The sequence below is a fragment of the Heterodontus francisci genome, chromosome 22 (genome assembly GCF_036365525.1).
Source record: "Heterodontus francisci isolate sHetFra1 chromosome 22, sHetFra1.hap1, whole genome shotgun sequence".
Taxonomy (NCBI): Eukaryota; Metazoa; Chordata; class Chondrichthyes; order Heterodontiformes; family Heterodontidae; genus Heterodontus; species Heterodontus francisci.
Window position 1 is genome coordinate 37,438,918 of NC_090392.1, and position 72,089 is coordinate 37,511,006.

The following is a 72,089-nucleotide window of genomic DNA, read 5'->3' on the forward strand; positions in this document are numbered from 1 at the left end:
TAGTAGTCCGAAGAGACCACGTCTGCTGACGAGGTCAAAGTGAGATCTATGAAAGCAAAGTAGAGGGGCATCTGTTGTTCGTGGCATTTCTCCGTTAGCTGGTGAAGGGAGAGCAGCATGTCAATAGTGGATCTCTCTGCTCGAAAGCCGCACTGTGCCTCAGGGTAGACACGCTCAGCCAGCTTCTGGAGTCTGTTTAAAACGACTCGAGCGAAGACTTTCTCCACTATGCTGAGCAGGGAGATTCCACGGTAGTTGTTGCAGTCACTGCGGTCACCCTTATTCTTATAGAGAGTGATAATATTGGCATCGAGCATGTCCTGTGGTACTGCTCCCTCATCCCAGCACAGGCAAAGCAGTTCATGGAGTGCTGAAAGTACAGCAGGCTTGGCACACTTGATTATTGCAGGGGTAATGCCGTCCTTTCCAGGGGCTTTTCCGCTGGCTAGAGAATCGATGGCGTTACTGAGCTCCGATTTTGTTGGCTGTTCGTCCAGCTCATCCATGACTGGCAGAGACTGGGCTGCCAGTTTCAGTGACTTCATTTTCCGTGGAGCACAGTTCTAGGTAGTGCTCCACTCAGCAGTCCATTTGCTTGCTTGGGTCAGTGATCGTTTCCCCTGATTTAGATTTGAGGGGGGCGATCTTCTTGATGGTTGGCCCAAAAGCTCTCTTAATGCCGTCATACATTCCTCTGATGTTTCCGGTGTCGGAGGCCAGCTGAATATGACTGCATAGGTGCTGCCAGTAGTCGTTTGCACAGTGCCTGGCTATTCTTTGCGCTGTGCTTCTGGTGGCTTTAGTGCTAAGGATGTTCACTCGCTGGGGGCATTCTTGTAGTTCAGCAGTGCAATGTGCTTAGTGGCTATGACAGTGTCCATCTCTTCAAAGTGCGATTAAAACCAGTCTGCATTCTGCTTCTCACGTTTGCCAAAGGTGGTCATTGCTGAGTCTTAGATGGTGTCTCTGATGTGGGCCCACCTGGTCTCTACATCCCCTGCAGGAGTGTTTTGAAGGGCTTTTTCAAGTGAATTGAGAAACTTTTGTGACAGCTGTGGGTAAGAAATTCTGTTGGTGTTGATGCACGGGCAGCCCTTCTGCTTGGAGTGATGTAACTTCTTTGGTTTGAATCTAACTTTGCTGCACACCAGGGAGTGGTTGGTGTCGCAGTCCACACTGTGGAAGCTGCATGTGATTTGAACACTGTTTATGGAGGCTCGTCTTGTGACGATGAGGTCTAGCTGGTGCCAATGACATGATCTTGGATGTCTCCATGAAACCTGGTGACAAGGTTTGGTTTGAAAGAACAAGTTGGTGATGCAGAGGTTGTGATAGGTACACAACTCCAGCAGTCTCTGTTCATTCTTATTCATCCTTCCAATACACACACACATATATATATTCCTGTTAACTGAAATAATTTAAAAAAGGATTTTTAGATCGGAGCTCTATTACAGACAAAAAAAAACACTCGGGCAGATCACTTGCCCACCTCTGGAAAAAGATAGCAGACAAGATGAACAGCACCAAACTGGCACACAGTCCAGCCTCCGAGCAAAAGGCCGGCTACCTGACCCGAACCCAACGACATGGTTTGGGTTGGGTCGGGATGCACTTCCGGGTCCAGCATTCGGGCTCGGGTTGGACACGCTCTATCACAGGTAAGTGGCTCTAATGCTAATTTAATTTTTGGACTAGAAAGGTGGTTGTGTTCCAGTTATTTTAAGCTTGTGCAGATCAGCAACAAAGTGAAAAATGGAAGGTAAGTTAACTGATGGTCGGGTCGGGTCGGGCGCGGGAAAAAAATGGAAGGACTCTGGCCGGGTGAGGTTTTTTTTTTGCAGACCCGAGCAGGGCTTTACTCCAAGCGCACGCAGGCAGGATCTTTAGAATCTTCCAGAGTTAGCTGTCTTCAGGCGGCGTTGAAAAGTAATCTAGCAGGCCTTCTTGAAATACAGGAAACGCGATGAACTGACACACTGAACTTCACAGAGTCTTTTAGGGAATTGCGAGAAAACGAGCTGGGTTGTGGTCTCCTGTTCTTTCTTGGAAAGCGCTCCTTTTTCTGTCCTTTTTTGACACTTTAGCAGCACTTGACTTTTTTTACAAACATTCAGCAAGAATCTGGTCTATTCCTCCAGAAGGTAAAACACACAATGCACTGACTACCAACCAGAAAGCTTGACAGTTTTCTGCCCACCCTGATGTCCTGGGGCTACTGGGCTTGTCCGATCAAAGGAGTGCTTGTTAATTTTCTGCCCCTGTTTCCAGGGTTTCTGCTTGTCTTTAACTCTAGCCATGTGACAAGTAGGTATCAGTGTGACTGGAAAAGCCCTGGTTATGCCACAGCTGGAGTACTGTGTTCAGTTCTGGGCACCACATCTTAGGAAGGATATATTGGCCTTGTAGGGACTGCAGCATAGATTTACCTGAATGATACCTGGATTCCAAGGGTTAAATTATTACGAGGAGAGATTATACAAATGAGTCATCGCGTTATTGCGGCACAAAAGAACACAAACTCGAGAAATAAGAGCAAAAGTAGACCATATGACCCATCGAGCCTGCCCCGCCGTTCAATACAATCCTGGGTGATCTTGGGCTTCAATTCCACTTTCCTGCTTGCTCCCCATATCTCTTGATTCCCCATGAGACCAAAAATCTATCTATCCCAGCCTTAAATGTATTCAATAATTGAGCATCTGCCACCCCCTGGGTAGAGAATTCCAAAGATTCACAACCCTTTGAGTGTAGTAATTTCTCATCTCAGCCCTGAATGATTGGCCCCTTAAACTGAGACTGTGCCCCCATATTCTAGATTCCCCGACCAGTGGAAACCTCTCAGCCTCTACCCTATCAAGCCCTTTCAGAATGTTGTATGTATCAATTAGATTGCGCTTCATTCTTATAAACTCCAGAGAATATAGGCCCAATTCACTCAGCCTGTCATCATAGGACAACCCCCTCATCCCAGGGACCAATTTAGTAAATCTTCACTGCACCACCTCCAGTGCAAGTATATCCTTTCTTAAATGTGGAGACCAAAATTGCACACAGTATACCAGGTGCGGTCTCACCAAAGCCCTGTACAATTTTACTAAGACATCTTTATTCCTGTACTCCAATCCCCTTGCAATAAAGGCCAACATTTGCCTTCCTAATAGCCTGCTGCACCTTCATGTTAACTTTGTGTGTTCCTTGTAAGAGTACCCCAAGTCTCTTACCAGCTTCACACCTTTTAAAAAATAATTCTGCTTTTCTACTTTTACGACCAAAGTGAACTTCACACTTCCCTACATTATACTCCATTTGCCATTTTGTTGCCCACTCACTTAGCCTGTCTATATCTCTTTGTCCTCCCCACAGAGCTTTGACTCATCAGCAAACTTAGATACATTACTCTGTCTCTTCATCCAAGTCATTAATATAGATTGTAAATAGCTGAGGCCCCAGCACTGATCCTTGCAGCACCCGACTATTCACTGCCTGTCAACTTGAAAATGCCCATTTATGCTCCCCCTCTGCTTCCTGTCTGTTAACCAATCCTCTATCCATGCTAATATATTACCCCCAACACCATGAGCCCTTGACTTGCCTATTAATATTTTATGTGGCACCTTATCGAATGTCTTGTGGAAATCCAGGAGGCCAGTTTTTTGATTCCATGCCAGCTCTCTGTAGAGCAATCCAGTCAGTCCCATTCCCCCGCTGTAACTCCGTAATCCTGCAGCTTTATTTCCCTCAAGTGCCCATCCAATTTCCTTTTGAAATCATTGATCATTTCTACTTCCACCACCCTTGTAGGCAGCGAGTTCCAGGTTATTAACACTCGCTGCGTAAAGGAACTTCTTCCTCATGTCTCTCCTGTATCTCTTGTCCAGAACCTGAATCTTTGTCCCTAGTCCATGTTCCAGGTAACTGGAACTGCTTTTCTCTGTCTATCTTATCTAAACCTGTCATAATTTTGAACTCCTCTATCAGATCTCCCATCAATCTACTTCATTCCAAGGAGAACAGCCCCAGCTTCTCCAACCTGCGGCCTCTCAAGGACCTTCATATCCTTTCTAAAGTGTGGTGACCAGAACTGGATGCATTATTCTAGTTGTGGCCTAAACAGAGATTTATAAAGGTCCAGCATAATTTCATTGCTTTTGCATTCAACACCTCGATTTATGAAGCCCAAGATCCCAAATGCTTTGCCGACTACTCTCAATATGTCCTGCCACCTTCAATAATCTGTGCACATGAACCCCCAGGTCCCTCTGTTCCTGTTCACTCTTTAGAACTGTACCATTAAGGATATATTGCCTTGCCCTCTCCCTTCTGCCAGAATGCATCACTTCATTATGAGGATTGTTTTCCCTGGAATTTAGAAGATTACGGGTGATTTGTTTAAAATTTTCAAGATATTAATTGGAACTGAGACGGGAGATAGAGATAAACTATTTCCACTGGTTGGGGAAAGCAGTACTAAGGGGCATAGTCTAAAACTTAGAGCCAGACTTTTCATTAATCCACCCTTGGGCCCTGTAGATGCGAGCACGAAGCCAGGCCTGGGCCTGCAGGATTAAACATTAATCCACCCCTGCTGTACATACATAGAATTATAGCCCTGTATCAGTTCACATTTCACTGTGTTAAATTTCAATTCCCATTTATCTGTCTAGTCTGTCAGTCTGTTTATATCTTCCTGGATTTCAGTGCGGTCCTCCACATTATTAGATCTACCACCCAAGTAGGACCATAGAAAAGTTATGGCACAGAAGGAGGCCATTCTGTCTATCGTCTCTGCGCTGGCTGAAAAAACTAGCCACCCAATCTAATCCCACCTTCCAGCACCTGGTCCATAGCCTTGCAGGTTACAGCACTTCAGGTGCATGTCCAGATACCTTTTAAAAAAGTTGAGAGTTTTTGCCTCCATCACTGATCCGGGCAGTGAATTCCAGACACCCACCGCCCTCTGGGTGAAAAAGCTTTTCATGTTCCCTCTAATCCTTCTACCAATCACCTTAAATCTGTACCCCCTGGTAATTGACCTCTCCGCTAGGGGAAACAGGTCCTTCCTGTCTACTCTAGGCCCCTCATAATTCTGTATACTTCAATTAAGTCACCCCTCAGCCTCCTCTGTTCTAAGGAAAACAACCCCAGCCAATCCAATCTTTCCTCATAGCTGCAACTTTCAAGCCCTGGCAAGTTGGTGTCACCCGCAAGTAATGAAAACATCCCTCTAATTCCTGAGTCCAAATGTGGGTAAAGAACAGAGTGCCCATTGTACTTCGCACCATAGTTGATGGCTCAGACACTCAGGTTTCTGTATAATTTATTTCATAATTTTGTTCATTGCCTCACCAGCCCCAATCTGCATGGGATGATATGAAAATAATCATCCGTTCAACAATTGGAGCTGTCAATGGCAGATTAATTACCCAGGACTTCCCGCGAGTCAGAAAGTCCCCTATCAATGACTACAGAAGCTCAGTGTGCTTTTGGCTTCTTTTAGTTTGATTGGAACACATGTTCCAGATCATTATCCAGAGCCAGAGGTAAACAGAAGCAACGGCGACATGAGAAAGAGCTTTTTTATGCAGCGAGTGGTTAGGATTTGGAATGCACTACCTGAGAGTGTGGTTGAGGCAGATTCAATTGAGGCTTTCAGAAGGGAGCTGGATAATCATCTGAAGAGAAAAAATTTGCAGGGCTTTTGGGGGGTTGAGGTGGGGGGGGGTGGGGGAAGTGGGACGAAGTGAGTTGGTCTTGCAGAGAGTTGGCACAGACAGGGCGAGCCAAATGCCCTCCTGTGCTGTAACCATTTCATGATTCTATTCTCAATGGGGGAACAAGAGAGGAAAGAATGTTCCATCAAAACAAGAATTGTCTGTTCTGAATTTCTATTCCTGGACTGACAGTGATGACTTTTGTAAACTCCTTTTACATGGATTTAGAAGGGGTGATTTGTAGACGGAAAGCTCAAACCAAACGTCACGTCAAGATCTGACTCAATTCATCAGGACCTGAATATCATTAACCTTTGAATGTGAAGGAGAAATGTTTGTCAGTTCTGACTGTGCAAAATAGATTTTAAATATCAGTGTGACTGGAAAATCACCGAGAAACACACACCTGAGTGAGAGTGTTCTAGTGCACTGAGGGAGAGGCCGTTCACCTGCTCTGTATGTGGGAAGGGATTTACTCAGTCATCCCACCTGCTGACACACCAGTGAGTTCACACTGGGAAGAGGTCATTCACCTGCCCAGTACATAGGAAGGGATTCACTGATTCATCCCACTTGTTCATCCCAGTTCTGCTGATGTAAATAACCCTCTAACTGGGCTGGGGTTTTATGTTCTAGATCAATGTCAAATAAATCAGCTTTGTTTCCATCACATGGTGTGTTGAGTATGTATTTCCTCCAGGATAAGAGGAGACTAATTGAAATTCTGGCCAGAATTTTACGCCTCCCCCCCCCCCCAAAAGAGCAGGCTGGTGGTGGGGCAGGATGGGGGGCCCGTAAAATGGAGTGGGAGGCTGGGGGGGGCCCCATCCCGACCCGCTTTTGCCTCCGCTGCAAATTTATGCGGGGTGGCAGCGGCAGGAAACAGCCCACCCGCCCCAGGCCAATCAAGGCCCTAAAAGTGGCCAATTAACTGGCACTTATGCACCTCCGTCCACTGCCATGGGTATTTTACCCTTGACTGGCAGGTATCTGAGGTCTCAAAGTCTGCCTGGTGAAACCAGGAGGCTGCCTTGTTGGGGGGGCCTCCTGATTGGGCATCCTGTGGCCCAAAGAGGTTCATCCCCAAAGCTCCAACTGCCCTTCACGCACAACACTCACCCGTCCCCAACATCGACCCCTCCCCCACCCCACTCCGAGCCTGGCGAGGCCATAAAAACGTACCTTTTTTCCGGGGCCGTCTGTCATCTTCCTCCTGAAGCTGGGTGTAGTCCCAGTAGTGGCCACCAGTCCCCGATTGGCTGGCAGCTCCATGAGGCAGGATTTCCTGCCTCAGTGAGGTGGAAGTCCTTTTCAAAACCAGTTAAGGGCATGGGAGCGTAAAATCCAGTCTGGATCCCCAGGCCTGCGGAGGTGAGCTTGCCACTGACCTTTAGACGGCTGGACAGGGCCCCCCCCCCCCCCACCCACCTCTCCCCAAATGCCCAATGAAGAATTCTGGCCCTTGTTATTGACGACTGCATTTGTCCTCTCGAGGAAAATCTTGTATTTTTGTTGGGCCTTCCATGGCATCAGGATGTTTTCAAGCACTTTACCACTAAAGAAATTCTGTTGAACTATAGCCACTGTTGTAATGCAGGAAATGCGACAGCTAATTCGTACACAGCAAGCTCCCACAGACAGTACAGTGGTGCAGTGGTTAGCACTGCAGCCTCACAGCTCCAGCGACCCGGGTTCAATTCTGGGTACTGCCTGTGCGGAGTTTGCAAGTTCTCCCTGTGACTGTGTGGGTTTTCGTCGGGTGCTCCGGTTTCCTCCCACAGCCAAAGACTTGCAGGTTGATCGGTTTATTGGCCATTATAAATTGCCCCTAGTGTAGGTAGGTGGTAGGGGAATTGAGGGAAGGTGGGGATGTGGTAGGAATATGGGATTAATGTAGGATTAGTATAAATGGGTGGTTGATGGTTGGCACAGACACGGTGGGCCGAAGGGCCTGTTTCAGTGCTGTATCTCTAAATAAATATGATAAATGCCCAGATTAACTGCTTTAGTGATGTTGAGGAGGTGATGAATATTGGCCAAGACTCTGGAGATCTCCCCTGCTCTTCAGAATATCAATGGATCTTTTATACCCATCAGTTGAAGATGTCATCTGAAAGACGGGATCTCTGACAGTGCAGCACCCCCTCAGTATTACAGTCGAATATCAGCACAGATTTTGTGCTCAAGTCTCTGGAGGTGGTTTTGAACCCACATCCACTGGCTCAGAGATGAGAATGTAAGCCCTGGGCTACGACTAACGCCTCATCCTCAGCATAGATCTCTAGTTTATTTCATTTCTCATACCTTGCTTATTCTCATGGATAACTGTCAACTCCCCACATTGCCCCTCCTAGCCTTGGCATCCAGGGAAGGTATCGGGAACACACCAATATATGTTCTGGGAGTGCTGAAGGGACAGTGTGGAGGAGTCTTACTCTGTAACTAACCCATTTTTTAAAAATGTGGCCTTTATACCCCAAGCCCATTTTATTTTTGTGGAGGGGTTCTTCATTACTCAGGCCCCCTTTATATGCATTTTAAATAAATAACTATTAAAAACAGATAAATAAAAAAAACTCAATTTAAAATTCTCTGCATCTACGATGCACTCCAGCCCCTGTGGTGCCAAGCGGTCATGGCAGACCAGCAGACACCATATGCTCCTTTTCCAGGGACACCCGGGCATGAATGTAACCTCGAAAGAGCTGCAGGCAATTGGGGTGGACGGACCCCCCCAATGACTCGCTGTCTGGACCTGTGAATTGCCACCATGGCCAGGCCCAGGAGCAGACTGACGAGGAGATCCTCCTCCTGGCCCACCCCCTCCCCTGCTCCGCACGGGGTATCTAAAGATTAGGAACGTGGGGCTGAAGTGCAGCCTAAACGTAAGGAGCAGCTCCATTAAATCCTGAAAGAGGGACTGCAACCTCGTACACACCATACAAACATGGAACATGGACTCGTACTGGTCACAGAAAATACAGGTGGCCTGGGAGTCTGTGAACCTCCTTCAAAGTCTATTGCACAGGACCGCCCTGTGCAGCACTCTCCACCCTCGGTCCACAATGAAAAGTCCAGCTTATAGAGACCTTCACTGGGGATTCTCCTTGCCACCAGATGGCAACACGGACCACCACGGTATGTCCGGGTGGCAGATGAGGGCGAGGAAATGGAGAGTGTGCAGGAGCAGTCCGTGAAGGAAACCCCTCCGCGTGGTGTGGAATGACACGGACGGCATTTCTGAGAGGCTGCTCAGGTTGTGTGGGACCATCTCCCCAGGAGGGTTTTGGCGCCTGGGTGCAATGAGCAGTTCCGGCCGAGCGGGGGTCAGCTCGGCCAGAAGCGCTCCACGCTCCCGAGCTTCCTTGACATCTGCAGTCCGGGGTGTCCCTGGGGCTTCAGCTACTCCTCCACCTGTTAGTCTGTCCCCAGAGCCAGCCGCCCAGATAGCCAAGGCTTTCTCAACCGCCGGCGACCTGACTGGAGGCGACCACGTTCGAGACTCTGAATAGATCCTGGTAAAAGACAGGCAACTCCCTCAGTGAGGTGCGGCTAATGTTCACCGCCAGGAACTGCGTGTCGTCTTGGAGGCAGTGCCCCGGCAGTAAAACTACGTCACCAGCGCACACCATCTGGGAAGATGCTCAACATACCGAAAACGAAGAGTCGCAGCCTGGGTACAGACACACACCAGCGACTGTCCGCCCTCCTCAATCGGGAGACTCAGGACTGCAGAAGAGACCCAGTGTTTCCTCTTACCCCAGAAGAAATTGACGAGCCTCTTCTGGATCTTGGTGGCAAATGTAGGGACGGGACCAAAGTGACCGACCGGTACCACAGCATCGAGGCCACCAGTTGGTTTATGACCAGTGCTCGGCCCCTGTAGGAAAGCACTTGGAGCAGTCCTGTCCAGCCGAGTGGTGACTTTCCCCTCCAACTCCTACCAGTTTGCTGGCCAGACTTGCTCAGTGGGGCTCAGGTGAATTCCCAGATAGAGGAGGTGCGTGGTGCTCCACACAAAAGGTGTTAACTCCTCCGGCAGGGTGTCCGCCCGCCACTGACCCACCAGGAGTCTGGAATATTTCTCCCAATTGATCCTAGCGGAGAACATGGTTGAAAAGGGCTGCTGGCACTTGCGCATCCTCCGCAAGTCAACGGGATCTGTGACTGTAAGGAGCACGTCATCGGCATAAGCCGAGAGGACGACCCACATGCTCAGCCCATGCAGAGCCAAACCCACCAACTTGCTGCAAAACAGACACAGGAATGGTTCCATGCAGATGCTATATAATTGGCTGGACATGGGGAATTCCTGATGTACTCCTTTCCCAAAGCGAAGGGGCGCCATCAAGGACCCATCCACTTTGACCAGACACTCTGCGGTGGTTTACAAAAGTCAGACCCGGGCCACAAAATGCAGCCGAGTCCGAATGCACGCAGAATCCTGAAAAGATATTTGTGATTCCCCCCTGTTGAACGCCTTCCCCTGATCAAGGGAGAGAAAGGCTAGTCCTCTGGGAAAGATAGATCAGTTCCCGGATAAGGTGGATGTTGTCCTGGATGGACCAGCCCGGGACTGTGTAGAACTGGTCGGGGTGGATCCTGTGGCCAGCACGTTGCCCAGGCCGGTAGACATAGCCCGTGCAAAGATCTTATAATCTGTGCTGAGGAAGGATACTGGATGCCAGTTCTCAAGCAAGCAGAGATCGCCCCTCTTTGGCTGCAGGACGATGATTGCCCTGCGCCATGAGAGGGGCATCTCCCCAGTCACCAGGCTTTCACCCAGGACCCGCGTACCCAGAACACCCTGAGGAACTCACGGTCAGCTCATCCAGCCCTGGGGATTGGCCCCTTGAAAGCTGGTGGAGGGCGCTGGTCAGCTTCACCAGCGTGAGCAGAGCCTCCAGTCCTTCGTCATCCTCTATAATGACCATCAGCATGTCCTCCCACAAAACTCTCTGAATCCAGAGAGAACAACATACCTTCATAGACTCAATAGGCCCATTCCCTCCGGATCTGTGACGGAGGATCCATTGTCAGCCTGCAACTCGATGAGCTGCTTACAGACCCCCTGCTATTTTTCCAGCGAGAAGGGTGAGGCGCAGTCCAACTCTACCAGGATCTGGATCCATGACCTCATGTACGTGCCTCGGGACCCTACGAGCTGCTGGTTCTTGAGCGTGCCCTTCTTCACATTGTATGCCTGCCAAAGGGCTGTGTCCACGACGGCCTGACAGATACAGGACTCCAAATCGAGCACCACCCTCTCCAGGTGCCCGAGCTCGACATCCCTTCTCGCACTTCTGACAGAAGACACAGATGTGAGTCTTGCCCACATACCACCCTAGCCTCAAGGAGGGGAAGGTCCCCTGCTTCCTTCTCTAGTTGGCCCAGAATCAACGGAATGAGTCCTGGAATCGCTCGTTCTCCAGCAACCAGTAGGAAAGTGCCATTACGCTGACCCCACCTGTGTGCGGTGCAGTGCGGTGAGTTCCGTCCACAACAGATGGTGGTTCGAGCACAGCACCAGCTGCATGGAGGCTACCGAGACATGTGCCTGCGAAATGTAGAGGCGGTCGATTCAGGACCATCCTCCTCCAGACCTCCATGTGAAGGTGCTGGAGTCAGGATGGAGATTCCGCCAGACGTCCCCAAATCGAGGGAGATGATCAGTTCCCTCAACTTCTCCACTGACGCTTGGCCACGTTGGGGGACCGAAGCAATCCCTCACCTTGAGGGTACAGTTAAAATCCCCCCACGCCCATCCCTGAGGATGATGCACTCGCTGCTATCGATAGAGCTCAAGAGAGGGGACGCTGTTTCAAAGACGCGCGCTTGAAATTCACCGGGCCTGGGCGAGTACACATTCACAAATTCGAGCGGCACACCACCCAGGCAAACGGCGAGCTGGAACAAGCGGTCTGGCACAAGCTCCTTGATCCCCAAGGTCTCTGGCTGAAACGTCAGGGTCAACAAGATAGCCACCCCACTAGAAATAGCGGTGAGGTGACTCATCTAGACCCCACTCTGCCATCCAGGAACCAGGTGGCTTGGTCTCCCAGAATGGTGTGGCTTTCCTACAGAAAGCATATCTCCCTTCCCTGAGGACTGAGAGATTGTAAAACTGCAAACAGACCCCCCTTGCTGCCATTGATGTTGACGCTGGCTATGGATATCTTCATGTCAAAAGTACTTTGATCCCGTTACAGACACATTACAGTGCCTTTGACTCTCCCAGAAACTCAGAGAGGAACACTTTGAACTGGCGCCTCAACCAGTTTCACGCTCGCGCCCTTTACCCACCCCCCCCCCCCCCCCCCGCCCAACTTTTTGAGGATGACATGGATGGACCGGATGATCAGTAGCTTTACGGGTAGTCACCGTTACAGGGAAGGCAGTGGCATAGTGGTATTGTCACTGGACTAGTAACCCAGAGACCCAGGATATTGCTCTAGGGACATGGTTTTGAATCCCACCATGGCAGAAGGTGGAATTTGAATTCAATAATGAATCTGGAATTAAAAGCTAATCAATTGTCATTAAAAACCCATCTGGTTCACTAATGTCCTTTTGGGAAGAAAATCTGCTGTTCTTCCCTGGTCTGGCCAACATGTGACTTCAGTCCTACAGAAAAGTGATTGACTCTTAAATGCTCTCTGAAATGGCCTAGCAAGCCAATGAGTTATATCAAACCTCTACAAAGTCAATAAGGAATGAAACCAGACAGACCACCCAGCATCGACCGAGGCACCAGAAATGACAACGGCAAACTCAGCCATGCCAACCCCGCAAAGTCCTCCTTACTAACATCTGGGGGCTTGTGCCAAAGTTGGGAGAGCTGTCCCACAGACTAGTCAAGCAACAGCTTGACATAGTCATACTCACGGAATCATACCTTACAATGTCCTAGGCACCACCATCACCATCCCCGGGTATGGCCTATTCCACAGTGGTATACAGTACGGAGGGAGTTGCCCTGGGAGTTCTCAACATCGACTCCCGACCCCAAGAGGTCTCATGGCATCAGGTCAAACATAGGCAAGGAAACCTCCTACTGATTACCACCTACTGCCCCCATCCCCTCAGCTGATGAATCAATATTCCTCCATGTTAAACACCACTTGGAAGAAGCACTGAGGGTGGCAAGGACACAGAATGTACTCTGGGTGGGGACATCAATGTCCATCACCAAGGGATCCAGGGAAATGCAGCAAGGTGGATACAAAATTAGCTCAGTGGCAGGCAACAAAGGGTAATTGTTGACGGCTGTTTTAGCGACTGGAGGGCTGTTTCCAGTGGCATTCCGCAGGGCTCAGTATTGGGTCCCCTGCTTTTTGTGGTGTATATTAACCATTTGGATGTAAACATAGGGGGCATGATCAAGAAGTTTGCGGATGACACAAAGATTGGCTGTGTGGTAAATAGCGAGGATAGCTGTAGGCTGCAGGAAGATATTGATGGTCTGGTCGGATGGGCAGAAAGTGGCAAATGGAATTCAACCTGGAGAAGTGTGAGGATCACATTTGGGGAGGTCAAACAAGGCAAAGGAATACACGATTAATGGGAATATACTGAGAAGTGTAGAGGAAGTAAGGGACCTTGGAGTGAATGTCCACAGATCCCTGAAGGTAGCAGGACAGGTTGATAAGATGGTTAAGAAAGCATATGGAATCCTTTCCTTTATTTGCCGAGGTATAGAATATAAGAGCAGGGAGGTTATGCTGGAATTGTGTAACTCATTGGTTAGGCCACAACTTGAGTACTGTGTGCAGTTCTGGTCACCTCATTACAGAAAGGATGTAATTGCACGAGAGAGGGTACAAAGGAGATTTACGAGGATGTTGCCAGGACTGGAAAAATGCAGCTATGAGGAAAGATTGGATAGACTGGGGTTGTTCTTCTTGGAACAGAGAAGGCTGAGGGGAGATGTGTTTGAAATGTACAAAATTTTGATGGGCTTGGTTAGAGTGGAGGCCTATTCACCTTAGCAGAGAGGTCGCCTATTCACCTTAGCAGAGAGGTCAGTGATGAGGGGGCATAGATTTAAGGTGATTGGTAGAAAAATTAGAGGGGAGATGAGGAAAAGATATTTTTATCCTGGGGGTAGTGATGGTCTGGAACTCACTGCCTGAAAGGGTAATTGAAGCAATAACCCTCAACTCATTCAAAAGGAGTCTGGATATGCACCTCAAGTGCCGCAAGCTGCAGGGCTACAGACCAAATGCTGGACGGTGGGATTAGAATAGGTGGATTGTTTTTCGGCCGGCACAGACACGATGGGCCAATTGGCCTCTTTCTGTGCCTTAAACTTTCTATGATTGTCTGAATGGCTTGGTAGCAGCATTACTGACCAAGCTAGCTCAATCCTAAAGAACATAGCTGCCAGACTGGGTCTGCAGCAGGTGGTGAGGGAACCAACAAGAGGGAAAAACATACTTGGCCTCATCCTCACAATCTGCTTGCCACAGATGCATCTGTCCATGATAGTATTGGTAGAAGTGACCACCACACAGTCCTTCTGGAGACAAAATCCCGTCTTCACATTGAGGATACCCTCCATCGTGTGGTGTGGCACTACCACCGTGCTAAATGGGATAGATTTCAAACAGATCTAGCAACGTAAAACTGAGCATCCATGAGGAGCTGTGGGCCATCAGCAGCAGCAGAATTGTACTCAACCACAATCTGTAACCTCATGGACCGGCATATCCCCCACTCTACCATCACCATCAAGCCAGGAGACCAACCCTGGTTCAATGAAGAGTGCAGGAGGTGTCAACTTGGTGAAGCTACAACCCAGGATGACTTGCATGCCAAATAGCGTAAGCAGCATACGATAGACAGGGCTAAGCCATCCCACAACCAACGGATCAGATCCAAGCTCTGCAGTTCTGCCAGATCCAGTCGTGAATGGTGGTGGATAATTAAACAACGAGCTAGGAGGAGGTGGCTCCACAAATATCCCCATCCTCAACTGCTGGGCTCCCCCATCAATCAGTGCAAAAAATAAGGCTGAAGCACTTGCAACAATCTTCAGCCAGAAGTGCCGAGTTGATGATCCATCTCTGCCTCCTCCTGAAGTCTCCAACATCACAGATGCCTGTATTCAGCCAATTCGATTCACTCCACGTGATATCAAGAAACAACTGAAGGTGCTGGATACTGCAAAGGCTATGGGCCCTGACAGTATTTCGGCAATAATACTGAAGACCTATGCTCCAGAACTTGCTGTGCCTCTAGCCAAGCTGTTCCAGTACAGCTACAATACTGGCATCTACCCAGCAAAATGGAAAATTGCCCAGGTATGTCCTATACACAAAAAGCAGGACTAAACCAACTCAGCCAATTACTGCTCCATCAGTCTACTCTCGATCATCAGTAAAAGCGATGGAAGATGTCGTCAACAGTGCTATCAAGCGGCACTTGCCTAGCAATAAGCTGCTCAGTGACGCTCAGTTTGGGTTCCGTCAGGGCCACTCAGCTCCTGACCTCATTACAGCCTTGGTTCAAACATGGACAAAAGAGCTGAACTCAGAGGTGAGGTGAGAGTGACTGCCCTTGACACCAAGGCAGCATTTGACAGAGTATGGCATCATGGAGCCCGAGCAAAACGGGAGTCAATGACAATTGGGGAAAACTCTCCACTGGTTGGAGTCATACCTAGCACAAAGGAAGATGGTTGTGGTTGTTGGAGGTCAATCATCTCAGCTCCAGGACATCACTGCAGGAGTTTCTCGGGGTAGTGTCCTAGGCCCAACCATCTTCAGCTGTTCATCAATGACCTTCATATGGTCAGAAGTGGGGATGTTCACTGATGGTTGCACAATGTTCAGCACCATTCACGTCTCCTCAGATACTGAAGCAGTCCGTGTAGAAATGCAGCAAGTCCTGGACAATATCCAGGCTTTAGCTGATAAAGGCAAGTAACAATCACACCACACAAATGCCAGGCAATGACCATTTCCAACAAGAAAGAATCTAACCACCCCCCCTTGACTTTCAATGACATTACGATCACTGAATCCCCCACTATCAAGATCCTGGGGTTTACCATTGATCAGAAACTGAACTGGAGTAGCTATATAAATACTATGGCTACAAGAGCAGGTCAGAGGCTAGGAATCCTGCAGCAAGTAACTCACCTCCTGACTCCCCAAAGCCTGTCCACAGGAATGTGATGGAATACTCTCCACTTGCCTGGATGGGTGCAGCTCCAACAACACTCAAGAAGCTCGACACCATCTAGGACAAAGCATCCCACTTTGGCAACCCATCCACAAACATTCACCCCTACACCACCAACCCACAGTGGCAGCAGCGTGCACCATCCACAAAATGCACTGCAGCAATGCACCAAGGCTCCTTAGATAGCACCTTCCAAACCCGTGATCTCTACCACCTAGAAGGACAAGGGCAGCAGATACATGGGAACACCACCACCTGCAAGTTCCCCTCCAAGCCACACACCATCCTGATTTGGAACTATATCGCCGTTCCTTCAATGTCGCTGGGTCAAAATCCTGGAACTCCCTCCCTAACAGCCTTGTCGGTGTACCTACACCACATGGACCACAACGGTTCAAGAAGGCGGTTCACCACCAGCTTCTCAAGGGCAATTAAGGATGGGCAATAAATGCTGTCCTAACCAATGATGCCTACAATCCATGAACAAATAAAGGAGAAAGATTCAACCACCAGTGGAGACCCAGCTGAACTTTATTGCCACAAGCTCTGCAGGCTGCAAGGAAGTCCCGGAGTTCTGCAATGGGGACGAGAGGAGACTTGGTAAGAGGAACGAGGCAGTCTACCGCCTCACTGGTCTCAGCCTCAGCAGCCGACGCACCCACCACACTGTGGGGCGGAAGTCCTGGCTACGTCAGTTGGTCCCACCTCCATCATGAGCTCAGCCCCAGGATTGATGGGGGAGGAGTTCTTCAAGAGAACCTGAGCCTATGGGCGGCAGTGGTTCAAGACCCCACTCCAGCCCCATTGCTGGCCTAGTGAACGGCCCAGGGGAGTCAGTTGTTCCCAGCCCTGGAAATCCAGCCAGAGCCAGGACCCGAGGCAGATAGAGGAGGCCATGTCCCACCCTGTCAGCGCCCACAGGCCTAGCAAATGGGAAAATAGAGGAAGATCTGACCATCATTTTCCAGTTCTCACTGGATACAGGTGTGGTGCTGCAGAATTGGAGAACTGCTAACGTTGTACCTCTGTTTAAAAAGGGAGCGAGGGATAGATCGAATAATTACAGGCAGTAGTGGGAAAAGTATTGGAATCTATTCTGAGAGACAGGATAAACTGTGACTTAGAAAGGTACAGGTAAATCAAGGATAGTCAGCATGGATTTGTTAAGGGAAGATCTTGTCTGACCAACTTGATCAAATTTTTTGAACTAACAAGGAAGATAGATGAGGGGGTAGTGCAGTTGATGTGCTCTACATGGATTTTAGCAAGGCTTTTGACAAGGTCCCACATGGCAGACTGGTTAAAAAAATAAAATCCCATGGGATCCAGGGAAATGCAGCAAGGTGGATACAAAATTGGCTCAGTGGCAGGAAACAAAGGGTAATTGTTGACGGATGTTTTTGTGACTGGAGGGCTATTTCCAGTGGCGTTCCACAGGGCTCAGTACTGGGTCCCTGCTTTTTGTGGTATATATTAACAATTTGGACGTAAATGTGGGGGGTATGAGCAAGACGTTTGCGGACGACACAAAGATTGGCCGGGTGGTAGATATTGATAGTCTGGTCATATGGGCAGAAAAGTGGCAAATGGAACCCGGCAAAGTGTGAGGTGATGCATTTGGGGGGGTCAAACAAGGCAAAGGAATACATAATTAATGGGAAAATACTGAGAGGTGTAGAGGAAGTGAGGGACCTTGGAGTGAATGTCCACAAATCCCTGAAGGTAGCAGGACAGGCCGATAAGGTGGTTAAGAAGGCATACGGAAACCTTTCGTTTATTTGCTGAGGTATAGAATATAAGAGCAGGGAGGTTATGCTGGAGCTGTATAAATCATTGGTTAGGCCATACCTTGCGTACCATGTGCAGTTCTGGTCACCTAATTACAGAAAGGATATAATTGCACGAGAGAGAGTACAGAGGAGATTTATGAGGATGTTGCCAGGACTGGAAAAATGCAGCTATGAGGAAAGATTGAATAGGCTGGAGTTGTTCTCCTTGGAGCAGAGAAGGCTGAGGCGAGATGTGATTGAAATGTACAAATCTTTGAGGGGCCTGGATAGAGTGGAGGTGAAGGGTCTATTCACCTAGCAGAGAGGTGGATGATGAGGGGGCATAAATTTAAAGTGATTGATAGAAATTAGAGGGAGATGAGGAAAGCTTTTTCACCCAGAGGGTGATGGGGGTCTGGAACTCACTGCCTGAAAGGGTAGTTGAGGCAGAAACTCTCAACTCATTCAAAAGGAATCTAGATATGCACCTCAGGTGCCATAATCTGCAGGGCTATGGACCAAATGCTGGAAGGTGGGATTAGAATGGCTGGATCGTATTACGGCTGGCACAGACATGATGGGCAAGTGGCCTCTTTCTGTGCCTTAAACTTTCTATTATTCTAATATTCACACTGTTCACAATGTTTAAAAGGCCCTCCAGTTCAGGTACATCCCAGACGGCAGTAACAGACAGCTGGAGGATTGACCCTCACAGGTCCCACCCCCACCTCCACCCGGAAAACCTGACCCAGTGGCAGATGGAATGATTTCTCCTGGGGGTCCACAGGCTCCCCCACCACAGGTGGGTCCCCTCCTCCCTCCCCAGGAGTTACCAAATTTACAAGGGATACCCCCTCCCCTCTGACTTGAGGGTTGGAGGTCTCCCGCTCAGGGCATGAAGCCCTGATGGTGCGGATGGTGGGGGGATCCCAAGGACCCCTGCCAGGTGACAGGCCCTGTTCCTCAAGGCCCTCGTAGGAGGAAGGGCACCTCCTCTTATTCTGTTTCAGCAGAGGTCTATGCTTTTACCTCCACATCCCCTTGCTCAGATTTCTTGGGCCCGAGCTCAGCCGGTGGGCTTCCTGAGATCAGGCCTTGGGCTAAGCTCAGGCTCAGGATGTTTCTTCGTGTCCAGGAGGCGCACCTTCAGGCGTTTCGTCTTGCACCACACTTTCCTTCCTCCTCGCCGGAGGCCGTGAAAATCACAGCCTCTGGAACTGCCTGGTTGTTGCAGGTATAGGGGGAGGTGCAGCAGCACCACCCTGGGCCATCGAGGTGGAGTTGGCAGCCTGGAGGTTGGGGCAACTCTTCCCCACCCCCTTACAGGCATGGCACCATGTCCCATCCAAGGTCCAGAAGACGCAAAGGGCCGCCCCCGCCCCGGAACTCCACATTAAGTTGGCTCTCAGAGACCTCCTCCTGTGCCAGCTGCACGAATAGCTGGCGGCGGAAGGAGTAGACATGTTGAAGGCAGCTTTACCGAAGACTGAGCGGGACTCTGAGTGGTGAGCCCTGTCTTTTCCTCCCCCAGATGGTGCAGGTAGGGGAGGAGGAGCTCATTGGGAATGAAGGGCAGGCCATTTGACAAGTGACCTGTTGTGCAGTGGCCTGAAAGGCCACTGGCAGAAAGGTCCCAGCCATGGTGAGCCCCTTGTTCTGGGGCAGGGGCACCGCCCACTCCATATTCAGGAAAAACACAGTCTTCCCATATATATTAGAGGCACCAACAAGGGGCCAAACTCCTCGGTCATTGCTTTTACACATGCGTCTATTGACATGTTGGGGTAGACGTAGCTCTTGACCCCATGCTTTGATGTTATCACCTCAAAATAGTGACGAGGCAACAGGAGCAGCTGCAGTAGGCACAGCAGCGTATGTGAGAGAGGGTCCCACCACCAGTGACGAAGGGCTTACCATGGGGTCAAAAAGCCACACCCACCCCTAAAAAACAATGCAATTGACAGGTTTTTTAAAAACTTTAAACATACGAAAGGGGAGTGAGAGTACAGGAGACAGGGTTGGAAAGGAAGAGGAAAAAGAGAGGATAGTTGGCTGAGTGGTGGAAGGGAGAGAAAGGCTGCAAGGATGTTGCCCTTAACTAGGTGGTTGGAGAACCTCACTGCAGAGTCCAAAGTCCAGTCTTCCAGTCAAGGGAGGCTTCCTCGCCTGGGTCAGCTGGGGACAACTGGTTCTTTCCTCTTCCTTCTGTTCCATAAAGACAGTTTGGGTTGGGAGGGAACTCCCTTTGTGCAGGATGGAGGAAAAGCACAAGAGCAAATACAGGGGCTCACTATAGAATCTTCCAGCCCCTCCTCCCTCCCCCAATAATACAAACAAAAAGAGTTCTCCGGTGCTCCAACACCCACCTCTCCAAAATAACTTGCAGGTCCTGTTTTCTCTCCTACAGATGGAATCCATTCCACAGTTGTAAGTTGCAGCTCTCTCTCCTCTCGAGTTGCACGCCCACCAGCCTACACAGGTGCAGCTGCTTCACATGATTGCAGATGGGAAATGCTCCAAACTCTCCAGCCAGTCCCATGCTGTATCTGCCCTGGGGGTGTTTGATGGGACCGTGTAGAGGTAGTTTTACTCTGTATCTAATCCATGCTGTGTCTGTCCTGGAAGTATTTTTCCTCATTTACCTGATGAAATTTTCAACCCCTGCTGGGAACCAGGGAATGTGTCCTTGTAAATCACAGATTAGAGAAGTTCCAGCTGTCATTTCCTCACTTCCTGCAAAAACCCAGCAGAGAAGACAAGGAAGAGTCAGGTGCCAGAGTTGGATCACTACGGGGTATAAAAGTGAGGGGATACTGATGTAAGTTGGGTTTGGAGTCAGTGGAGATCAAGCTCAGGGTGCCTGAGGTTCCATCCAGCAAGCTGACCTCGTGTAAGTGACTGTGGACACGTGGGACTTGCATGTTTACTCTGATTGATGGATCAATACAAGATATGATAGAGGACAGAGAATCTGCTCAGCTTATATTTCATAATAAGGAATTAAAGTCACTGAGACTGAACTCTCAAACCTGCTAATTAATAAAACAAGGTGTTAGCTAGAATATTACACCTCTTTACTGTTCTGCTCCTCTACTCCATTTAAACTTTTGCCATTTAATGTACATTTCCTCCCTTTTCCTTCCTCCCAATACCTATTGTGTCACACTTTTATGTGATAAATGTCATCTGACATCTACATACCCCATTTACTACCCTGTATATTCACACTGATTCAGGTACATTCCTCTTCACAGTTCCTCACACTCCCTATTTTAAAGTCATCTGGAGATTTTGATCTTGTGCCCCATAGACCGAAGCCCAGATCATTTCTCTGTATTGAGAAGAGCAAACACCTTTTGACAATCCATCCAGACAACATCCAGTGCATTTCCTTTCTCACTACACTGTGTTATTCCCTTAAATAATCCCTGCTGTTTGTCCAGAATGAATCCATTTCACTAACAAATGTTGAAATGTTTGCTCCACACCCACAGGGTTTCATCTGTTTCAAACCACAACAGAAAGGGCCAGTTTGCTGCTGGAGTTTGAGACAAATCAGCTTTCAAAATGATACAGAGTTTCAGTCAATGAGGGAAATCCTGGCTCAGCCTCGCCCACTCGGTGGCCAGGCCCCGCCCTCATTCACTCTGATTGCTTGGAGGACCTCGTCCTCCAGCCCCTCCCCGCTCTTCCTATTGGTCCGTCGCTCATTCCAATCTCCCGGGCAGTTTGAGTGTCTGTAAATGGAGGGGAAATAACTCAGTATTTTTGGGATAAAAACAAGAAATGCTGGAAATACTCAGCAGGTCTGGCAGCATCTGTGGAGAGAGAAGCAGAGTTAACATTTCGGGTCAGTGACCCTGCTTCAGAACTGGCAAATATTAGAAATGTAAAAGGTTATAAGCAAGTAAAGCGGGGGTGGGGCAAGAGATACAAAAGGAGAAGGTGTAGATAGGACCAGGTCACAAAATAGCTGACCAGAAGGTCATGGAGCAAAGATATGTTAATGGTGTGTTGAAAGACAAAGCATTAGTACAGAAAGGGTTCCGATGAAGGGTCACTGACCTGAAACGTTAACTCTGCTTCTCTTTCCACAGATGCTGCCAGACCTGCTGAGTGGTTCCGGCATTTCTTGTTTTTATTTCAGATTTCCAGCATCCGCAGTATTTTGCTTTTAGTACAGAAAGGGTGTTAACGGACTGAAAATTGAACAGCCACAAGTACAAACATGAAAAAAACAGTGGGTAAGCAAACTGAACAAACTAAGATGAAATAAAATAAAATAAACACAAAAAAAATATTTAAAAAAGGAAAAAGAAAAAATAACTAAAAATAAAAGTAAAATGGGGGGCCCGTCATGCTCTGAAATTATTGAACTCAGTGTTCAGTCTGGTAGGCTGTAGTGTGCGTAATCAGTAAATGAGATGCTGTTCCTCGAGCTTGCATTGATGTTCACTGGAACACTGCAGCAATCCCAGGACAGAGATGTGAGCATGAGAGCAGAAGGGAGTGTTGAAATGGCAAGCAACCGGAAGCTCGGGATCCTGCTTGCAGACTGAGCGGAGGTGTTCCGCAAAGCAGTCACCCAGTCTGCGTTTGGTCTCCCCAGTGTAGAGGAGATCACATTGTGAGCAGCAAATACATTATACTACATTGAAAGAAGTACAAGTAAATTGCTGCTTCACCTGAAAGGAGTGTTTGGGGTCTGGGATAGTGAGGAGAGAGGAGGTAAATGGGCAGGTATTACACCTCCTGTGATTGCAGGGGAAGGTGCCGTAGGAAGGGGATGAGGTGGTGGGGGTAATGGAGGAGTGGACCAGGGTGTCACGGAAGGAATGATCCCTTCGGAATACTGACGGGAAGGGAGGGGAAGATGCGTTTGGTAGTGGTATCATGCTGGAGGTGGCGGAAATGGCGGAGGATGATCCTTTGGATATGGAGGCTGATGGGGTGGAAAGTGAGGACAAGGGGAACCCTGTCACGGTTCTGGGAGGGAGGGGTAGGGGTGAGGGTAGAGGTACGGGAAATGGGCCGGACACGGTTGAGGGCCCTGTCAACCACAGTGGGGGGGAATCCGCGATTGAGGAAAAAGGAGGACATATCAGAAGCACTGTCATGGAAGGTAGCATCATCAGAGCAGATGCGTCGGAGACGGAGAAACTGGGAGAATAGAATAGAGTCCTTACAGAAGGCAGGGTGTGAAGAAGTGTAGTCAAGGTAGCCATGGGAGTTGGTGGGTTTATAATGGATATTAGTAGACAGCCTAGTATTTTTGGGAGGTTGGTTTGTGTGAACAAATATCTCCCTGATTTTACTGAGTCTCTTTTCCGTGTCTCAGCTCCTGTAAATACTGGGTGTAAAGGGAGCGGACTCTCAGGAGGCTCCACACCGCTGGCTGCTCGTGTGTAAGTGATCTCCTATTAGATTAATGTGCTTCTGCTGTGTGTGTGTTTAATAAAGTGCCTGAAAGCCTCACTGTAACACTCTCACATTTCCCAGCTGTAGTGGAATGTCCGTGTTGTCTGCTTTCTCTCCAATATCACCCTGATCAAACTCAATGAACAATCCCATCTCCAAAGGGAAACGTCTCCTTAAAGCTGACAGTGTCGGCAGTTCTGCAGCTCATTTCACACTGAGTGTGTCAGAATGAAAAGTTTTAACAACAGCTGATGTTTCACAAAGGAAGACCTCACCAGAACAAAGGACATTGGTGGAGTTTAATGGGCTGTTTGTGTCATTGGGCTACAGGAGGATATTTTTAACAGAAGGAAAACTGGTCACAGCAAAGAGACAGTTTAACAGACTGTCCATGGTCCACTCTAACCCCCATCCTCTCTCACTCTCACTATTTATGGCCACTGCTGCAGTAATTGCTCCTCTGACCTTTCCTCTCTTGTCCCTCCTACACCCCTAATACACAGCCCGACACAATCTCCCTCCCCTACATCCTCACTGTGCTGGAATCCACACCAGTCTCCCCATCTGCTCTTTGTTCTCTCCCTGGATCCTAAAACTGCTGAACTCAGTCTCCACCTCCTGAAATCTACAGGCTCTAATGCTGAAGCCTAGTGTCTCTCAGTCCCTATTCCTTAATTTACCTCCTGTTCTCTCCTCCTCTTTTCCCCCTTGGTTTTGTTCCTTGGTCCTTCCATTGGGATTCTCAGTATGAACAGGGTGGGATGTCTTTTGAGACAGGATGTCCCAGCTCTCCACCCTGGGATTCTCAGTATGAACAAGGGTGGGATGTATTTTGAGGCAGGTTATATGTATGGGCTTGAGTATTAGAAACTATATGGCACTTGGAAGAGAAACTAAAAATAACTTTGTGTTTTCTGGCAAACACCTGACCTGGGGGTTGTTGTAAGGTCAGATAGGCATATATAGCAGCAGTGAACAGAACTCTTTATCAAACACTTGTTAAATCTTTGCTAATATTAAATCTGTGACTTCAAGTGTCATTCTTTGAACCTGAGATGTGACTTTGGCGATAAGGGTACATATAAAGAGAAATAATACAGAGACAAATATGGAGATATTTCGGATTGTGTCATGGTATTTGCTGGAGCTGATATGCCAGCAGTCTGGAGAATTGAGCTGTTTGATCGGAAGTGTGATGCCAGTACCATCAGTGTGAAATGGAAATCATGGCTGGAGGAGTTTGAAGCGTTTGCTGACAGTCGCGGTTTACTTTTGGATGGGGTGACAGAGGTGCAGAAAGCACAGCAACGGGCCTTACTGCTGTTTAATACGGGTGCTTCAGTGAGAGAGACTTTCAAGACATTGCCTGACAGGGGTAAAAAGGCAGATTGTGGACATGCAGTGAAAGTTTTGAAGGACCATTATATGGTCCAAATGACAGATTCCAAAGGCACGTTTTCCATCAAATGAGACAAAGAGTGGAAAACAGTCGCCCAATTTGTGACATGTTTGAGGCAGGCTTCAGATGGATGCAATTATGTTGCAATGGATCTGAATAACCAGATAATGGATCAAGTGGTCCAACATTGCACCTTGGATAAGTTGAGGTGCAGGCTGCTGGAAAAAGGAGGTGACTTAACATTGGATGACACTTTGAAAATAGCGGCTGCATTGGAAGCAGTGGAAGGACAAGTTTACAGCATGAAACTTGGTCCCATTTCTGCTGTCGGCACGACTAGATCTGAAGTTAATAAATGTAAAGAGCAATAGGCTGACAGTGTTTCAGATGTGGCAACTTGGGGCACTATGGAAGAGAAGGGAAAGATATGCAGAAAATATGGGGGCAGAGACCATTTCTCCAAGAAGTGCAGAAGCAAAGCTGAACAGAGTGAGAAGCCTGGCAAACCAGATAAAGGAAAGAGAGATGGAAGTAGTACAACTGTAAGATGAGTTGAAGACGATGCAGTGAGTGAGGATATGAAAAGCAATCGTGGATACATGTTTTCTGTCAATGAAAGCAACCATGAGAAAGTTCCAGTGATTGTTGGGGGTGTTGAAGTGAGCATTATTGTAGATTCAGGCAGTGACAGTAATGTCATCAGCAGAGCTCTGTGTGAGGAACTGAAGGCAAAGAGAATCAAATGCATATCTTGAAAATGTGTCAAAAAACTTTATTCTTACACATCTAGAACTCCACTTTGAACTGTTGGATGCCTCTCTGCAAAAGGGTTATGAGGACAGTGTGGGGAAAAGGCATTGATCAGCAATGATCATATTGAATGCCGGGACAGGCTCAATGGGCTGAATGGCCTTGAAAGGTCTGAGAAATACTCTGTTATAAAATTTCAACACTCAGAGTCCAGTTGCAATAGTCAAGTGGTGTCTTTATTACACATGTGGGGAGCCAATGCTGGACAGTCCAGGCACTTCTCCACTGAGGTCTAAATAAGCACAGTTTATATATGTTTCATTATCAGTTACAACTTAATGGTATTAAGTAGGCAAAGGCCACAGCACAATGGCCTCCGATGGGCTGATAATTGTGTTCCTGTAATGCAGAGACTTGGTACTGTCCCTCCGGAGACGGTAAAGAATGTATGTGTATTCTGCATAACAGATTTACAGGGGTAAATTGATGTGGTCTGGGATCATCAGACGATGTGACACTGGCCTTCCCCATTTCTTAATTAGATTATCCTGTGCATTGTTTGTGTGTCGCCCATTTCCTAATTGCATATTTTTTGCTGAGCCCTTTGTACGATATTTTTAGCTCTCATGTAAGGCTGTGATTGTCTGTGTATGCTTTGGCACTCTAGCTGCTGGTCCTGACTGGCATTCCAAAATAAACCCAAATTTTGCACCTTCAGTCCCCCCTTTTGGGTGCGTATCCGTTAGGTTAAGCTAGCCGATTAATCTGCGTCCAATGGTTCTGTCATGGCTCCGTAGGCATCACCTGGACCTCTTCCCAGGTTTGAAGCTTCCTAATGTCCGAGACTACCGTCTTTCCAGTGGTCCATTGCCACCAAGACGGGAGGCTGGGACCCTATTACATTAATATTGTGTCCTGTCCCAGCAGCCGTTGTTCCTTTAGCGTTAATTTAGTTTGACGTTTAAGGGCTTTCCTCTTACACGCGCAACATGCTGCAATTCCCCATGCCAACGCTAACACTAGCTGCACTGTGACGAGTACATGAGAGATTATTCTTATCCAGGGCTGTATATCTACATTCAGCCCCTAGTCCCACACCTGTTCCCACCATGTCAGGGCGCTTAACTGTTCTTCTGTATCTTTGATTAGTTCTTTAAATTCTGCTTGGAACACGTAATACTGTTTCATCACCTTTTGCAAGTCATGTTTAATCTTGGTCAGACTTTCAGGAAGGTGGGTGATTGGGGCCCGCTTCGATTCCTCATACTGCTCTAGGGTATCATGGAGTGTATTGGAGGTGCTGACCTCTTTGTTGTATGTACACCATTCACGTATGTCCGATAGTAACTGGGACCCGCAGTCTAAAGCAGAAGTTGGGGGTGGTGATGTTGCAATGTCGGCTTCCGTACAGGTCTGACTCCTCAGTAGTTGTCACACAGTATTCCCGCTTCCCCTTGTATCCTGAACGGGTGTGATGGTTTTCTCTGTGGGTAATTTCTAGCATGCAACCCTCTGTTCGGTTGTACCCACATTCGTCCAACCACCCCCCCCCCCCCACCGTTCCGACTGGGTGGGGGCAAATCGTGAGGCTTCCTTTCCTCCTGCACTCGCTCAGTGATACTCCATGTATGCTCTCATTCTTGCGTATGGCATACATGTCTACGGGGTAATACCGGAAGGCGTCATTGTCCCGGGTTAACCCAACGTTCTCCACTTGGTACTGAGGGTACGTCCCAGTGTCTGCTGTGACTGAGAGGATTGCCAACACCATACCGATCATATTCGTTTGGTTTGTGATGCACTCCTGAATTACTGGGTACACCCTGGTCATTCCTTTCATTGTGCAGGCATCAATGATGCCTGGGTTCTTGGCCATACCTGCAACCGGGTACTGTTGATCCAGTCTGGTACATTCCCTGCTTTGGATCTGGGCCAGATTGAGTCTTAGTTGCCCGATCATCCACTGGCCGTAAGCGTGGCACTGATGGGCTTTTTGGGTATTGTCCTCTTGTCGTTCCTCCCTTTCTATTAAGTGATTGGTGGTCTTAGCATGGGACTCTATAACATGTACGCTTTCTAATAGGGATGCCACAGTTTCACTGCCCCTCTCCATTCTTAAAAGCAGCTGTTGAATATCGAGAGAGTTTACCAGAGAGCTCCCAGTGTTCACCCCTGTCAGTACATTGTTAACTAACCCTCTCTTCTGGCGGTGGAAAGCAGCATGTCCCCTAAATCTAGTGGTGCCTGTGGCATCAGCCGTCTGATTAATCACAGCCTTACTTAATCATTTGTATAATCTTCGTAGGGACGCCTGATTACTGCAATACTCGGGCATTTGTATCCCTGTCGAGTTCACTATTACCGGTACAATTTCATGTTTAACATTATCATATAACGCTTCACCGCCCATCTACAGTACCAGTCCATTTCGTGGCCCAGGGGTCATGTCTGGGCAAGATAGTCTCTGGGATGTTGTTGTGTCCTGTGATAGCGTGGTGGCATCGGTCCAAGGGTCTGCTGTTGTAGTCAGCTCTGCGTGTTTGGACCTTAGGGTCCAATGCCATGTATCTGTCATTCCCACGTCCTCTTCACCGGGAGAGTGACCCCAGTTGCTGTGGTCCCTCACACATTGTACTTGGATCTGTGCCCCTCTTGCACTTGTCCAGGGTCTGTCGGAACCATTGCTGATCTGGAAGCATATTGGGCCCTCATTTTTCCATCGGAGTTCCATTCCCACATCCGAGCTCTGCCCTAGGCCCTCTTTATCGCTCATTCCAATGGATAATTGCATAAGCCCAGTGCCGCACTTGACACAATATCTATCGCTGACATTCTTGTAATACAAGCCTATACCAGCCACTGCTTCACGGTTTACGTGCTGTATGCCGGTGACCTCCATAGCCAGGACCCCCATAATGGTTATCGACACCATCTTGGTATGGAGGTTATCCGGTTATCATTATTTCTGTAATGAAGCATACTTCTGGTAATCACCAGGGGTTAGGCTGTTTATTTGGGACAGTTCTCTCCCTTTCTTACTAACAGTTCCATCTCTAGCTGACAATCTTAAACACAGGTTCCAAAATTAGACATGATTCCGCGATTGGACAACTTTTGCTAAATAATTCACAGTGTGCTAAGAATTACGCTGACAACCAATTTAAGATTGTCAGTAGGACCCCCAGTGTGGTGCATTTACGCGAACTGGAAGCTACATATATTAATACACAGGGCCCTGTTCCTTGCAGACAGAAAGAACATGTACACACATTGCCCCTGTTTCAGCTGAACAAAATAAGTGACAGCCATTTGCTGCTTCATTCCTCAGGGCAATGCTTTGACCAATCAGAGTCAAGCTGCCTGGTTTAAATTTTAAACAAAGCTTGTCAGTTAACTGTTAGACACCCGTAAACTGGTGTATTCACCACGTCAACGCCTTTACCAATCAGAGTTCAGTTGCCAACCAATCAGCACACTCTTCTCATGCAATATAAGTTGTTGTTTCCCTTACATTGGTTATACTTGCGATTGTCCTGATAAGTGCAAGACGAAAAGCTTCGACAACATGTCTCTATTTTCAACAGTAACAAAAGTGCATTTTTTGTGAAGAAGTTTAAAATGAGATTAATTTATTGACTTACTTTTTGGTAACTATGTTGGATACTGATTTAGTGAGATATCTGGCATTTTTTTGCTTGCACACGTAGTCAATGTTTGCCTGCACACTTGTAGCGGTGAGGAATATTCCAGATCGACATTCATCTGTCTGGAGTGATCTCTCTCTCTCTCTCTCTCTCTCTCTCTCACTCTCTCTCTCACACTCTCTCTCTCACACACTCTCTCTCTCTCTCTCTCACACTCTCTCTCTCACACACTCTCTCTCTCTCACGCACTCTCTCTCTCACGCACTCTCTCTCTCTCACGCACTCTCTCTCTCACACACTCTCTCTCTCACACACTCTCTCTCACGCACTCTCTCTCTCTCACGCACTCTCTCTCTCTCACACACTCTCTCTCTCACACACACTCTCTCTCGCACACACTCTCTCTCACGCACTCTCTCTCTCACACACACTCTCTCTCTCACACACTCTCTCTCTCACACACACTCTCTCTCTCACACACTCTCTCTCTCTCTCACACACTCTCTCTCACACTCTCTCTCTCACGCACTCTCTCTCTCACGCACTCTCTCTCTCACACACTCTCACACTCTCTCTCTCACACTCTCTCACACACTCTCACTCTCTCTCCATCAACAGAGTCCATACGAGTGGTGATTGACTATTACAGCCGTTATTATGAGTATGTGGTAATGAAATCTACAATGGCAGGGATACCGGCGTTTGCATTGATTGGAAAATTTGCAAGGCGTGGTTTACCAGTCACTCTGTATTCAGATATAATTCATTTCACAGACCTTTGCAGATTACATGCAAGTCACAGGCATTCATCATCACAGAGTAACACCTAAATGGCACAGGCAAGTGGGAAGTGGAAAGAAAAAAAACAATCCTTAGAGAGATGGATGAGGATTGCTCAGGCTGAGTGTAAAGACTGGAAGGAGGTGTTGTTGTCATATGTGGCCATGTTTAGAGCGACTACACACACAATGACAGGAAAGAGCCCAGCTGAGTTGTTATTTGGATACAAAATATGCACCAAGATACTAGAGCTGAGGGACATTAGAGTTGATCAGAAGGTTTGAGATCATGCTGCGGAGAAAATGGTGCTGCAAAGTTTTTATGCAGACCACAGAAGGAGAGCTAGACAGTCTGATGTGATGCCAGGTAATGAAGTATTGCTGAGATGGGAGAGTCCGAGTAGGATGATTCCACCATGTTATCTCAAGCCGTGCACGGTTATTGCTAAGAAGGGAAACAGTGTGACCGTGCAGTCACCAGAAGGAGTATGGTGTAACAGAATTTTTTTATGCGTGAAAAACTATCATGGTGACAAAGACACAGTAACAGGTGAATCAGATGTAGGAGCTGAGGCAAAGCTGACATTTAGCAATCCAGATGTCCAAGCCACTGATGCTGTTGGCAAGCAGAGAGAGGAAATTCAGAGGGGGAAACATTGGTTCCAGTGGGGCTGACATTATCTAATCCTGACGTGGTGACCAGAGATCCTGAGACAACGGACAGACCAACGGTGCAAGAGGAGACCAACAAAAGGATATGACAAGTCCATGTTGTGATTATGTTATAAATAAAAAGGGTGCACACCGAACACTGCCCTTAACAGCAAATGTAACTGAAGACATTCATTTACTCAGTGAGTTAGGAAAATAATGATTTGTTGTTTAGTTACAAAATTTATTACAATATGTTTAGTAAGAGTTAGGATTAAAGCTACATACACCAAGCAGGAAAATCATGGACAGTTTTAGTCTGATGAGGGAATCATGACATTCTTCCATATGTGGGCTAGAGTATTAGAGACTGTGGGCTGGATTTTAAGGCCCCTCCACTGTCGGTGGGTAATGAAGATCGGTACAGCAAGGCCCGCCACTGACCCCGACGGTGGCAGGTCCTGTACCGATCTTGGCGGCGGCAGTAAGGTCTTGTGGCAGCTGCCCCGGCACTCGGTGACGGGACCACGGTTTCCATATATAAATTAATTTACATACTGGATTTAATGTAGGTCCCGTCACCTCCTTAATCGCCGCAATGACCTTTATTTGGGCCGCCAACAATGCCGTGCCTTCGAATCCCCATTCGGGGAAAGATGGCGCGACACCTGTGGGGAGGGGTGAGGAGGTTTTTTTTTCTCTTTGCGGGAGTGGGGAGCGGGGTGACAATGCTGCAGATTGGTCAGGGGAGGGGTTATGGGAAAGGGTAAAGGACAAAGGTGCTGAACATAGGGGGGGCGATGGGGGAAAGGTCAAATTTTTAATTTAGGAATTCCAGTGTGGAAAAGGGCAGGAATATTGTGAAATGCCATTGGTGGGGGAGGGGGGTGGGGGGGAATGCATGGAAAGGTCATATCATTCTTTTCTGCGAAACGTTAACTTACCTGGCCCTTTAAATTTGGAATGTACATTGAGGGCTGTAAGCCTTTTAAAAACGGCACAGGTGCCTGCACATTGGTGCGAACGTCATTGCCAGCGATGGCTTGCCCGTCCCCTTCACACCATTGCAGGGGGCAGGTGCTGCGGCATTTGAAGTCGCGGCAGCTCCGTGACGTGGTGCTCGTGCGCACGGGCCGCATTTTGTTACGTCCGTCGCTTACTTCGGCAGCAGAGTCTTAAAATGCAGCCCTATAGGGTTACTTGGAAGAGAAACTGAAAGTAACTTTGTGCTTTGGCGAAAACACCCGACCAGGGGACTGTTGTGAGGTCAGATAGGCGTATGTACTAGCAGTGAAGCTCTCCACCCTGCAATTCTCAGTATGAACAGGGTGGGATGTGTTTTGAGACGGGATGTCCCGGCTCTCCACCCTGGGATTCTCAGTATGTACAGGGTGGGATGTGTTTTGAGACAGGATGTCCCGGCTCTCCACCCTGGAATTCTCAGTATGAACAGGGTGGGATGTGTTTTGAGTCAGGATGTCCCGGCTCTCCACCCTGGAATTCTCAGTATGAACAGGGTGGGATGTGTTTTGAGTCAGGATGTCCCAGCTCTCCACCCTGGGATTCTCAGTATGAACAGGGTGGGATGTGTTTTGAGACAGGATGTCCCGGCTCTCCACCCTGGAATTCTCAGTATGAACAGGGTGGGATGTGTTTTGAGACGGGATGTCCCAGCTCTCCACCCTGGAATTCTCAGTATGAACAGGGTGGGATGTGTTTTGAGACGGGATGTCCCGGCTCTCCACCCTGGGATTCTCAGTATGTACAGGGTGGGATGTGTTTTGAGACGGGATGTCCCGGCTCTCCATCTTTAAACGGACAAGGAGCGGACCAGCTGGGCTGAATGTTGCTGCTTTATGACATCACTGCGTTGCCCAGTAACCAACCTCCCTGAGCCCTGCTCATTATGGGCTGTGTTTAGCTCAGCTCTGTTACAGAAAGGGAAACAGGAGAAGGATAGACATGGTTACACGCGACCTCGCCTCTGGCCTGTCGCCTCGGGACAGTTCTGACCTATCTACTGGTGGCTCATGGCTAACTGCGCAGCTGCAGCTTCCTCACTTTGAGCTGACTCTCCGGTTTGGATCTCCGCTAACTGTACCACACGAGCGACAGACTTACACCCTAACTATGGGTAGTAAAATAAAAGTACTCACCTGCCTGGTGCATCCAACCAACTGGTTCCTCAGTTGCTTGTGGGGACCCTGCTGACTACGCCAATTGTTGTGGAGATTTTAAAGACACTTGATGTGTCCAAGTCAGCTGTAAGTGAATCAAGCAGCAGTTTATTTTAAAAGTTTGCATATAGGGGAGTCCTCTCAGACCACTCTAAGAGGTGACTCAGAGTTATGTCGTTTTCCTCATGTATTTATACCATTTCTGTGACATTTCAACATGTACATAGTTACAGATAAATTAATCATGGAAGACCTGATCTTTTGCAAGCAGCGCCAGCAGTTTGTTTAAAGAAAGACGAACTTTGCTTTATCTGTCTTGACATCCACTGTATTGTCCAATCATCACCTAATCACAGCCTACTCTAACTAGCTTTTACTGCAAAACACATTTAAGTCTTTATACCAATTATAGCAATTTTCAATGCAAACTGACCAATATTTTAAATTGCTATATAAATTATACCAATTTTAGCCAAGCCGGATTACCCACCCCCACCCCCACCCATGTGCACCACTTCAGAAGAGAGGCTTTCATTATCAGGAGAGATTAGAGAAACTGGGGCTCTTTTCATTAGAACAAAGGATCATTGGAGAGCTGAGGGAGGAGTTCAAAATGTCATCAGGTAAATGAGGAAAAGCACTCCCAGGGCAGGTACAGCACGGGTTGGATACGGAGAAAAGTTCCCTCTACACTGTCCCATCAAACATTCCCTCAATAAGTTAGAAATTGATCCTGTATCACCTCCCATTAATCCAGGGCTCCATTCAGTTCGAATCCTTCTCCAAAGTGATTCCTGACAACGCAGCTGGCCACTGACGTCATCAGGCTGCGCCACGGTGTGCACTTGCACAGATGGGCTCCTGCTCTCTGCGCATGCGCTGCGTTCCGACTTACCAGGACTGGTTTGCGCATGCGCCGATGACGTCATCATGTGACGTGTGCATCTTCAGACAACGCGTCTGGTCAGCCTCTGCACATGCACTTTACACGTACAGCAATGCAACGCTAACTATTCACCCATGCGTCAAGCTCCGCTCCCGCCCTCTGCTCTCTCCGACCGCTCCGCGCCATCTTTAATCCTGGCAGCTGCCTGCAGTCGCAGACTGTGACGTTTTAGTGGCACATGCTGCATTTGCGCATGTGCCACTGCAGCGCCACCTAGCGGTAGCGTTGTCAGCAAATGCAGCCAGGAGCAATTCGTTCTCTCAGGGAGTCGTGAGTCTTTGGAATTCTCAAAATGTGGTGGAAGCAGAGTCTTTGAATATTTTTAAGGCAGAGGTAGGTAGATTCTTGATAAGCAAGGGGGTGGAAGGTTATTGGGGGTTGGCGGGAATGTGGAGTTGAGGTTGCAATCAGATCAGCCATGATCTTGTAGAATGGTGGAGCAGGCTCGAGCGGACAAGTAGCCTACTCCTGCTCCTAATTCGTATCTTTGTATGGTCCCACCGCATCATAGTCCAGCGGTTGTTCCCAGTCGTCGTCTTGTCTGCCATATTCAGACTTCTTTCTCTAGTCCTCCCCAGTCAATGTCATCATTATTGTCTTGGGATACAAGTCTCAGGCCTGGTGCCTGTATTGCAATTATTTTATTTTTCCTTTTCTCAATCTGATTTTTTACATGTTTACTGAGTCCTAAATAGCTACTGGTAACTATAATCTCAGAGCTCTGCAATCTCTCACCATTTAGATAATATGCTTATTTTTTATTCTTCCTGCCACAATGGACTATTTCACATTTTCCCACATTATACTCCATTTGCCAGATCTTTTCCCACTCACTTAACCTCACTCAAATAGTCGATTGGCAGTATAGAACTTGATATTGCTGAAAATAGAGACATTTTTTGAAGCTTTTCGTCTTGCACTCATCAGGACAATTTGCAAGAATACCAATGTTGGTATTAGGGCTGCCGTGCTTGCAAAACTCAAAACACAGTGTCCAACATTAGATGTGATTCCAAATTAGACAACAATTGCTAAATAATCCTCAGTGTACTAAGAATTACACTGACAACCAATTTAGGATTGTCAGTCTGGCACAAGTGTATTCATACACAGGACCTTGTTCTTTGTAGACAGAAAGAACATGTACACACATTGTGCCTGTTTCAGCTAAACAAAATAAGTAACAGCTATTCACTGGTTCATTCCTCAGGGCAATGCCTTGACCAATCAGAGTCAAGCTGCCTGGTTGAAATTTCAAACAAAGCTTGGCAGTTAACTATCAGTCACCATAAACTGGTGCATTCTCCATGGCAATGCCTCCACCAATCAGAGCCCACTTGCCAACCAATCAGCACTCTCTTCTCATACAGTATAAATTTGTTGTTTCCCTGACAATGGTATTCTTGCAAATTGTCCTGTTGAGTGCAAGACGAAAAGTTTCGACAAAATGTCTCTATTTTCAGCAATACAATCTATATCCCTTTGTGGCCACCTTATGCCCTCTTCACAACTTGCTTTCCTACCTATCTTTGTGTTGTGGGACAATCACCACATGAGGAGAATCAGGTACAGGTTCAATCAACTTATTTAAGTGTATGCAGGGAAAGATACTACCTCGGGCATTCCAAGGTAATACTCTGACTTTACATTCAGGAGCACAGGCATATCTTTGGCCTCCTTATCTCGAGAGACAATGGGTAAGCGCCTGGAGGTGGTCAGTGGTTTGTGGAGCAGCACCTGGAGTGGCTATAAAGGCCAATTCTAGAGTGACAGGCTCTTCCACAGGTGCTGCAGAAAAATTTGTTTGTCGGGGCTGTTACACAGTATATACTGTTCTTATCATACAGTGTGTTCAACCAGGGATGATTGATCATAAACTTTAATAAAAACAATGGTGATTGATTACGCATTCCGATGAGCACACTTCCTCAGCCTTATCAATACACGTACCAGATGGTTCCAAACTGTTGTCAACTGTGTCTTTTATCTCTCAGTTTCCCCTTATACCAACATTCCACAGGCACGGTTGATTACCGGGACTCGAGAGCCCCAGCTCCATCCTTCGCTCCCTTATCCTGACCTCCTCCCTAGCAGATTGTTTGTTCTATTCTATTCTAAACCTTATCATTAAATTCAGTTGAGATGTATTTCTAATTCTCAGCTTGTTTCTACTTATGAATACACCGTTATTAGTCTTTATCAATGCCCACTGCAGATGTCTCTAGCCTGGGTCTATTATTCTCTGTTTCACATTAGTCCAAACATTCCATAGTTTAATTTGCTTTATTGTAAAGTCTATACAGATCCCAGCTATCAACCTTTACTCCCTAATCCTGTAACAGCTTGACTGTCTTTCTCCCATCCTGCCTTATTCTGCTGGGCTGCCTTTCTAATTCACATTTCTTAATTCTGCTTAACCACTTCAGTCCCCACTATTGGCCCTTGGCCTAGCCCAAGATGGCCAACAGACCTGAACATTGATGTACTCAACTCTCTTTGCTCTCTGCCACTCATTGATGCTGGCCAGGTATCGAGCTTAGGTTTGCAAAGGCAATTGACTACACCGCCTGTATGGTTGGTCCTGCAGAAGGGGCTCATGAACAACCTTTTTAATTCCCGAGTTCTTGTATCCCCTTTATTACTGGTCTCACCGCGTGTGTCCTTCTGACCCTGTGGATTAAGCGCGTCAAATATACGACCATCACTACTTGGGCAATAACCAAGACGTGGGAGTCGATCCTGACCCAGGGGTTATCTGTATGTTTGAACCCCAATTCCATAATTCCTCCCACCATGTGGTGCCATTGATTTGTTCGACCTCTTCTTCCCGTGCTTCAGTCTTTTGTTGTAATATGTAATACACCCGATGTACCTGCTGTAACCCCTCACGTGGCTATGAGGTGTGTGGGTAATGGTGGGATAGAGTATGAGAACTGTCTCAAATACTGCGTGAGGTTTTCTTTTATGATGTCTGTGACCTGCAGGTTGACAGTTTCCCTTTTATATATCTCCACCAGTTCTACCTTTCCCACTCTCGCTGACTTGTGGGTGTATATACACCGTGCGATTATTTATAGGACAGGATCGGTTGTGTCCATTCTGATATTCTTGTTGTGTTGTAGTCAGACAATATCTCCCTTTCCCCACATATGCCACATGGGTGGGTTCCATCACTGCCCGTATCACTTCCCTTGTGCAATTGACTGCTGCATTAAACCCACATTGGGCCTCCTCAGTTATATATATATATCGGATGAGGACACACTACGGCAGAGGCTCCTATACTACACCTAACTAAAGTAGAACTTATCATTTTCCCTATAATTCTATGGCATATGGCGGTATGTTATATTTTATGTAATAATCTTCCCTTATTACCCCAAGGTTCTCTACTTCGTGGACTGGTGGTCTGAAGTGCATTTGTTTCAATGCAAGAAGTATAACATTTAAGGCAGATGAACTTAGAGCTTGGATTAGTACTTGGAACTATGATGTTGTTGCTTTTACAGAGACTTGGTTGAGGGAAGGACAGGATTGGCAGCGAAATATTCCGGGATTTAGAAGCTTCAGGCAGGATAGAGGGGGATGTAAAAGGGGTGGGGGAGTTGCATTACTGGTTAAGGAGAATGTCACAGCTGTACTGCGGGAGGACACCTCGGAGGGGTCATGCAGTGAGGCAATATGAGCTCAAGAATAGGAAGGGTGCAGTCACGATGTTGGGGGTTTACTACAGGCCTCCCAACAGCCAGCAGGAGGTAGAGGAGCAGATATGTAGACAGATTTTGGAAAGATGTAAAGGTAACAGGGTTGTAGTGGTGGGTGATTTTAACTTCCCCTATATTGACAGGGACTCACTTAGTGCTAAGGGCTTGGATGGGGCAGAATTTGTAAGGAGCATCCAGGAGGGCTTCTTGAAACAACATGTAGATAGTCCAACTAGGGAGGGGACCGTACTGGACCTGGTATTGGGGAATGAGCCCGGCCAGGTGGTCGAAGTTTCAGTCGGGGAGCATTTCGGGAACAGTGACCAAAATTCCGTAAGTTTTAAGGTACTTGTGGATAAGGATAAGAGTAGTCCTCGGGTGAAGGTGCTAAATTGGGGGAAGACTAATTATAACAATGTTAGGCAGGAACTCAAGAATTTAGTTTGGGGCGGCTGTTTGAGGGTAAATCAACATCTGACATGTGGGACAAAAACAAGAAATGCTGGATTCACTCAGCAGGTCTGGCAGCATCTGTGGAAAGAGAAGCAGAGTTAACGTTTCGGGTCAGTGACCCTTCTTCGGAACGAAGAAGGGTCACTGACCCGAAACGTTAACTCTGCTTCTCTTTCCACAGATGCTGCCAGACCTGCTGAGTGAATCCAGCATTTCTTGTTTTTGTTTCAGATTTCCAGCATCCGCAGTATTTTGCTTTTATTTTACTGACATGTGGGAGTCTTTCAAACGTCAGTTGATTAGAATCCAGGACCAGCATGTTCCTGTGAGGAAGAAGGATAAGTCTGGCAAGTTTCGGGAACCTTGGATAACACGGGATATTGTGAGCCTAGTCAAAAAGAAAAAGGAAGCAGTCATAAGGTCTGGAAGGCTGGGAACAGACAAAGCCCTTGAGGAATATAAAGACAGTAGGAAGGAACTTCAGCAAGGAGTCAGGAGGGCTAAAAGGGGTCATGAAAAGTCATTGGCAAACAGGTTTAAGGAGAATCCCAAGACTTTTTATATGTATATAAAGAGCAAGAGGGTAACCAGGGAAAGGGTTGGCCCACTCAAGGACAGAGGAGGGAATCTATGTGTGGAGCCAGAGGAAATGGGCGAGGTTCTAAATGAGTACTTTGCATCAGTATTCACCAAAGAGAAGGACTTGGTGGATGATGAGTCTAGGGAAGGGAGTGTGGATAGTCTGGTTCATGTCATTATCAAAAAGGAGCAGGTGTTGAGCGTCTTGCAAAGCATCAAGGTAGATAAGTCCCCAGGGCCTGATGGGATCTAACCCAGAATACTGAGGGAGGCAAGGGAGGAAATTGCTGGGGCCTTGACAGAAATCTTTGTATCCTCATTGGCTACAGGTGAGGTCCCAGAGGACTGGAGAATAGCCAATGTTGTTCCTTTGTTTAAGAAGGGTAGCAAGGATAATCCAGGAAATTACGGGCCAGTGAGCCTTACGTCAGTGGTAGGGAAATTATTGGAGAGGATTCTTCGGGACAGGATTTACTCCCATTTGGAAACAAATGAACTTATTAGCGAGAGACAGCATGGTTTTGTGAAGGGGAGGTCGTGTCTCACTAACTTGATTGAGTTTTAGTTTAGTTTAGAGATACAGCACTGAAACAGGCCCTTCGGCCCACCGAGTCTATGCTGACCATCAACCACCCATTTTTTTGAGGAAGTGACGAAGATGATTGATGAAGGAAGGGCAGTGGATGTTGTCTATATGGACTTCAGCAAATCCTTTGACAAGGTCCCTCATGGCAGACTGGTACAAAAGGTGAAGTCACACGGGATCAGAGGTGAGCTGGCAAGATGGATACAGAACTGGCTTGGTCATAGAAGACAGAGAGTAGCAGTAGAATGGTGCTTTTCTGAATGGAGGGCTGTGACTAGTGGTGTTCAGCAGCGATCTGTGCTGGGAGCTTTGCTGTCTGTATTATATATAAATGATTTGGAGGAAAATGTAGCTGGTCTGATTAGTAAGTTTGCGGAAGACACAAAGGTTGGTGGAGTTGCGGATAGTGATGAGGATTGTCAGAGGATACAGCAGGATATAGATCGGTTGGAGACTTGGGCGGAGAAATGGCAGATGGAGTTTAATCTGGACAAATGTGAGGTAATGCATTTTGGAAGATCTAATACAAGTGGGAAGTATACAGTAAATGGCAGAACCCTTAGGAGTATTGACAGGCAGAGAGATCTGGGTGTACAGGTCCACAGGTCACTGAAAGTGGCAACGCAGGTGGATAAGGAGGTCAAGAAGGCATATGGCATGCTTGCCTTCATTGGTCGGGGCATAGAGTATAAAAATTGGCAAGTCATGCTGCAGCTGTACAGAACTTTAGTTAGGCCACACTTAGAATATTGCGTGCAATTCTGGTCACACTACCAGAAGGACGTGGAGGCTTTGGAGAGGGTACAGAAGAGGTTTACCAGGATGTTGCCTGGTCTGGAGGGCATTAGCTATGAGGAGAGGTTGGATAAACTCGGATTGTTTTCACTGGAACGACGGAGGTGGAGGGGCGACATGATAGAGGTTTACAAAGTTATGAGCGGCATGGACAGAGTGGATAGTCAGAAGCTTTTTCCCAGGATGGAAGAGTCATCTACCACTAGGGGACATAGGTTTAAGGTGAGAGGGGCAAAGTTTAGAGGGGATGTGCGAGGCAAGTGCTTTACAGAGGGTGGTGAGTGCCTGGAACTTGCTGCCGGGGGAGGTGTTGGAAGCAGGTACGATAGCGACGTTTAAGAGGCATCTTGACAAATACATGAATAGGATGGGAATAGAGGGATACGGTCCCCGGAAGTGCAGAAGGTTTTAGTTTAGACAGGCATCAAGATCGGCGCAGGCTTGGAGGGCCGAATGGCCTGTTCCTGTGCTGTAATGTTCTTTGTTCTTTGTCTCCCAATGCTGAGTTTTCCCGAGTGCAGCCGATTGTTCTGGGATTACTGTTCTGTAGTTAGTGATGCTGCCGATCGTCATCTTAGTGGCGCTGCTAGCAGTCCATCTCGTTGTGTCACTGTGCTTATGCAGTATCGCCATCCACCCAATGACCTCCAATAAAACATTGACAGGAAAAGGGAAGAAGTGGAAAAGGGTTGTATTGATGCTACACCAGAAAACAGACATTTCCAGGCGTCTTGAAAAAGGTGATAAATGTAATGTGTTAATGAATGAATATAATGTTGGTTTGTCAACCATATACCACATCAAGGGTCAAAAATCTATCTTTCAAGATTCTACAGATTCTGGAAGGGTTCCTGCAGACTGGAAAGTAGAAAATGTAACCCCACTATTTAAGAAGGGAGTGAGAAAGAAAACTGAGAAGTACAGATCTGTTAGTTTGTCGGGAAAATGATGGAATCTATTGTAAAGCATGAGATAACTGGACACTTAGAAAGTAATGATATGATTGGGTAGAGCCAACATGGATTTGTGAAAGGGAAATCATGTTTGACAAACCTGTTGGGAGTTTTTTGAGGATGTTACTCTAGCATAGATAAAGGAGAACCAGTGGATGTGGTGTATTTGGGTTTTCAGAAGGCTTTTGATAAGCTCTCACACAGGTTAGTAAACAAAATTATTTATTTCTATTTAGAGATACAGCACTGAAACAGGCCCTTTGGCCCACCAAGTCTATGCCAACCATCAACCACCCATTTATACTAATCCTACATTAATCCCACAATTCTCCTACCACCTACCTACACTAGGGGCAATTTACAATGGCCAATTTACCTATCAACCTGCAAGTTTTTGGCTGTGGGAGAAAACTGGAGCACCCGGCGGAAACCCACAAGGTCACAGGGAGAACTTGCAAACTCCACACAGGTAGTACCCAGAATCGAACCCGGGTCGCTGGAGCTGTGAGGCTGCGGTGCTAGCTACTGCGCTGCCCACACAAAAGAGTACATGGGATTGGGGGTAATATACTGCAATAGATTGAGAATTGGTTAACAGACAAAAGTAAGAGATTAGGAATAAATGGGTCATTCTCAGGATGGCAGGCTGTTACTAGTGGGCTACCGCAAGGATTAGTGCTTGGCCCACAGCTGGTTACAATCTACATAAATGACTTGGCTATGGGGACCAATTGTAATATTTCCAAATTTGCAGATGACACAAAACTAGGAGGAAATGTAAGTTGTGAGGAGGATACAAGTGGACTTCAAGGGGATTTGGACAGGCTAAGTGAATGGGCAAGAACATGGCAGATGGAATATAATGTTAATAAGTGTGAAGTTATCTACTTTGGTAGAAAAAACAGAAAGGCAGAGTATTTCTTAAATGGCGAGAGGTTGGGAAGTGTTGATGTCTGGAGACCTGGGTGTCCTTGTTCATGAGTCACTAAAAGTTAGGTGCAGCAAGCAATTAACAGGGCAAATGGTATGTGCGCCTTCATTGCAAGAGGATTTGAGTACAGGAGTAAAGATGTATTGTATAAAGCATGGTGAGACCACATCTGGAGTATTGCGTACAGTTTTGGTCTCATCTAAGGAAGGATATACTTGCCAACGGAGGTTCACCAGACTAATCCTTGGGATGGCGGGATTGTCCTATGAGGAGAGATTGCAGAATCTGGGCCTGTATTCTCCAGAGTTTCGAAGAATGAGAGGTGATCTCATTGAAACTTACAAAATTCCTACAAGGCGTCACAGGGTGGATGTGGATAGGATGTTTCCTCTGGCTGGTGAGTCTAGAACAAGGGGAGACAGTCTCAGAATAAGGGATAGGCCATTAAAGACTGAAATGAGGAGGAATTTCTTTACTCAGAGGACGGTGAATCTGTGGAATTCTCTATCCCAGAGGGCTGTGGAAGCTCAATTGTTGAGCATGTTCAAGACAGAAATCAATAGATTTCTGAATACTAATGACATCAAGGGATATGGGGATAGTGGGTAAAAATGGCACAGAGGTAGATGATCAGCCATGATCTGTTGGAATGGCTGAGCAGGCTCAATGGGCCGAATGGCCTACTCCTGCTCCTATTTCCTATGATCCTATAAAAAGACCAGTTGTTGCTATTCTTTGCTCGTTCTGAGACTAATAAAGCTGTTGAACTCTACATAGACCTAAATTAGAGCAGCTAGACTGTATATTGTACGAATGGTTTCCATTGAAACGTTCTTAGGGTGCCCCAGTCTCAGGTCCAATGCTCGTTGTAATGATAAAAGACTTTCATGAACAAATGTGTGCATTTTCCAATGGATGGCTTTCTTGTTTTAAACGGCAGCATGGCATAAGAAGGCTAGATGTAACCGGTAAACAAAAAATCAGCTGACTATGAGGCTGCAGGAGTGTACTGTGATTTTTTTCAACAAATTAATTGCTGAACATGATTCATCAGAACAAATTTATAAGAAGAAACAGATGAAACAGGCCTATTTTGCTGCTGTTTACCTCATTCTACACTAGCTAGTGCAAGTGAATCTCGTGCTGCAGGTTGTAAGCAAAATAAAGACAGAATAACTGTTTGCATGTGCTAATGCGGCAGGAATGCACCAAGTGAAGTTTTTGGCGACTGGCAAATATAATCGGCCTGGAGCATTTAAACGTGTAAATTATTTACCTGTTGATTACAAAGCATAAAGTAAAGTAATGTCTTTGTTATCCATGCATTTTCTTCTGATTGGTTTCACTATGTTTATGTCTTCCTTTCTTCTTCTTTGGCCTCCTTGTCTCGGGAGACAATGGGTAAGCGCCTGGAGGTGGTCAGTGGTTTGTGGAGCAGCACCTGGAGTGGCTATAAAGGCCAATACTAGAGTGACAGGCTCTTCCACAGGTGCTGCAGAAAAATGTTTGTCGGGGCTGTTACACAGTTGGCTCTCCCCTTGCGCTTCTGTCTTTTTTCCTGCCAACTGCTAAGTCTCTTCGACTCGCCACACTTTAGCCCCACCTTTATGGCTGCCCGCCAGCTCTGGCGATCGCTGGCAACTGACACCCACGACTTGTGATCAATGTCACAGGACTTCATGTCGCATTTGCAGACGTCTTTAAAGCGGAGACATGGGCGGCCGGTGGGCGATACCAGTGGCGAGCTCACTGTACAATGTCTCTTTGGGGATCCTGCCAGGACAGCATGAAAGAACATTTTAGAAAAACACGAAAACCTGACTATAGCAAAGCTATTTTTTTATTAGACAATTGTTGAGCTCAGCCTCATGAATCAAAGTTTGTGTCCAGTAATATTTTTAACATCTTCCTGGCTGGCAACATTATCTCATTGATTCAACCAATGGACCAGGGCGTCATCCAGAATATGAAATGTTTTTACAGGAGATTTCTCCTAAGCAAGTTAATCAATCATTGAAGGCACAATCCAAAACTTTCAATCAAATTATAACATTAAAGATGCAATTTTCAAGGTGGATTGTGCATGGAATTCTGTTAAAGGTGAAACATTAATGAAGTCTTGGAGAAAACTGTGACCCAGTGTTATGTTTGCAGAATTGTCCACTGATGAAGAGGAATTTGAAGGCTTTAATGTTTACCATTAAAAAAAAATCACAAATTCTTGACTTGCTGAGGGATGTTCCTTCTACAAACACAATCAAGCAGCTCAGTGAAAATGATGTGAAGATTGAGCTGAAGCTGAAAAGGATGTTGAAGTGACACATGTTAGTGATGTGGAAATAATAGTGTCCGGAATCCTGAGAAGTCTAAGGAAACTGAAGACAACTCTGCAGACGATGATTTTAGTGAAGAACAGAAAATAACGTGGGCTAATGCTGCTTCAGTATTTTATACATTAATCAATGTGCTGAAAGGCAGACTTGTTACTCTGCACAAGAGTTTATGCAACTACATATTTTGCACTCTACTTTCATGCAAAAAGACATGAGACAAGTTGGCAAAGTGATATCGGAAATCTTTTCAAGGAAGCTCCCAGGACTTGCCAAAGGCTCAATACAGATTCTGTCTCATCACCTTCTACATCTAGTGCTTCAGTGTAATTTACACATTAAGTTTACTGTTCCTCAATGTTCTATGCATCATTACTGCCTCATGATTTCTATATTGTACATCTCCTTGTTCTTTGCAAAGAAATCATTTCTCTTAAAATTAAAACTCTTGCTTGTATTGCCTAGGTAGCATGACTTGATTAACTGGAATTTGATTACCCGGCACCTCTCAGGTCCGGCACATGCTGGATAACAAAGTTTTTACTGTACCACAAAAAACAAAGGACCTGGTACTGAGCCCTGTAGAACTCCACTGGAAACAGGCTTCCAGTCATGGTTCAGTTCTGGATGTGATTAACAGCAGCAATAAGAGCAGAATCCAACCCCTGCAGTTATATGTGGAATCGCTGGTGTGTCAGCAAGTGGGATGACTGAGTGATTCCTTTCCCACACACTGAGCAAGTAAAAGTCCTCTCCGCAGTGTGAACCTGCTGTGTGTCAACAGGTGGGAGGACTGAGTGAATCCTTTCCCACACAATGAGCAGGTGAACAGCCTCTCCCCAGCATGAGTTCATTGGTGAGGCAGTAAATCCTTTTTACTTTCAAATCTCTTCTCAGTCAGAAAATTGAAAAGGTCGGTCATCAATGTGAACAAGTTGGTGTTCATTGAGGTGGGATAACCAAGTGAATCCCTTCCCACACACACAGCAGGTAAAAAGCCTCTTCCTAGTATGAACTCGCTGGTGTCTCAGCAGGGCAGATGAGTGAGCGAATCTCTTCCCACACTCTGAGCAGGTAAACGGCCTTTCCCCAGTGTGAGTGCGTTGATGTGTCTCTAGATCCCTTTTGCTTTTAAATCTCTTCTCACAGTCAGAACATGTAAACGGTCTCTCTCCAGTGTGAACTCGCTGGTGTTTCAGCAGGTTGGATGACTGAGTAAATCCCTTCCCACACTCAGAGCAGGTGAACGGCCTCTCCCCAGTATGAATTCGTTGGTGTGTCAGAAGGCTGGATAAATGAGTGAATCCCTTTCCACACATAGAGCAGGTGAATGGCTTCTCCCCTGTGTGAGTGCGCTGGTGTGCCATCAAATCCTTTGTACTTTTAAATCTCTTCTCACAGTCAGAACATGTAAATGGTCTCTTATCAGTGTGAACAAGTCGGTGTTTCAGCAGGTTGGATGACAGAGTGAATCCTTTCCCACACTCAGAGCAGATGAATGGCCTCTCTCCAGTGTGAACTCGCTGGTGTATGTAGAGGCTGGATGAACAAGTAAATCCCTTCCCACACACTGAGCAGGTGAACGGCCTCTCCCCAGTGTGAGAGCGTTGGTGTGTCTGCAGATCCCTTGTGCTTTTAAAGCTCTTCTCACAGTCAGAGCATTTAAACGGTCGCTCCCCAGTGTGAACTCGCTGGTGTGTATTGAGGCTGGATGAACATGTAAATCCCTTCTCACACACGGAGCAAGTGAACGGCCTCTCCCCAGTGTGAGTGCGTTGGTGTGTCTGTAGATCGCTTGTGCTTTTAAAGCTCTTCTCACAGTCAGAGCATTTAAATGGTCGCTCCCCAGTGTGAACTCGCTGGTGTGTATAGAGGCTGGATGAAGATGCAAATCCATTCCCACACACTGAGCAGGTGAACGGCCTCTCCCCAGTGTGAGTGCGTTGGTGTGTCTGTAGATCCCTTGTGCTTTTAAAGCTCTTCTCACAGTCAGAACATTTAAACGGTCGCTCCCCAGTGTGACCTCGCTGGTGTTCAGTGAGGATGGATGACTTAGCGAATCCCTTCCCACACACTGAGCAGGTGAACGGCCTCTCCCCAGTGTGACTGCGTCGATGAGTTTCCAACTGGGATGGGTAATTGAATCGCTTCCCACAATCCCCACATTTCCATGGTTTCTCCATGGTGCAGGTGTCCTTGTGTCTCTCCAGGTTGGACTATCAGTTGAAGCCTCATCCACACACAGAACACGTGTACGGTTTCTCCCCGCTGTGAATATTTTTCAGGCTGTGTAACTGGTTAAAGCTCTTTCCACAGTCAGTGCACTGGAACACTCTCACTCGGCTGCGTGTGTCTCGATGCTTTTCCAGTCACACTGATCCTTGAAATCTTTTCCCACAGGCAGAACTGACACACATTTCTCCTTCCACATTTAAAGCCTGTTGATATTCAGGTCCTGATCAATCGAGTGACTGTCAGTTTTTGAGGTGACATGGTTTCAGTCTGCAGATCCTTTTTTTCTAATACCCTGTAAAAGGAGTTCACAGAAGTCATCACTGTCAGTACAGGATAGAAATTCAGAAGAGACAAACATTTCTCTTGGTTTGAGTTTGCTGTGTGTAAATCCTCTAAGCCTCTGTAAAAGGAGTTTACAAAAGTCATCTCTGTCAGTTCAGGACAGAAATTCACAACATTCTCTCCTCCAGCTTCCTGGCCCAGGATGGCCACGCATGCGCCCTGCTGCACATTGCCCTGAGGAGTGGCAGTATAGTCTAACACTCACAGCAGCCTACAATTCACCTACATTACCAGGAGAGGGAGAAAGTTTAGAAACACTCATCAACACAAACTCCAGTAAAACACCCCAGGAAGAAAAGGAGCAGCAGTGTCTGCCCTGATAATCTCTCCCCCCACCCCAAGACCTGTCAGTTAAACCCCCCACTCCTCCCAGTCCACAGCTCAACCTAGCAGCTTGGAGGTTCCTGCACCTTGAGCCAGCCCTGCACAGTCAAGGGGAGTCTTTGCAGAACTAGGGAGCGGGGACCCCTGGCCCTGTCCCAACTGGTTCCTTCCTCCCCGCTCCCAGGCCCCTTTATAACTGAGCTAAGTTTCCTTTTCAGTTTCGTCCTTTGATACAGTTTATTAATCCTTAGTACCTCTAAAAGAGCTGGAAACTTGGGCCTGTCAGCAGGAGAAGCCCCGCAGCTGCCACCCCACTCAGTGTAAACACGGGACTGGCAGCTTCATATCGGGGGTGTTGAATGTGGCACCTGGAGGTTATTCAACAGGTTTACCTTGTGTATCTGAAGCTTCCCCACTCACCCAGTTCCCATTTCTCCTCCATTTACAGACGCTCCCTGACCAGTCTTTCATTTCTACTTCATTTACAGACGCTCCCTGACCAGTCTTTCATTTCTGCTCTATTTAGAGACGCTCCCTGCCTCTCCTGGCTTTCGGTTGAGATTCAGGCCTGAGAGAAGATTTTTAGATTTTAGAGATACAGCACTGAAACAGGCCCTTCGGCCCACCGAGTCTGTGCCGACCATTAACCACCCATTTATACTAATCCTACACTAATCCCATATTCCTATCACATCCTCACCTGTCCCTATATTCCCCTACCACCTACCTATACTAGCGGCAATTTATAATGGCCAACTCACCTATCAACCTGCAAGTCTTTTGGTTGTGGGAGGAAACCAGAGCACCCGGAGAAAACCCACGCAGACACAGGGAGAACTTGCAAACTTGAACCCAGGTCGCTGGAGCTGAGAGGCTGCGATGCTAACCACTGTGCCGCAGCTGGGGACTGATCTTACTGTCTGTTGTGATCTCACTCCAGTCTCCTCACTCAGTGTATCTGCAGCCTGAGAGCCCCAGGCTTTATTGACCCACCTCCCTCTTACCTGCTGCAACCGCGCTCTCCGCCTGAGCCCCTCCCTGCCGGCCGCGTACGCTCAGCTCACTCCAGCCACCCGCCTGAGTGACGGTAGCTCAGGACCAATAGGAAGAGCGGTGGCGTGGGTGGGGGGGGGACAGAGCGGGCGGAAGTCCTCCAACCAATCGGAACAAGTGAGCGACGGGGTTCGCGGCGAGGAGTGAACGGGGCCGCTCCCAGTCCTCCAGTCACGCCCCCCCTTGTTATTGGTCCGGAGCTGCCGTCAATCACCCAGACAGTGTGAGCTGCCCGGTGAGAGGTCGTTGGCTTCGCTTGACGAGTGCGCAGGCGTATTGCGAATGTGTTTGGAGCATGCGCAGTGCGAGTGATGGCGGTGGAGTGATGCTTGTGCTTCGCATCTGCTGCCGGTAAGAACATAGAACATAGAACATACAGCACAGAACAGGCCCTTCGGCCCACAATGTTGTGCCGATCCTTTGTCCTCTGTCAAGGACAATTTAATCTATACCCCATCATTCTCCTTTATCCATATACCTATCCAAAAGCCTTTTGAAAGTCCCTAAAGTTTCTGACTCAACAACTTCCCCGGGCAAGGCATTCCATGCCTCGACCACTCTCTGGGTAAAGAACCTTCCCCTGACATCCCCCTTATATCTCCCACCCTTCACCTTAAATTTATGACCCCTTGTAACGCTTTGCTCCACCCGGGGAAAAAGTTTCTGACTGTCTACCCTATCTATTCCCCTGATCATCTTATAAACCTCTATCATGTCACCCCTCATCCTTCTCCTTTCTAATGAGAAGAGGCCTAGAATGTTCAGCCTTTCCTCGTAAGACTTATTCTCCATTCCAGGCAACATCCTGGTAAATCTCCTCTGCACCCTCTCCAAGGCTTCCACATCCTTCCTAAAATGAGGCGACCAGAACTGCACACAGTACTCCAAATGAGGCCTTACCAAGGTCCTGTACAGCTGCATCATCACCTCACGGCTCTTAAATTCAATCCCTCTGCTAATGAACGCTAACACCCCATATGCCTTCTTCACAGCCCTATCCACTTGAGTTGCAACTTTCAATGATCTATGCACATAGACCCCAAGGTCTCTCTGCTCCTCCACATGCCCAAGAACCCTACCGTTAACCCAGTATTTTGCATTCATGTTTGTCCTTCCAAAATGGACGACCTCACACTTTTCAGGGTTAAACTCCATCTGCCACTTTTCAGCCCAGCACTGCAACCTATCCAAGTCCCTTTGCAGACGACAATAGCCCTCCTCGGTATCCACAACTCCACCAACCTTTGTATCATCTGCAAATTTACTGACCCACCCTTCGACTTCCTCATCCAAGTCGTTAATAAAAATCACAAACAGGAGAGGACCCAGAACTGATCCCTGCGGCACGCCACTGGTAACTGGGCTCCAGGCTGAGTATTTACCATCAAAGACCACTCTCTGCCTTCTATCAGTTAGCCAATTCTTAATCCAACTGGCCACATTCCCCACTATCCCATGCCTCCTGACTTTCTCCATAAGTCTACCATGGGGGACCTTATCAAATGCCTTACTAAAATCCATGTACACCACATCCACTGGTTTACCCTCATCCACTTGCTTGGTCACCTGCTCAAAGAATTCAATCAGGCTTGTGAGGCAAGACCTACCCCTCACAAAACCGTGCTGACTGTCCCGAATCAAGCAGTGTCTTTCCAGATGCTCAGAAATCCTATCCCTCAGCACCTTTTCCATCAACTTGCCTACCACCGAAGTAAGACTAACTGGCCTGTAATTCCCAGGGTTGTTCCTATTCCCTTTCTTGAACAGGGGCACAACATTTGCCACCCTCCAATCACCTGGTACCACCCCCGTCAGCAGAGAAGATGAAAAGATCATTGCCAGCGGCTCTGCAATTTCATCCCTTGCTTCCCATAACATCCTTGGATATACCCCGTCAGGCCCGGGAGACTTGTCTATCTTCAAGTTATTCAAAAACCCCAACACATCTTCCCTCCTAACGAGCACTTCCTCGAGCTTACCAGTCTGTTTCACACCGTCCTCTTCAGTAATACACCCCTTCTCATTCTTAAATACCGAAGAGAAGTACTCATTCAAAACCTCACTTATCTCTTCCGGCTCAACACACAGTCTCCCGCTATTGTCCTTGACCGGACCTACGGTCCCCCTAGTCATCCTCATATTTCTGACATACGCGTAAAAGGCCTTGGGGTTTTCTTTTATCCTACCCGCCAAGCATTTTTCATGCCCTCTCTTAGCTCTCCTAATCCCTTTCTTCAGATCCTTCCTGGCCATCTTGTATCCCTCCAGAGCTATGCCTGTGCCCTTTTTCCTCAACTTTATATACGCATCCTTCTTCTTCCTAACAAGACTCTCAACCTCTCTTGTCAACCACGGTTCCCTCACATGACCATCCCTTCCCTGTCTGACAGGGACATGCTTATCAATGGCCCCTACTATCTGCTCCTTGAAAAAGTTCCACATTTCGACCGTGCCCTTCCCTGCCAGCATATGCTCCCAACTTATGCTCCTCAGTTCCTGCCTGACAGCATCATATCTACCCTTCCCCCAATTGTAAACCTTGCCCTGTTGCACATACCTATCCCTCTCCATTACCACAGTGAATGCTACAGAATTGTGATCACTATCTCCAAAGTGCTCGCCCACCAACAGCTCTATCACTTGCCCTGGTTCATTACCTAGTACCAAATCCAATATTGCCTCCCCTCTGGTCGGGCAGTCTACATACTGAGTCAGAAAAGCTTCCTGGACATACTGCACAAACACTACCCGTGGCGTCGGGGCGGAGAGTGCTGTGAGGCCGGTGGGCGGGGAGGCATCAGAAACTCCCGGCCTCAACAGCCCTTTAAGAAGCTCCCGCTCGCGCGTTTGCACCGAGCAGGCGGCAGCTGTGGGGCTTCTCCCGCTAACAGGCTCAGGTTAATGGCCGCCAGATTTCCAGCTCTTTTGGAGGAAGTAAGGAATAAACTGTAACATCAAAGGGCAAAACTTTAAAGGAAACTCATCAGTTTTAAAGGGTCCTGGGGGAGGGGAGGGAGGAACCATTTGGGACACAGCACAGGACTAGAGGTTCCCCCCTCCCTTGTTCCATAAAGACTCCCCTTGGACTGGTCCACACATAGATCCAAAGAAAAGTTACAGCACAGAAGAGGCCATTCAGCCCATCGTGTCTGCACCAGCTGGAAAATATAAGCGCCCATTCTAATCCCACCTTCCAGCACCTGGTCTGTCGCCTTGCGGATTACAGCACTTCAGTTGCAGGTCCAGGTACCTTTTAAATGAGTTGAGCGTTCTTGGCTCCACCTCCGATCCGGGCAGCGAATTTCAGACACCCACCATCCTGGGGTGCAATGTTCAGCACCATTCGTGACTCCTCAGATACTGAAGCAGTCCGTGTAGAAATGCAGCAAGACCTGGACAATATCCAGGCTTGGGCCGATGAGCGGCAAGTAACATTCGTGCCACACAAGTGCCAGGCAATGACCATCTCCAACAAGAGAGAATCTAACCATCTCCCCTTGACATTCAACGACATTACCATCGCTGAATCCCCCACTATCAACATCCTAGGGGCTACCATTGACAAGAAACTGAACTGGAGTAGCCATATAAATTCCGTGGCTACAAGAGCAGGTCAGAGGCTAGGAATCCTGAGGCGAGGAACTCACCTCCTGACTCCCCAAAGCCTGTCCACCATCTACAAGGCAGAAGTCAGGAGTGTGATGGAATACTCTCCACTTGCCTGGATGGAAGCTTGACATCATCCAGGACAAAGCAGCCCGCTTGATTGGCACCCCATCTACAAACATTCACTCCCTCCACCACCGACGTACAGTGGCAGCACTGCGTACCATCTACAAGATGCACTGCAGAAATGCACCAAAGCTCCTTAGACAGCACCTTCCAAATCTGCAACCTCTACCAACTAGAAGGAAAAGGGCAGCAAATACATGGGAACACCACCACCTGCAAGTTTCCCTCCAAGTCACACACCATCCTGACTTGGAACTATATCGCCGTTCCTTCACTGTTGCTGGGTCAAAATCCTGGAACTTCCTTCCTAACAGCACTGTGGGTATACCTACCCCAAATGGACTGCAGCGGTTCAAGAAGGCAGCTCACCACCACCTTCTCAAGGGCAATTAGGGATGGGCAATAAATGCTGGCCTGGCCAGTGATGCCTACATCCCATGAATGAATAAAAAAAAACAAATCCTCTGGGTGAAAACGTTTATCCTCATGTCCCTTCTAATACTCCTACCAATCACCTTAAATCTGTGCCCTCTTGAAAATTGACACCTCTGCTAGGGGAAACAGGGCCTTCCTGTCTACTCTATACACCCCTTATAATTTTGTACACATAAATTAATTCACCCCTCGGCCTTCTCTGTTCTAAGGAAAACAACCCTAGCCTATCCAAGCTTTGTTTATAGCTGCAATTTTCAAGCCCTGGCAACATTCTTGTAAATCTCCTCTATTCTCTCCAGAGCAATTATGCCCTTCTTGTATGCAGAACTGTATGCAATACTCCAGCTGTGGCCTAACCAGTGTTTTATACAGTTAGTTCCAGCATTACACCCCTGTTTTTGTATTCTATACCTAGGCCAATAAAGAAAGCATTCCATATGCCTTCTTCACCACTTTATTTACCTGTCCTGCACCTTCAGGGACCTGTGGACAAGCACTCCAAGGTCTCTCACTTCCTCTACCTCTCTCAATATCCTCCCATTTATTGTGTATTCCCTTGCTTTGTTTGCCCTCCCCAAATGCATTACCTCACACTTCTCTGGATTGAATTCCATTTGCCACTTTTCCATCCACTCAGCCAAACCATTGATATAATTCTGGAGTCTACAGCTATCCTCTTCACTATCAACTACACGTCCAAACTTTGTGTCACCTGCAAATTTCCCAGTCATGCCTCCCACATTCAAGTCCAAATTGTTAATGTATATCACAAACAGCAAGGGACCCAACACTGAGTCCTGTGGAACTCCACTGGAAACCACTTTCCATTTGCAAAAAACTACCATCAGTCATTATCCTTTGTTTCCTGTCACTGAGCCAATTTTGGATCCAACTTGACACATTCCTCTGTATCCCTTTTCTGACCAGTCTGCCATGTGGGACCTTGTAAAATCCATGTAGACCACATCCGCTGCATTACCCTCATCAACCCTCCTTGTTACTTCCTCAAAAAATGTAATTAAGTTAGTAAGACATGACCCTCCCTTAACAAATCCATGCTGACTATCCCTGATTAATCCGTACCTTTCTAAGTGACAGTTTATCCTATCTCTCAGAATTGATTCTAATAATTTGCCCACCATGAGGTCAGACTGACTGGCCTTTAATTATTTGGCCTATCCCTCCCACCTTTTAGATAATGATAAAGGGTTTGCAGACCTCCAATCCTCTGGCACCTCACCTGTATCTAGTGAGGATTTGAAAATGATGTTCAGAGCATCTGTTATTACCTCCCTGGCTTCCTTTAACAGCCTGCGATACAATCCATCCGGCCCTGGCAATTTATCCACTTTCAAGGATGTCAGACCCTCTAGTACTTCCTCTCTCATTATGCTTATCGTATCTAATATTTCACACTCCATCTCTAACTACAATGTCTGCATCAACCCTCTCCTTTGTGCAGACAGAGACAAAGTACTCATTAAGAACGCTGCTCACATCTTCTGCATCCACACATAAGTTCCCTTGAACATCACTGATAGGCCCTTCCCTTTCCTTAGTTATCCTCTTGCTCTTAATGTACTGATAAAACATCTTTGGATTTTCCTTGATTTTACCTGCCAATATGTTTTCATGTCCTCTCTTTGCTTTCCTAATTTCCTTTTTTACTTCACCCCTGCACTTTCTATACTCCTCTAGGCTTTCTAAAGTATTTAGTTTTTTCTGACTGTCATAAGCTTTCTTTTACTGCTTTATCTTACCCTGTATGCTTCTAGATAACCAGAGGGCTCTAGATTTGGCAGTACCACCCTTTGTCTTTGTGGGTCATGTCTACACTGTGCCTGTAGTATCTTGCTTTTGAATGCCTCCCACTGGTCTGCCACTGAATTTCCTCCAAGTAGTTTTATCCACCATTGACATGCTGTTCTCCCTTCGGCAGCTACAGGAGAAATGCCGTGAACAACAGATGCCCCTCTACGTTGCTTTCATTGATCTCACCAAAGCCTTTGACCTCATCAGCAGACGTGGTCTCTTCAGACTATTAGCAAAGATCGGATGTCCACCAAAGCTACTAAGTATCATGACTTCATTCCATGACAATATGAAAGGCACAATTCAGCATAGCGGTGCCTCATCAGACCCCTTTCCTATCCTGAGTGGCGTGAAGCAGGGCTGTGTTCTTGCACCTGCACTGTTTGGGATCTTCTCCCTGCTGCTCTCTCATGCGTTCAAGTCTTCAGAAGAAGGAATTTTCCTCCACACAAGATCAGATGGCAGGCTGTTCAACCTTGCCCGTCTAAGAGCGAAGACCAAAGAACGGAAAGTCCTCATCAGGGAACTCCTCTTTGCTGACGATGCTGCATTAACATCTCACACTGAAGAGTGTCTGCAGAGACTCATCGACAGGATTGCCACTGCCTGTAACGAATATGGCCTAACCATCAGCCTCAAGAAAACGAACATCATGGGACAGGATGTCAGAAATGCTCCATTCATCAATATCGGTGACCACGCTCTGGAAGTGGTTCAGGAGTTCACCTACCTAGGCTCAACTATCACCAGTAACCTGTCTCTTTATGCAGAAATCAACAAGCGCATGGGAAAGGCGTCCACTGCTATGTCCAGACTGGCCAAGAGAGTGTGGGAAAATGACGCACTGACACGGAACACAAAAGTCCAAGTGAATCAAGCCTGTGTCCTCAGTACCTTGCTCTGTGGCAGCGAGGCCTGGACAACGTATGTCAGCCAAGAGCGACGTCTCAACTCATTCCATCTTCGCTGCCTCTGGAGAATCCTTGGCATCAGGTGGCAGGACCGTATCTCCAACACAGAAGTCCTCGAGGCGGCAACACCCCCAGCATATACACCCTATGGAGCCAGCGGCGCTTGAGATGGCTTGGCCATGTGAACCACATGGAAGATGGCAGGATCTCCAAGGATGTATTGTACAGCGAGCTCGTCACTGCTATCAGATCCATTAGCCGTCCATGTCTCCACTTTAAAGACGTCTGCAAACGCGACATGACATCCTGTGACATTGACCACAAGTCGTGGGAGTCAGTTGCCAGCGATCGCCAGAGCTGGCGGGCAGCCATAAAGGCGGGGCTAAAGAGTGGCGAGTTGAAGAGACTTAGCAGTTGGCAGGAAAAAGGATGGAAGCGCAAGGGGAGAGCCAACAGTGTAACAGCCCCGACAACCAATTTTATCTGCAGCACCTGTCGAAGAGTCTGTCACTCTAGAATTGGCCTTTATAGCCACTCCAGGCGCTGCTTCACAAACCACTGACTACCTCCAGGCACTTACCCATTGTCTCTTGAGACAAGGAGGCCAAAGAAGAAGAAGCTTTATCCAGTCCACTTTTGCCAGATTACCTCTACCTTGTAAAATTTGTCTTCCCCGAACTCAGAACTTTTACTCTTGTTCTATCTTTGTCTTTTTCCATAATAATGCAAAATCTAACTGTAATATGGTCACTATCTCCAAAATGGTCAGCCACTACTACTTCATCCACTTGCCTAGCTTCATTTCCCAACACTAAATCTAGAATTGCGCCCCCTCTCATTGGGCTTGTTACGTGCTGGCTAAAAAAGTTCTTTTGAATGCAGTTCAAGAATTTTGTGCCCTCTGTGCCCTTCACACTCTTTGTAACCCAGTTGATGTTAGTGTATTTTGAAATCCCCAACAATTATTACCCTCTTGTTTATTCTTCTATCTCCCTCTCACTATTTGGGAGTCCTCGTAGTATGGTTGCCCTTCTTTATTTCTGAGCTTAACCTATGTGGCCTCATTTGATGATTCATTCAGCCTATCATCCCTCCTCACAGCTGTATTTGATTCTTTAACCAATAATGCTACACCCCCTCCTTTTTTATTCCCCTCTCTATCCTGCCTGAAACCTCAGGGATGTTGAGCTGCTATTTTTGCCGCTATTTAAGACAAGGCGGCACAGTGGCGCAGTGGTTAGCACCGCAGCCTCACAGCTCCAGCGACCCGGGTTCAATTCTGGGTACTGCCTGTGTGGAGTTTGCAAGTTCTCCCTGTGTCTGTGTGGGTTTCCTCCGGGTGCTCCGGTTTCCTCCCACATGCCAAAGACTTGCAGGTTGCTAGGTTAATTGGCCATTATAAATTGCCCCTAGTATTGGTAGGGAAATATAGGGACAGGTGGGGATGTGGTAGGAATATGGGATTAGTGTAGGATTAGTATAGATGGGTGGTTGATGGTCGGCACAGACTCGGTGGGCCGAAGGGCCTGTTTCAGTGCTGTATCTCTAAAACTAAAAACATAAAACTAAAACAAGTTTCCATTATAGCAATGATATCATGTTGCCATGTGTCTATCTGTGCCCTCAGCTCATTGGCTTTATTTGCTATACTCCTTGCATTTAACTAAATAGCTTTTAATACTGCCAAATTCCTGTGCTGCATACTTTTTAACCTTTGCTTCCTCTGTCACTCGGGGTCACTCGCTAATTTTCTGCCTACCGTTCCCTACTCTGAATTTGCCTGATCTGAAACTGTCCTCAGGTTCCCATCCCCCTGCCAATCTAGTTTAAACCATCCCCAACAGCACTAGCAAACCTTCTTTCAAGGATATTCATCCCGGTCCTATTCAGGTATAGACTGTCCGGCTTGTACAGGTCCCACCTTCCCCAGAACCAGTCCTGATGCCCCAGAAATCTGAAGCCCTCCTCCTGCACCATCTCTCCAGCCACACATTCATCTGGTGTATTCTTCTATTTCCATTCTCACAAGCATGTGGCCTTGGGAGTAATCTGGAGATTACTACCTTTGAGGTCCTGCTTGCTAATCTCCCTAAACTCAGCCTGCAGCACCTCATCCCTTTTTCTACCCATATCGTTGGTAGAAATATGCACCACGACATCTGGCTATGCACCCTTGCCGTCCAGATGCTCTGTAGCCGCTCATGACCCTTGCACCAGAGAGGCAACATACCATCCTGGAATTACATCTGCGACCACAGAAACGAGTGTCTGTTCCCCTAACTGTAGAATCTCCAACCACTGTTGCTGTCCTCATGACTCTCACTTCCATTGGTACTCAGAACTAAATACCGGTTAGAAAATGGGATGACCTCTGCGGACTCCTGCACTACCTATCTTGTCTTTCTTGTCTGACTGGCAGCCACCCAGTCCCTCTCTGCCTGTGCTCTCTTAAGCTGCGGGGTGACCACCTTCTGAAACGTGCTATCCATGTATCTCTCATCTTTGCGAATGCACCTCAGTGACACCAGTGTTCCAAGATTCGGCACTCGGGTTTTTGCATTTGGTGGCACTTTCTGCACATGTTGTCCAGGACATGGGCAGTGTCCTGGAGTCCCCACATGGCACAGGATGTGCATTCAACAGGTGTGGGCAGCTCTGCCATGCCTCAAACTATTTTCTGCACTAAAATTGGAAGTTAAATAGACATAATAAAATGGTTATAAACAGAATAAACAAATGAGTAACCACCTACCAAATGCTGGTATTTTAGCTTCTACTTAGTAGATAAACTTAAATGTTAGAGAAAAAATAAAAATCAGCAAAAATAAGAGAATATGAAAGTAAGAAAATACCCACCAGATAATCACTGACTAGCTCCTTGTGTCTCGCCACTCTCCCTTCTCGTGCTATTGTAGCTCGGAAGTCTCACCCAGCCAATCACCTACCTGCTTCCCTGCGATGTCACACCTCGCTTTTTTGTTCTGAACACCAGCAGACTGGCAGCAGCAGCAACTAGTGCCGCTCCTCTCCAGCTGTTTCCAGGTGAACTCTTACTCGCTCACTCTCACGCTCTCTCTCTCTTGCTTCCCCAACCCTACACCCACACCTCCCCAACCAGGCTCTTTATGCCCTGCTCCTCTCATGCTGTTTTTCAGTGAACTCTTGCTCGCTCGCGCTCTCCCAGGCTCTTTATGCCCTACTCCTCCCTCGCTGTTTCCCAATGAACTCACCTGCTCTTTCTCTCTCTCCCCCTCCCTAACCCTGGGCTCTTTATGCCCTGCTGTGCGCTCGCTGCTTCCCGGTGAACTCTCGCTCTCTCTCTCCTTCGCTCTCTCTCTCTCTCTCCCTCTCCCCTAACTCTGGGCTCTTTATGCCCCGCTGTGCTCTCGCTGCTTCCCGGTGAACTCTCGCTCTCTCTCTTCTTCGCTCTCTCTCTTTCTCCCTCTCCCCTAACTCTGGGCTCTTTATGCCCCGCTGTGCTCTCGCTGCTTCCCGGTGAACTCTCGCTGTCTCTCTCCTTCGCTCTCTCTTTCCCAGGCTCTTTATGCCCCGCTCTGCTCTTGCTAGTTCCCAGTGAACTCTCTAATCTACCTTACCACTATTAATATACCTTACTAACCCTAAAATGTTGCGAATAGAAGTAATAACCTGAGTAACAAACCTTATTGCTTTAAAATAAAACAGAACAGTAGACTCTTCAGCTTTTCCCTTCTGCTTGTGTGCCTTAATTAATTGTAAGATAGTAACATAAATTTTAACTTTAAGTGGGCAGGGCTGGCTCAAGGTGCAGGAAGTTGCAAGCTGCTCGGCTGAGCTGTGGACTGGGGGCTTTGACTGACAGGCCTGGGGGGGATATCAGGGCAGGTACACACAACTGCTCCCCCCTTTTCCTCCTGGGGTGTTTTACTGGAGTCATGTTGGTGATTGTTTCTAAACTCTGTCTCCCTCTCCCGGTAATGTAGGTGGATTGTAGGTTGTTGTGAGTGTTGGACTCTATTGCCTTTGCTCATTTTTCCTCCTTTCCCACTCTAAGTTCGAGGCTGCAGGCTCTGGAAGCTGGATGCACCTGAAACGTTAACTCTGTTTCTCTCTCCACAGATACTGCCTGATGAGCTGAGTATTTCCAGCATTTTCTCCTCTTATTTCAGATTTCCAGCATCCACAGTATTTTACTTTTGTTTTATTGCAGGCATTGCTTGCAGAACTGAATTGAGAAACACTACATACCAATTAAGAGCTGGTTTGTATCGGGGTGAGTATTGGCAGCACACATCAGTCCCTGACCTCCTGTGTTGGTCTTCATTGTTGCATTAGTAACTTCAAGGGAGGGGCACCAGTAATATGCTGTAACAAAAACTATAAAGGAAACCTAGCTCAATCAACCTAAAATGTAATTCCTAATGGTGCTAATACTCTTCAGTCCCTCCGGTTCCCACTAGTTGCGGAAGGCCTCAAGCTTACTAGCGGACACAACGTGCTCCCTCTCCAGGGACAGCCAGGCACAGAAGAAAGGCAGACAGTCTGGCTAGCCAACTCCCTCGACTGCCCGCTGCCTTGGCCTGTTGATGGCCACTTTGGAAAGGTCCAGGAGCAGTCCCTCGAATTGCCATCGTTCTCGGGGTAAATGTGCAGCAGGCTACATGCGCAGCCATCCTGGGCCAGGAGGCAGGAGGAGACAGTGCTGTGAATTTCTATCCTGGACTGACTGTGATGGCTTTTTTAAACTCCTTTGACAGGGTATTATAAAGAAAGGCTTTGCAGTCAGGAAGCTCAACCAAGCATCACATCAAGATTTGACAGAGTCACTCGATTCATCAGGACCTGAATATCATCAGCCTTTGAACGTGGAAGGAAAATGGTTTGTCTGTTCTGTCTGTGGGAAAAGATTTCAGTACCGGTGTGACTGGAAAAGCACTGAGATACACAAAACCCTGGTTATACCACACCTGGAGCACTGTGTTCAGTTCTGGTCACACAACGTAGGAAGGATATATTGGCCTTGGAAGGACTGCAGCATAGATTTACCTGAATGATACCTGGATTTCAAGGGTTAAATTACAAGCAGAGATTACACAAATGAGTCTTAAGCATCATTATGGCACAGGAGGAGGACATTCGGCACATCAAGTCCTTGCCAGCTCTCTGCACAGCAATTGAGTCAGTCCCATTCCCCTGCTCTATTCCCATAGTCCTGCATGTTTATTTCCCTCACGTGCCCATTCAATTTCCTTTTTAAAGCATTCATCGTCTCCATTTCCACCACCCTCGTAGGCAGCGAGTTCCAGGTCATTTCCACTCGCTGCCTTAAAAAAGGTCTTTCTCACATCCCCCCTCTATCTGTTGCCCAAAACCTGAAATCTGTGTGCCCTAGTTATTGTACCATCAGATAATGGGAACAGCTTTTCTTTGTTTATCTTATCTAAACCTGTCATAATTTTGTACACCTCTACTAGATCTCCACTCAACCTAATTTGCTCCAAGAAGAACAACCCCAGCTTCTCCAACCTTTCAGGAGACAATCACACCCCTTAGATTAACGTCCTTGAATTTGGCCAGTGGTCAGAGACAGGAGAGTGTGACTATGAGTGAGGCGGGTAGAGAGATCCAGGAGGTAGTGTTGCAGGAGCCTCAGCCCTTGTCCTTGTCCAACATGTTTGAGATTCTTGCTCCCTGTGTGGATGAGAGCAGGGACTGTAGGGAGGATGAGCAAACTGACCATAGAACCATGGTACAGGGAGCCATTCAAGTGGGGGGAGAAAAGAGAAATGTCGTCGTAATCGGGGATAGTATAATTAGGGGCATAGGCACTGTTCTCTGTGGCCAGGATCGCGAGCCCTGAAGGCTGTGTTGCCTGCCTGATGCTAGGGTTTAGGATATCTCATCTGGGCTGCAGAGGAACTTGGAGTGGGAGGGGAAAGATCCAGTTGTCGTGGTCCACGTAGGTACCAACGATATAGGTAGAATGAAGATAGAAGTTCTGCGGAGGGAATATGAGCAGCTAGGGGCTAAATTAAAAAGCAGAACCAAAAAGGTAATAATCTCCGGATTACTACCTGAGCCACGAGCTAATTGGCACAGGAACAATAGATTAAAGAGGTAAATGCGTGGCTCAAAGATTGGTGTGGGAGAAATGGGTTCTAATTCATGGGACATTGGCACCAGTACTGGGGAAGGAGGGAGCTGTTCCGATGGGATGGGCTCCATCTGAATCATGCTGGGACCAGAGTCCTGGTGAATCGCATAACTAGGGCTATAGATAGAGCTTTAAACTAAATAGTGGGAGGGTGGGGGGCGGGGGTGGTGGTGGAGGGTTCAGTTGCATGGAAAATTAGGAAGTCATAGTTAAAGGAGAAGTTAGGAGTGCAGGTTAGTGATGTGGCTGATTGTTACCAGAAAATAAAAGGAAGGGACAGAATGTATGAACATCATATTGCACCAAGGAATTGTACAAGAGTAGGGAAATTTGATAATAGAACAAACTTAAAGGCTTTGTATCTGAATGCACGAAGCATTTGGAATAAAATAAATGAGTTAACAGCGCAAATAGAGATGAATGGGTATGATTTGGTGGCGACTACTGAGATGTGGTTGCAGAGAAACGAGGTTTGGGAATTGAATATCCAAGGGTACTCAGTATTTCAGAAAGATAGGCAGGAAGAAAAAGGAGGTGATGTAGCTTTGTAAAGGAAGAGATCAGTGCTATAGTGAGAAATAATATCGGCACTGGAGATCAAGACATAGAATCAGTCTGGGTAGAAATAAGAAATAGCAAGGGAAAGAAGTCCCTGGTGGGAGTAATCTATAGGTCACCAAACAGTAGTTCCGCAGTGGGGCACAGTATAAACCAGGAAATACTGGGGGCTTGTAAGAAAGATACGGCAATAATCATGGGTGATTTTAATATGCATTTTGACTGGCAAGGGTAGCCTCGAGGGAGAGTTCATTGACTGTATTAGAGATTATTTTTTGGAGCAATATGTTGTGGAACCAACCAGGGAGCAGGCTATTCTAGATTTGGTATTGTGTAATGAGGTGGAATTAAATAATGATCTCATAGTTAAGCATCCTCTAGGGAAGAGTGATTATAGCATGCTAGAACTTCAAATTTAGTTTGAGGGCAAGAAACTGGAGACCCACACCAGCATTCTGGAGTTAAAGGTAATTACATAGGCACAAGGACAGATTTGGCCCTAGTGGACTGGGCAGGAAGACTGAAAGGTAGGACAGTTGATGAACAGTGGCAGATGTTTAAGGAGATATTCAATTCCTCCCAACTAAAATACATTCCAGAGAGGAAGAAAGATTGTAAGAGGGGGAGAAACCATCCATGGCTAAACAAGGAAGTTAAGGATACCATAAAGACAAAAACTAAGGCATACCATATTGCAAATGCCAGTGGCAGGTGGATGATTGGGAAACTTTTAAAGATCAACAAAGGGTTAATAAAAAAATAATAAAAAGATCAAAGGTAAATTATTGAAGAAAACTAGCGCAAAATATAAAAACGGATAGCAAAAGCTATAAATGTATAAAAGGGAAGAGAGTAGCTAAAGTGAATGTTGGTTCCTTGGAGGATGAGACTGGGGAGTTAATAGAAGGGAGCACAGAAATGGCGGAGACACTAAATCAGTAATCTGCCTCAGTTTTCACAGTGGAGGACACTAGTACCATCTCAATAGTAACAGGGAATGCAAAGGTTATAGAAAGGGAGGAACTTAAAACAATCACCATCACTAGGGAAAAAGTACTGAGCAAACTATTGGGATTGAAAGCAGACAAGTCTCCAGGGCCTGATGGCCTACATCCTAGGGTCTTAAAGGAAGTGGCAGAGGAGATAGCAGATCCATTGGTTATAATATTCCAATATTCCCTGGATGTTGGAAAGGTTCCAGTGGATTGGAAAAATGCTAAAAGAACGCCCTTATTCAAAAAGGGCGGAAGGGAGGCAGAAAGTAGGAAACTATAGACCAGTTAGTTTAATATCTGTCATTGGGAAATTGTTAGAATCCATTATTAAGGAAGTAATAACAGGACAATTAAAAAGTCAAAATGCATGGTTTTATGAAGGATAAATCGTTTTTGACTAATTTGCTAGAGTTCTTCGAAGATGTAACAAGCAAAGTGGATAATGGGGATCCTATAGATGTAGTATATCTGGACTTCCAGAAGGCATTTAATAAGGTACCACACAAAAGGTTAATACACAAGGTAAGATCACAAGGGATTAGGGGCAACTTATTAGGATTGGCTAATCAACAGAAAACAGAGAATCGGGATAAATGGGTCTTTTTCTGGTTGGCAAGATATAACTAGTGGGGTGCCACAGGATTTGGTCCTTGGGCCCCAACTATTTACAATCTATATTAATGACTTGGATGCAGGGATAGTAGGTACTTTAGCCAAATTTGCAGATTACACTAAAGTAGGTCGGATAGTAAGTTCAATAAAGAAATAAGAGATTTACATATGGATAGGTTAGGTGAATGGGCCAAAAGTTGGCAGATGGAATTTAACGTGGATAAGTGTGAGGTTATCCATTTTGGTCGGAAGAATAGAAAGGCAAATTATTATCTAAATGGAGAGAAACTTCAGAGTGCTTCGGTGTTTGGGTGTCTTCATGCATGAATTGCTGAAAACTAGTATGCAGGTACAGCAGATAATAAGGAAGGCAAATGGAATTTTGGCATTTATTGCTAAAGGAAAAGAGTATAAAAGTAGGGAAGTGTTGTTGCAACTGTATAAAGTATTAGTGAGACCGCACCTGGAATATTGCGTACAGTTTTGGTCCCCTTACTTGAAGAGGGATGTAGTTGCATTGGAGGCAGTTCAGAGGAGGTTCACTAGATTGATTCCAGAGATGAGGGGTTTGTCTTATGAAGGGAGATTGAGCAGTTTAGGCTTTTACTCTCTCGAGTTTAGAAGAATGAGAGGGGATCTAATTGAGGTATATAAGATGATTAAGGGGATGTTTCTTCTTGTGGAGCAATCTGGAACGAGAGGTCATAGTTTTAGGATAAGGGGTAGCAGATTTCAAACAGAGATGAGGAGGAATTACTTCTTTCAAAGGGTCGTGAGTCTGTGGAATTCACTACCCCAGAGTGCGGTGGATGCTGTGACATAGAGTATAGACAGATTTTTAATTAGTAATGGGTTGGAGGGTTATGGACAATGGGCAGGAAAGTGGCGTTGAGGCCAAGATGAGATCAGCCATGATGGTATTGAATGGCGGAGCAGGCTCAAGAGGCTGAATTGCCTACTCCTGCTCCTAGTTCTTATATTCTTATGTTCTAAACTTGTAGCTAAATTCCCTCATACCAGGAACCATTCTGGTAAATCTCCTCTGCATCCTCTCAAAGACCCTCACATCCTTCCTCATGTGTGGTGACCAGAACAGGACGCAATATTCTGGTTGTGGCCGAACCAGAGATTTATAAAATTTCAGCATAACTTCCCTGCTATTGTAGTCAATACCTCTATTTATGAAGCCCAAGATCACATATGTTTTGCGAACTTTATGAAGACCTGTGCTCCAGAACTTGCTGCGCCCCTAGCCAAGCTGTTCCAGTACAGCTAAAAAGCTGGCATCTACCCAGCAATGTGGAAAATTGCCCAGGTATGTTCTGTACACAAGAAGCAGGACAAGTCCAACCCGGCCAATTATCGCCCCATCAGTCTACTCTCAATCATCAGTAAAGGGATGGAAGGTGTCATCAACTGTGCCATCAAGCAGCACTTGTTTAGCAATAACCTGCTCAGTGATGCTCAATTTGGGTTCGCCAGGACCACTCAGCTCCTGACCTCATCACAGCCGTGGTTCAAACAAGAACAAAAGAGCTGAACTCAAGAGGTGAGGTGAGAGTGACTGTTCTTGACATCAAGGCAGCATTTGACCGAGTATGGCATCAAGGAGCCCTAGCAAAACAGGAGTCAATGGGAATCAGGGGGAAAACTCTCTGCTGGTTGAAGTCATACCTCGCACAAAGGAAGATGGTTGTGGTTGTTAGAGGTCAATCATCCGAGCTCCAGGACATCATTGCAGGAGTTCCTCAGGGTAGTGTCCGAGGCCCAACCATCTTCAGCTGCTTCATCAATGACCTTCCTTCAATCATAAGGTCAGAAGTGGGGATGTTCGCTGATGATTGCACAATGTTCAGCACCATTCACAACACCTCAGATACTGAAGCAGTCTGTGTAGAAATGCAGCAAGACCTGGACAATATCCAGGCTTGGGCTGGTGAGTGGCAAGTAACATTCGTGCCACACAAGTGCCAGGCAATGACCATCTCCAACAAGAGAGAATCTAACCATCTCCCCTTGACATTCAACGGCATTACCATAGCTGAATCCCCCACTATCAACATCCTAGGGGCTACCATTGACCAGAAACTGAACTGGAGTAACCATATAAATACCGTGGCTACAAGAGCAGGTCAGAGGCTAGGAATCCTGAGGCGAGTAACTCACCTCCTGATTCCCCAAAGCCTGTCCACCATCTGCAAGGCACAAGTCAGAAGTGTGATGGAATACTCTCCACTTGCCTGGATGTTGCAGCTCCAACAACACTCAAAAAGCTCGCCACCATCCAGGACAAAGCAGCCCGCCTGATTGGCACCCCATCTACAAACATTCACTCCCTCCACTACTGACGCACAGTGGCAGCAGTGTGTACCATCTACAAGATGCACTGCAGCAACGCACCAAGGCTGCTTAGACAGCACCTTCCAAACCCGCGACCTCTACCAACTAGAAGGACAAAGGCAGCAAATGCACGGGAATACCGCTACCTGCAAGTTCCCCTCCAAGTCACACACTATCCTGACTTGGAACTATACCACCTTTCCTTCACTGTTGCTGGCTCAAAATCCTGGAACTCCCTTCCTAACAGCACTGTGGGTGTACCTACCCCACATGGACTGCAGCGGTTCAAGAAGGCAGCTCACCACCACCTTCTCAAGGGCAATTAGGAATGGGCAATAAATGCTGGCCGAGCCAGTGACACCCACATCCCATGAATGAATAAAAAAAACAACTCTCTCAATAGGTCCTGCCACCTTCATGGATTTATGCATGAATAAATCTGGTCCCTGCACAACTGGGCCAGTAAGTATTTATTGCCTCCCCCATTCCTTCTTCCAAAATGCATCACCTAACTGAGGGTTGTATTCCCTGGAATTTAGAAGATTAAGGGTTGATTTGATCAAAACTTTCAAGATATTAATTGGAACTGATAGGGCAGATAGAGAGAAACTATTTCCACTGGTTGGCAGGTCTAGGACTAGGGGGCATAATCTAAAACTTAGAGCCAGACCTTTCAGGAGTGAAGTTACGAATATACGAATTAGGAGCAGGAGTAGGCCACTCGGCCCTTTGAGCCTGCTCTGCCATTCAATAGGTTCATGGCTGAACTGATTACTCCACATTTCCACCTACCCTCGATAACCTTCCACCCCCTTGCTTATCAAGAATCTATCTACCTCTGCCTTAAAAATATTCAAAGACTCTGCTTCCACCGCGTTTTGAGGAAGAAAATTCCAAAGACGACCCTCTGAGAGAAAAAGTTTCTCCTCATCTCTGTCTTAACTGGGCGACCCCTTATTTTTAAACAGTGACCCCTAGTTCTAGATTCTCCCATAAGGGGAAACATCCTTTCCACATCCACCCTGTCAAGACCCCTCAGGATCTTATATTTTTCAATGAAGTCATCTCTTACTCTTCAAAATGCCAGCGGATACAAGCCGAGCCTGTAAACCTTCTCTGTACAGCCTCCAACGCATTTACATCCTTCCTTAAGTAAGGAGACCAGTAGTGTACACAATACTCCAGATGTGGTCTCACCAATGCCCTGTATAGCTGAAGCATAACCTCCCTGCTTTTGTATTCAATTCCCCTCGCAGTAGAAGATAACATTCTAATAGCTTTCCTAATTGCGTGTTGTACCTGCATACTAGTTTTTTGCGATTCATGCACCAGGACACCCAGATTCCTCTGCATCTCAGAGCTCTGCAATCTCTCACCATTTAGATAATATGCTTCTTTTTTATTCTTCCTGCCAAAGTGGCCAACTTCCCATTTTCCCACATTATACTCCATTTGCCAGGTCTTTGCCCAGTCACTTAACCTATCTATATCCCTTTGTAGCCTCATGTTCTCTTCACAACTTACTTTCCTACCTATCTTTGTGTCATCAGCAAATTTAGCAACCATACCTTCGGTCCCTTCATCCAAGTCATTTATATAAATTGTAAAATGTTGAGGCCCCAGCACTGATCCCTGTGACACACCACTCATTACATTTTGCCAACCAGAAATTGACCCATTTATGCCTACTCTTTGTTTCCTTTAGCTAGCTAATCTTCTTTCCATGTCAATATGTTAGCCCCTACACCATGAGTTTTTATTTTCTGCAATAACCTTTGATGTGGCACCTTATCAAATGCCTTCTGGAAATATAAGTACAATACATCCAACGGTTCCCCTTTATCCACAGCACATACAACTCCCTCAAAGAACTCCAACAAATTGGTTAAACATGATTTCCCTTTCACAAAACTATGTTGACTCTGCCTGATTACTTTGAATTTTTTTTAAGCGCCCTGCTATAACTTCTTTCATAACAGCTTCTAACATTTTCCCTAAGACAGATGTTAAGTTAACTGGCCTGTAGTTTCCTGCTTTCTGTCTCCCTCCCTTTTTGAATAAAGGAGTTACATTCACTATTTTCCAATCTGGGGAATTTTGGAAAATTAAAACTAACACAACAACTATCTCTCTAGCCACTTCTCTTAACACCCTAGGATGAAGTCCATCAGGACCTGGGGACTTGTCAGCCCGCAGCTCCAACAATTTGTTCAATACCACTTCCTTGGTGATTGTAATTTTCTTGAGTTCCTCCCTCCCTTCCATTTCCTGACTTACAGCTAATACTTGTATCCTCAATAGTAAAGACTGATGCCAAATATCTGTTCAATTCATCTGCCATTTCCTTATTATCCATTATTAATTCCCAGACTCACTTTCTAAAGGACCAACACTCACTTTGTTAACTTTTCTTTTTTAAATTTCTATAGAAACTCTTACTATCTGTCTTTATATTTCCAGCTAGTTTTCTCTCATACTCTAATTTTACCTTCCTTATAAATCTTTTAGTAATTGTTTGCTATTTTTTATATTCTGTCCAATCTTCTGACCTGCCTCCCATCTTTGCACAATTATAGGCTTTTTCTTTAAGTTTGATACTATCTTTAACTGTTTTAGTTCACCAGGGATGGCGGGTCCCACCCTTGGAATTTTTCTTTCTCACTGGAATGTATCTATTCTGTGTATTCTGAAATATCCCCTTAAATGTCTGCCACTGCATTTCTATTGACCTATCCCTTAACCTAATCTGCCAGTTCACTTTAGCTAGCTCTGCTTTCATGCCCTCATAATTGCCCTTATTTAAGTTTAAAATACTAGTCTTGGACCCATTCTTCTCTCCCTCAAACTGAATGTAAAATTCAATCACATTATGATCGTTTCTACCAAGGGGCACCTTAACTATGAGGTCATTAATTCATCCTATCTCGTTGCACAAGACCAGGTCTAGTAGAGCCTGCTCTCTGGTTGGCTCCAGAATGTATTGTTCCAATAAATTATCCCTAAAACATTCTATGTACTCCTCATCTAGGCTACCTCTGCCCATCTGATTTTTCCAGTCTATATATAGGTTAAAATCCCTCATAATTATCGTTGTACCTTTCTGACAAGCTGTCATTATTTTTTCCTTTATACCCCGTCCCACAGTGTGGTTAATGTTAGGTGGCCTGTACATGAGCCCCACAAGTGACTTCTTGCCTTTTTGATTTCTCATCTCTACCCAAACTGCTGGTCTCCTGAACTCTCTATTGCGCTAATACCATCATTAATTAACAGAGCTACCCCTACACCTTTTCCTAGCTTTCTGTCCTTCCTAAATGCCTTATACCCTTCAATATTCAGGTCCCAATCTACGTCATCATGCAGCCATGTCTCTGTAATGGCTATCAGATCGTACTTATTTATTTCTATTTGCACTCTCAGTTCATCTGTTTTGTTTCAAATGCTATGTTTTTGTCACCTCTAGCCTTATCTGTTGATTTGCTCTTGGATTTGTACGCTCTGTCCCTTCCTGTCATAGTCTGTTTATCATTTCCCTCATTTCTCTCTTGGCTTGTCTCTACTCCTTGATTTACCATATCTTCTGAAATTTGATCCCTTGCCCCCACTATTCAGTTTAAAACCCTCTCTACTTCCCTGGTTATGCAACTCGCTAGAACACTGGCCCCAGCATGGTTCAGGTGTAGACCGTCCCACCAGTACAGCCGGCACTTTCCCCAGTACTGGTGCCAGTGCCCCACGAACTGGAACCCACTTCTACCACACCAGTCTTTGAGCCATGCATTAATTTCTCTAATCTTATTTGCCCTATGCCAATTTACACAGGACTCGGGTAATAATCCAGAGGTTATTACCTTTGAGGTTCTACTTCTTAATTTGGCGTCTAGTTCCTCATACTGACTATGCAGAATCTCTTTCCTTGTCCTGCCTATGTCGTTGGTATCTACATGGACCACGATGACTGGATCCTCGCCCTCCCACTATAAGTCCCTCCCCAGCCCTGAGCAGATGTCCTGAACTCTGGCACCGGGCAAGCAACACAGCCACCTGGACTCTTGCTCTTTGCTGCGGAGAACAGTGTCAATCCCCCTAACTATACTGTCCCCTACTACCACTACATTCCTTTTTTCTCCCTCCATTTGAATGGCTTCCTGTACCGTGGTGCTATGGTCAGGTTGCTCATCCACCTACAGCCCCCACTCTCATCCAAACAAGCTGAAAGAACCTCAGACCTGCTTATTGAATTATTTGAAGATGTGACAAAACACATTGATGAAGGAAGAGCAGTGGATGTGGTGTATATGGATTTTAGCAAGGCGTTTGAAAAGGTTCCCCATGGTAGGCTCATTCAGAAAGTAAGGAGGCATGGGATACAGGGAAAGTTGGCTGTCTGGATACAAAATTGGTTGGCCCATAGAAGTCAGAGGGTGGTAGTAGATGGAAAATATTCAGCATGGAGTTCGGTGACCAGTGGTGTTCCACAAGGATCTGTTCTGGGACCTCTGCTCTTTGTGATTTTTATAAATGACTTGGATGAGGAAGTGGAAGGTTGGGTTAGCAAATTTGCCGATGACACGAAGGTTGCTGGAGTTGTGGATAGTGTGGAAGGCTGTTGTAGGTTGCAACGGGACATTGACAGGATGCAGAGCTGGGCTGAGAAGTGGCAGATGGAGTTCAACCTGGAAAAGTGTGAAGTGATTCATTTTGGAAGGTCGAATTTGAATGCGGAATACAGGCTTAAAGACAGGATTGTTGGTGGTGTGGAGGAACAGAGGGATCTTGGGGTCCATGTCCATAGATCGCTCAAAGTTGCCACCCAAGTTGATAGGGTTGTTAGGAAGGCATATGGGGTGTTGGCTTTCATTAACAGGGGGATTGAGTTTAAGAGCCGCGAGATTATGTTGCAGCTCTATAAGGCCCTGGTTCGACCACACCTGGAATATTGTGTTCAGTTCTGGTCGCCTCATTATAGGAAGGATGTGGAAGCTTTAGAGAGGGTGCAGAGGAGATTTACCAGGATGCTGCCTGGACTGGAGGGCATGTCTTATGAAGATTGATTGAGGGAGCTAGGGCTTTTCTCATTGGAGCGAAGAAGGATGAGAGGTGACTTGATAGAGGGGTACAAGATGATGAGAGGCATAGATAGAGTGGATAGTCAGAGACTTTTTACCAGGATGGAAAGGGCTATCACCAGGGGGCATAATTTTAAGGTGATTGGAGGAAGGTTTCGGGGAGATGTCAGAGGTAGGTTCTTTACATAGATAGTGGTGGGTGCGTGGAATGCGCTGCCAGCGGTGGTAGTAGAAGCAGATACATTAGGGGCATTTAAGCGACTCTTGGATAGGTACATGGATGATAGTAGAATGAAGGGTAGGTAGTTAGTTTGATCTTAGAGTAGGTTAAAGGTTCGGCAAAACATCGTGGGCCGAAGGGCCTGTACTGTGCTGTACTGTTCTATGTTGGACAATTGCAAAGGCTGAGGCTCCTGCACTCCTGCCCTCTGGGTCCTCTTACCTGTCTCAGCTGTAGCCACACTCTCCTGTCCCTGACCACTGACCAAATCAGAAGACCCTATCCTAAGGAGTGTGACCGCCTCCTGGTACAAAATATCGAGGTAACCTTCCCCCTCCCTGATGTGTCGCAATGTCTGCAGCTCGGACTCCAGTTCAATGACTGTGAGCCAAAGCTCTTTGTGAGGCAAACACTTACTGCAGACGTGTTTGCCCTGGATCACACTGGCATTCAGGAGCTCCCACATGCTGCAGCTGTGGCACATCACCTGTCCTGCCATCTTTAATGTGTTTTAATTAGCTACTTTCAATTATTTATTTTATTTTCCTTTTTTTAAATATATTTTATCAAGCTTACCACTGGTTCCTTTACTATTTTAAACGTTAGGATTAGAATGGAGCTTAATCACTTACCAGATACTCACCAAACAGGTAGCTTCTTCCCAAACCAATCATGTACCTGCTTGACTGTAATGTTTGATGCTGTGTTTGATTTAAATTAAATTAAATTAAAAGCTTACCTGTATACTCACCCCGGCAGCTCTCTGTTTCCCTGCTCTCACTGTTGATTGTGACGTTACTCTGATGTCACTTTTCGATTTTCCCCTGCTCCACTCCTGCCTCTGTGCTCCTCTTTCTCTCTCTCTGTCTCCGAACTCCGACTCTGGGCTTTTGGCACACTTTTTAAACCTCCACTCCCGCCGTGCTCCTCTCTCTCTCGCTCTGTCTCTGTCTCCGAGCTCCGACTCTGGGCTTTTGACACACTTTTTAAACCTCTGCTCCCGCTGTGCTCCTCTCTCTCTCTCTCTTTCTCTCTGTCTCCTTTCTCTTCCATACCCAAAGGGTGGTAGAAATTCGGAACTCTCTTCCACAAACAGCAGTTGATGCGAGATCAACGTTAATTTTAAATCTGACATTGATCGATCTTTGTTAACTAAAGGTATTAAGGGATATGGGGTAAAGGCAGGCATATAGAGTTAGGTCACAGATCAACCATGATCTCACTGCACGGTGGAACAGGCTGGAGGGGCTACATGGCCAACTCCTAGAATCATAGAAACTTACAGCACAGAAGGAGGCCATTCAACCCTTTGTGTTTGTGCTAGCTGTTTGAAACAGCAGCCATGCTTAGTCCCACACACCCACTTGTTGTTTGTAATCCTATAAGTTCCTCATTCTCAAATACCTGTCAACTCCCTTTTAAAATTACTGGTAGAATCAGGGTCCACCACCTTTTCAGGTGGAGTGTTCCAGATCCTGACAACTCTGTGTTGGTCCAGAAACTGCTGAACTCAATGTTGGGTCTGGAAGGTTGTAAAGTGCCTAATCGAAAGATC

At 46.7% G+C, this 72,089-nt stretch overlaps 1 protein-coding gene and 1 pseudogene across 2 annotated transcripts; one reads left to right on the forward strand and one right to left on the reverse strand.

The window, feature by feature from the left end:
• Positions 1-36,767: 36,767 nt before the first annotated feature.
• LOC137381537 (jerky protein homolog) lies at positions 36,768-42,729 on the forward strand (annotated as a pseudogene).
• On the reverse strand, positions 40,787-47,751 carry LOC137381319 (zinc finger protein 229-like). Of its 2 annotated transcripts, none has more exons than XM_068053707.1 (2): positions 47,669-47,751; positions 40,787-46,290 (listed from the first exon to the last, which is right to left on the reverse strand). In XM_068053707.1, exon 2 carries the CDS (start codon positions 45,944-45,946, stop codon positions 44,657-44,659), a length of 1,290 nt encoding a protein of 429 aa, XP_067909808.1. In that variant the 5' UTR covers positions 45,947-46,290; positions 47,669-47,751; the 3' UTR covers positions 40,787-44,656. The 2 variants fall into 2 exon arrangements, with proteins under 2 accessions (XP_067909808.1, XP_067909809.1); XM_068053708.1 differs by lacking the exon at positions 47,669-47,751 and adding an exon at positions 47,426-47,604.
• Positions 47,752-72,089: the final 24,338 nt, after the last annotated feature.

What these genes read in the sequence shown, in the direction of transcription:
- LOC137381319 (XM_068053707.1), bottom strand. Translation starts at nt 45,946, where the DNA reads ATGGAGAAACCATGGAAATGTGGGGATTGTGGGAAGCGATTCAATTAC.